The sequence below is a fragment of the Strongylocentrotus purpuratus genome, unplaced genomic scaffold (genome assembly GCF_000002235.5).
Source record: "Strongylocentrotus purpuratus isolate Spur 01 unplaced genomic scaffold, Spur_5.0 spur5_scaffold_15, whole genome shotgun sequence".
Taxonomy (NCBI): domain Eukaryota; kingdom Metazoa; phylum Echinodermata; class Echinoidea; order Camarodonta; family Strongylocentrotidae; genus Strongylocentrotus; species Strongylocentrotus purpuratus.
In genome coordinates, this window is record NW_022145600.1 from 13,664,718 (window position 1) to 13,736,806 (window position 72,089).

The 72,089-nt window shown below is 36.6% G+C and overlaps 5 protein-coding genes across 5 annotated transcripts in view; 3 read left to right on the forward strand and 2 right to left on the reverse strand.

Annotated features, from left to right (window-relative positions):
* The window catches only part of LOC115924140 (ras-related protein Rab-21-like), a 1,863-nt gene extending 1,333 nt beyond the window's left edge, over positions 1-530 (reverse strand). Inside the window, exons 1-2 of the mRNA XM_030985962.1 lie at positions 492-530; positions 1-8 (exon numbers count right to left, since the gene is read on the reverse strand). The exon at positions 1-8 is cut by the window's left edge and continues 209 nt beyond it. Coding sequence (XP_030841822.1) covers positions 1-8; positions 492-530 — 47 coding nt within the window. The remainder of the gene's footprint in view (positions 9-491) is intronic.
* A 14,504-nt stretch (positions 531-15,034) lies between these two features.
* LOC115918637 (ras-related protein Rab-28-like) lies at positions 15,035-22,127 on the forward strand. Its single transcript, XM_030985626.1, has 7 exons — positions 15,035-15,209; positions 16,277-16,373; positions 16,908-16,996; positions 17,503-17,632; positions 20,108-20,211; positions 20,899-20,976; positions 21,714-22,127. Exons 1-7 carry the CDS (start codon positions 15,129-15,131, stop codon positions 21,807-21,809), a joined length of 675 nt encoding a protein of 224 aa, XP_030841486.1. The 5' UTR covers positions 15,035-15,128; the 3' UTR covers positions 21,810-22,127.
* A 5,814-nt stretch (positions 22,128-27,941) lies between these two features.
* On the reverse strand, positions 27,942-45,457 carry LOC752835 (WD repeat-containing protein 91). Its single transcript, XM_030985627.1, has 17 exons — positions 45,216-45,457; positions 43,921-44,075; positions 43,211-43,320; positions 42,598-42,720; positions 41,273-41,418; positions 40,494-40,567; positions 39,160-39,487; positions 38,018-38,151; positions 36,673-36,803; positions 35,716-35,851; positions 34,303-34,399; positions 33,939-34,033; positions 32,707-32,863; positions 31,310-31,418; positions 30,748-30,860; positions 29,445-29,642; positions 27,942-28,225 (listed from the first exon to the last, which is right to left on the reverse strand). The coding sequence occupies exons 1-17, from the start codon at positions 45,336-45,338 to the stop codon at positions 28,070-28,072; spliced, it is 2,385 nt and encodes a 794-aa protein (XP_030841487.1). The 5' UTR covers positions 45,339-45,457; the 3' UTR covers positions 27,942-28,069.
* Positions 45,458-47,829: 2,372 nt separating this feature from the next.
* Positions 47,830-59,608, forward strand: LOC115918083 (DNA cross-link repair protein SNM1-like). The gene is made up of 8 exons (XM_030985628.1): positions 47,830-49,124; positions 49,574-49,707; positions 50,315-50,433; positions 51,293-51,436; positions 52,623-52,768; positions 53,961-54,121; positions 56,118-56,259; positions 57,793-59,608. Exons 1-8 carry the CDS (start codon positions 47,837-47,839, stop codon positions 58,002-58,004), a joined length of 2,346 nt encoding a protein of 781 aa, XP_030841488.1. The 5' UTR covers positions 47,830-47,836; the 3' UTR covers positions 58,005-59,608.
* A 6,014-nt stretch (positions 59,609-65,622) lies between these two features.
* Positions 65,623-72,089, forward strand: part of LOC100890995 — a 22,412-nt gene continuing 15,945 nt past the window's right edge. Inside the window, exon 1 of the mRNA XM_030985630.1 lies at positions 65,623-66,001. The gene's annotated coding sequence lies outside the window, so the exon portion shown is untranslated. The remainder of the gene's footprint in view (positions 66,002-72,089) is intronic.

Here is a 72,089-nt window from a genome sequence, read left to right on the forward strand (position 1 = left end):
AACGATTTCTAAATATTTTTTGTTATGAAGAAAAATGAAACGTCCTTGACCTTTGCTGCTATTTTTCATTTGGGCAGTTCCTCCCCCCCCCCCCCCCCCCCCCCCCCACCCCTCCCCCAGATATTATTGCGTTGGTATCTTATGCAATGTTTGAATAGAATAACCTTACCCCCTCACAGCGCACAAGAGTGTCGATTTTTCATCCAAAAAAAATATTAAAAGAAAACAAAGAAGGAGAAGAAGAAGAAGAGGAAGAAGAAGAAGAAGAAGAAGAAGAAGAAGAAGAAGAAGAACAAAAAGTAAAGGATCGATATTTTTTTGGAACGACCGGGCAACATTTTTCCATCCCCGATTGAATGTCCCTCAAGCCCCAATCACACCAAACTAGTGCTCACTACGTTCTGGAACCGTCCTAGAAAATCGTAAAACGGGTTGTGGTCGGGGTAGAATATGAAAATGATGTCTATAATACGATCCTAGTTTGTTCATACACAGTCCTCAATACGTCCATCTCGTCTGTACCCCGTCATTAGTCACCTCATATCAAGTTCGGATCGGGTAAATTTGCCATTTCCAGGCAGACCGTAGTCAGTTTAAACCCCTTATAAACTAGTTCTACCGCGTTCCCAATACGTCCAAACCCATATTCTAAGGCTAGTTCGCAACTTGGGCTAACTAGTTTATAACCCTACCACTCCGTTCAGAGACAGTTCAAAGGCTATAAAACTCCAGCGCATTCTTGCCATACCTCATTCGCGTTTAACTTCAACGCTTCAAGCTGTGCAGATCAAGACATTCAAGTAAATCACACCAAACTAGTTCTCACTATGTTCTGTAAAATGCTGCCAAACGGGCTCAAATTACGTGCGAACGGGGTGTATTAGCAACTGTTTATGATCTGTTTAAGAACTTCATAGGAGGGCTCGGTCTGGCTTGGACGAGAAGGGTGCTCTAGAATTTTGAAACTGTCCATAATTGTCCCCGTCCTGCCATTAGACGGAGTGACAACGTACTTAAAACGAGATGGATGTACTACGAACGGAATTGCCGTCTGATTCGGTTCTGCTAAGAACGAGTTACAACACGACGTGGTCGAGCATCAATGAGCAGTAGTAAATTGGAACGGAAATTATGAATGGTGTGTGTGTGTAATTGATTTTTCGTTTACAGACGTGTATCAATCAGATATAATTATTTACGTCTGGGGACCGACTTTAAACGTCACCATCCGAAAGACGTGACTCAGTTTCGAACCTGCGTCCTTGGCTGAATCAGTTTGTAACTTCCTTTATAAGCTGGATTACAGGCGCACGCCACAACGCCCCGTTAATGGCAAGACTGCACTGACTTTTTATAGCCCTCGAGCCAGGATGGCACACTATATGGGCGCGTTCGAACGCACTAAGAACGAGATGCGGACGAGTTGAGCTGTCCCTGAACGTGGTGGTCGTGTTACAAACTAGTTTAATAGAACACGTTGCAAACTAGTTAGAATTGGTTTAAACTGATTAATGATGGGCTTCCACTGCTTGGAAATGGCAAAATTACCCAATCTGACCTTGATAATTATGAACTGACTGTGGACGGGTATTAAGGACTGTTTAAGAACGATCTAGGATCGTATTATGGACAATATTTACACATTTTACCCCGACCACACCCCGTTTTTACGATTTTCTAGGACGGTTCCAGAACGTAGTGAGAACTAGTTCGGTTTGATGGGGGTTGCTTATTGGTGCTCGACCACGGTACTTTGCAACACGTTCCTAGTATGATCGAATTACGGCAATTCCGTTCATGATACGGCAATCAGTCCGTTCGTAATCCGTCCTCCTCGTTTTAAGTACGATGTCACTCCGTCTAATTGCAGGACGGGTAAAATTTTGAACAGGCTCAAAGTTCTAGAGCACTCTCCCGTACTAGCCAGTCCGAGCCAGTCCATGAAGTTCTTAAACAGATTGTAAACAGTTGCTACTACGTATTACTCCGTTCGCACACAGTTTGAGCCCGTTTGGCAACATTTTTCAGAACGTAATGAGAACTAGTTCGGTGTGATGGGGCATTAGCGTCACCCTAAAGCCCCCATCACACCAAAGTAGTTCTCACTACGTTCTCTTAAATGTTGCCAAACGGGCTCAAACTGTGTGCCAACGGAGTTGAACGTAATAGCAAATGTTTTCGACCTGTTTAAGGACTTTATGGACGGGCTCGGACTGGACTAATGTCTCTAATACGATCCTAGTTCATTCATTAACAGTCCACAATACGTCCAACTCGTCTGTACCCGTCTACAGTCAGTTCATATCAAGTCAGATCAGATCGGATAAATTTGATATTTCCAAGCAGTCCAAACCATTTTTACTAGTTCGGAACTTGTTCTAACTAGTTTATAACCCAACCACCCCTTTCAGAGACAGTTCAACTCGTCCTCTTCTTGTTCTTAGTGCGTTCGAACGCGCTTCTATCGTGCTTAATTTGCAATCCCGTCCTGTTTTGAGGGCTATACAAACCCAGCGCGTTCTTCCTCGTTGATGCTCGACCACATCACGTGGTAACACGTTCCTAGTAGGATCGAAGTACGGCAATTCCGTTCGTAGTACGTCCATCTCGTTTTAAGTACTTGTCACTCCGTCCAATTGAACAGGCTCAAAGTTCTAGACCACCCTTCCCGTCCAAGCCAGTCCGAGCCCGTCCACGAAGTCCTTAAAAAGATCGTAAATAGTTGCTAATACGTTCACTCCGTTCACACACAGTTTGAGCCCGTTTGGCAACATTTTCCAGAACGTAGTGAGAACTAGTTTGGTGTGATAGGTGCTTGACTTTAACGTCTTAAACTGCAAAGCCTAAAGCGTTGAAATTGAACGGGAATGAGGAATGGCGAGAACGCTCTGGGGTTTTATAAGTCCCGAGTCAGGACGGGATTGCACACGCTCTAGAAGCGTTCGAACGCACTCAGAACGAGATGAGGAAGAGTTGAACTGCCTCTGAACGGGGTGGTCGGGTTAAAATCTAGTCAGAACAAGTGGCGAACTAGTTAGAATGGGTTCGGATGTATTGGGAACGAGGTCGAACTAGTTAATAATGGGTTTAAACTGACTACGGACTGGCTTGGACTGCCTAATCTACCCGATTTGAACCTATTATGAACTGGCTGTGGACGGGGAACAAACGAGATGGACGTATTGAGGACTGTTTACGAACGAACTAGGATCGTATTATAGACATTTTTACACATTCTGCCCTGACCGCAACCTGTTTTACGATTTTCTAGGACGGTTCCAGAACGTAGTGAGAACTAGTTTGGTGTGATGGGGGCTTAAGCGAAAATATATATTCCCTCACCTGATTTGTGATGTCATAAACGATGAGTGCGGCGGCTGCAGACCTGTACGTCAGAGGGGCCAGTGCACGAAACTGTATGAGACAAATAAACAGATTATAATAATCATGGCAATGGTTAGGTTAAATTAAGTGAATATACATTAAGTTAAGTTAAGATAAGTTCAATAAGTTAGGTTGAATTAAGTCAAGTTAGGCTAAATTAAATTCAGTTACGCCTTCAGCCCAGTGGGGGATCCAGCCGGCGGAAGGAGGGGGGCCCATTTCGTGTGAATTTTTTTTTAGCGCCGACTCAGCCGGCCGGTGAATAAGCGGGGGGGGGGGGGGGTAAGAGCACTTTTTTTCTCTCCAGTTTTTGAGGGAAAATTTAGGGCCGATTAAGCTGGCCGGTGAATAATTTGGGGGGGGAGGGGGGGGGGAGAACTCATTTTGTTTCCCAATTCGTGAGAAAATATTTAGCAGCGATTCATCAAGCCGGTAAATAAGCGGGGGGGGGGGGGTCATGGAGAGAAGAACCACTATATTTTTGTTGATGTTTTTTAGTTTAAAAAAAAGGTTAAGTAAAGTATAAAGTATTAGATGAATGATAAATGATTTTACACCTAAAATTCCCGATATCGCTGACAACAAAATCCTTCTTCTCCGCAATACATTATGAAAAAATTTATAGTTACCCTTTCTTGCCCCGCCGTATCCCATAATGCAAAACAATATTCGATGAGCTGATAATAGAGTGACCTTGATGAGAAGGCACCGCTATGATGGGAGAGAGAGAGAGAGAAAAAAAAAAGAGGGGGAGGAAAGTAGGTCAGATATGAACAGTTTCATGACCAAAACTACATGCGAACTACCGTAAAATAGCCAATGACTCCATAGCGAGTTCAGTTTCAGTAAGGACTATTTTCATAAGCATATAAAGAAAATGCAGGATATTCTTAAATAGATACATGCACATTTAAAAAGGATTTTGAAGGTCCAAGAGGGCACATGTCTGAAATGATAGTATTGTCCTTGAAACGAAAGATGTTAAAGGTGCATTGGTCCGATAGCTATGAAATGAAAACTTATTGTATACATTATTACAAGCTAATTATGACAATTTGAATGTGTGAACATTCCTATGATATTCGTTTAAAAATGTTTGCCTCAGCCTCAGAAGAAACTACTCGCAACTGTTTATAGCGAGATTGGTACGAGTATGACTTTGCTATTCATAATTCTGTTCTAGACTTACTTCCTTCCACTTTCATAAAGACATAACTATAAATGAAATCAAGCCAAGAAGTTCCGTATTGAGAATACGGGCTATGAATTAGAACTTATTCGCAGTTCCAGCCAATGTTTAAAGAATATAATGTACGACGGCATTAAAACATATACGACCACAAGATCCTGGTTTAAAAGACCTTTACATATATATATTTCGACCAAAATCCTGCCATAGGAAATCGTTGTTATATGATACATTCTTGTGACGACAAATTAGCGATATTTTGGTATAAATCAGACAAAAGTTGAGAGGAGAGAGATAGAGAAGGAGATCATGGGGGAAGATCATAAGAGATTTGGAGGGAAAAAAAGAAAATGAGAAGAGGACCCTGGGAGAGGCAGAGAGGGGAGAGAGAGAGAGAGGGGGAAGAGAAAGAGAGAGAGAGAGAGAGAGAGAGAGAGAGAGGAGGGAGGGGGTTGAGAAAGTGGTCGGGAGGGTATAGAAGCTTACCCGATAGTGGCTTTGTATGCCTCAGTAAACGTTCCTTCGATGAACCGAGTGGTTATACTGGTTTTCCCCACATTGGAAGCCTATATTAATACATGACATGAAGGTAAGCACATATCATCATGATGATTGTGGTGAGGAAGGGTAGGGCTCCAAGAATCTTGGAGCGAAACGGCAGTATAAAGGCGTCGTAAAGATAGAGAGAGAGAGAGAGAGAGAGAGAGATATGCAGAGATCAATCATTATGTCCATGGTAAATGTTATTCTTTTAAAAGTATATTTGCCTTTACAGTGCAAGCTGTAATGAAAACATTTGCTCTTTTTTTTCCTCGAAATGTTCAAACAAATTTATCGTAAAGTCACCGGAATACATTAATCCGAAGGGTCATAATAATAGGGAGATTTAGTCTAATTTAGCCGACTCCCCCGGATCAGATCTATTCGATGTAGCAATTTAGGACAGGACTGTGGTGGCTCAACGGCGAAATCATTGAAAACTCAATAATCCACACACTAAATACAGGTAGGCTATGAACCATTTAAATTACAATCTCTCTAATCATGATGTAAATGTAGTACCATATAATATAAACGACCAAGGCAATTCGACTAAAACCCCAAAACTCGCACAGGCATGCTCAAGTATTTCGCAGTCTTTCGTCTATGGCTGATCGTCAACGAAACGGAGTTAAGTCTTTTGTCAATTCTGTTTGTTTTTACGGCAGGCAGCCAGTGAAAACGAATTCGTTCAATTAAATTTGGAAATGCAAGCATTACTTTAAACAAACAGAAGTTTGTTATTGCTAGCTCATTATTTGCTGAATGAGGTGTCATAATTATGAAAGGGCAAAAAATTATCTCTCTAAAAATGTGATTTTCTCTTTGACATTCAGATACTGCCCGCCAAATGACTTTTTGGTTTGCTCTCTTCTAATTGTTTTGAATCCCTCATGCGTGAAATGTGCATCATATGAGTTGCATAAAATGAAATAAGAGGAATAAGCTTTACTAATATGTGTTATTTATTAATTATTATCGTGATTAAGTTATGATAAAACATCGATTATTCTCGGTTTTGTTTTTTCTGGGACGCGTTTTATACCGGTCGTGTTTTACAAACCAACATCATGAGAGTAAATCGGAATAAAATCATTTTGGGCATTTCAATGATAAAGCGAACAATATCATGCGTATAATGATGCATAATTATTAATCGTAGGAAACTCACGTTGTGATTTGATAAATTAATCTGTATGGCTGACTGAGGAACATACCTTATTTTATTACACTCTTCCAATTAGCCTACAATCAATATCAAGAAAATGCAAAAGAAATGATTAAGCGCGGTTCAAATCCCTATTGACCAAGCGGGGCTCATTGACAAAATAAAATAGCAACTAAAACTCTATCGAAAAAAACGGTCTGTGTGATATACTTACGCCAAGCAAGCACACTTTAATCCTCTTCTGTGCCATATTCTCGGCGATAATTCCGTAGGCGATCGGACCAGAGACAGACAATATTTTCCTTCTGACGCTGAAGTCAAAGACTAGATTGTGGGATTTCTAAAGCTGCAAGGAAAACGGATCAAAACCACAAATAAATATTGATCCTGCGAACTGTTATGATCACTCTCAGTGGTACTAATTCAAGGTTTGAAGTATAGACAGTATATACAATCAGTACTGAAAGCTTCCGACTGTGACTTCAGATTAGTAAGTTTCATGTTTCGAAATGAGTTCTGGTAATGAAAATTGCATTGTGAATTAAACGGTGTGGAAATCGATCAGAAAAAGTGATAACAAATTCGGCCAAGTCTTGGTCAAGTAACAAGCATAGTACACACAAAGATGTATATGGGACTACACAAATGGTGTCGGGGCTACTAACCTTGATTTTATAATCTTTTATGCTCATTACTCAGCCAGTATACATTTTCTACCAAAATTGTTTGGCAAATTACATTTATTTGTAATCTTGAACATTCAGTGTAAGTTTCGTTTGATTCTGTGAGAATTCATTTTCTTCTTTTTTTAGCAGAACTCACCTTTATCTTTAATTGTTAAAGGTACTATGTCCCATTTGCAGGCCAAAAATGAAAAGGTTAAATTCCAACGACATTTGAAAGACAATACTAATTTAGAACTTCCCAAAAAAAAGGGGGCTTGAAAATGTATTCAAGTGGAAAAATCAAGACTTTTAGTTGTGGAATCGACTTAGGAGCTATAGAGCCAGTAAGTAATAGTCTGATTTTTCAGACCATTGTACCGAGTGGTCGTACATTTTATGCTGCGCAAAGATTCAATCAGTTTAATTTTGGCCATCACAAGAAGTGAGTTTGATTTAGACAAATGCTCATGTATCCTTTACAGCTCATTTTATGTATGTTATTACCAAAGATGAAAAAAGCCAGTCACTCACTCAATAGTGTCTGACAGTGAAGTCTAGCAAGTAAACGGCTTTCCTTGCATAATTTGAATAATAGGACACTGCTAACGTTTAAATTTCACAGATAGGACATACATGACATATTCATAATTCCTGCAAAGTTCTACAGAATTTGATGTTTTTTATATAGGGGAAATATATTTTATAATCAAGGAGTTTTATGCTGAATAATAACTTGGTATGACCAATTCCATAAACATGATTATTCCGACTTAAAAATCATTTTTGTTAGAAACTCCAACTATACCAATTGGTAAAACAGAAGGAAATTTAAAATTTGTGCATATTCTAGCAAGGAATGAAATAGGAGATGAAATTATTACGGATAAAACTTAATTGATTATCATATGAACTGGAAAAAGATCTTGCAAAGAAAAATGACTGTAAAGGAAAACAAATTGAAACAATTTAATTTTAAGACAATTTATAATATGATTCCTGTAAAAAAAATAATGTTTTTTTTTTTTTTTATATGTGAAACATGTAAATGTAAAGTAAATTTATTTAATGATTTTTTGAAATCTGAAATGAACTGATGGAAATGATCAAACATTTCTATTATGTAGATATTGATTTTAACATTTGTATTTTGTTAAAACCCATTTGGAAAAGAATATTTATGACATTTTAACTATTGCTTTTGTAGCTTATATAAAATGTTAATTTTGAGAAACGAAAAAGGGAAAGATTAAAGGAAAAGAAAAGTTGTGGTTATTTTTTTTTGAAAGAAGTTAAGATAATTTTGAACATCAAGGCAGCTCTGTTAAAAAAAAAAAAAATTAAAAATGTATAATTTACCTAAATGTTATGTTAAGTTTGATGTGAGTTTGATTATTTTGTTTTAATCAATACATCTGTTAAGGGTGAAAGAAAGACAAAAAAGAAAGACTTTTTGTGACGGTTATTGTCAAAGAGTTCGGTCCCGAGACACAATTGATCATGTCTGATTGGTACACGTTTAAACACAATTACATGCTCCTACATTTACCCCTCATAAAGATCTTGTCCTTAAAAAAATTACATAAACTGGAAACAACCAACCTTAACTCGAAAATCAAATAAGAAGAATATTATAATTTCATACTTAAGTTTTTTAAATTTCACAAAATTACACCTACTACAGGTTTGCATGAATCCAAATGGATGACAATAAACTTTAAAATGAAATAGTTGATAGGGGTTCTGCCGCTAATTTTCAATGAACTGAAATAAATTAGATGACCTGAACTGGTTTCTTGTTGCAGTATTCGTCTCTCTCTCTCTCTCTCTCTCTCTCTCTCTCTCTCCTCTTTCTCTCTCTCCCTCTTTCTCTCTCTCTCTCTCTCTCTCTTTCTCTCATCCCCTCTCTTTTTAGCTCTCCTTTTCCCTTAAACCTTATAAGCGGAAATTAGCCTCAGTGAGCTGGAAAAACGAAAAAGAAAGAGAAAACGGGGAACTCGGGGGAAACCGAGAAAACGCAGACAAAGAATATGGAATTTGCATATCCATAAACATATCGATTGATATGGAGCTACTTCTATTGATGAGTCGGTCACGGTACGTGGTGTTATTTTTGGCCCAACCTTTTCGATTCATTTGTAATACATTTTTAAGATATTTTTTTATCGGAAAGGGGGCATTTTAGTTTTAACTTCTAATACGCAGTAGATGTAAAGAGGAAAAAACATATATATTTATACAAAGAGAGAGAGAGAGAGAGAGAGAGATACTATGACATTATTAACGAGATAGTATATATTAGGACTATCTCTGTATCATTACTGATTTCAACTGTTTCCTTGCTATCAAATTTCCTTTTCCGTGTTTTCTTCCACAACTTAAAACAAGGAATATTATGTACGCCTCCCAAACTTGAACTGGTTCACTATATTTTTTCTAGGCGACACTATCTTCTTATTCGTTTTGTTGTTAGTCTTATAGGCCTCATGAAATGCGAAGCTGCTCAGTCTGATATTCATATTAAAGGGGAAGTCCACCCTGAAATTAAGTTAGTTTTAATAGGAGTAGAAAAATGAGAGGAACAAGTCAGTGAAAGTTTGAGCAAATTCCGATTAAAAATAAGGAAGTTAGGATTTTTGAAGTTGTGATCAATCAAACACAAATTGGCAACTCTATGACGTATCATGCGAGCTCAACTTCCATTTGCTCAGTACTAAAAAAATCTAAAATTTTCATTTTCCTTCAAGAAAAATTTCAACCATACATGCACCCTAAATATAATAATTGCAAATATGTTTCTATACTCCCCCTGCAAGGAACAAATATATATTCCGTCATCAATAACGAAGAAAACATGATTTTATGGAATATTATGCACAAAGCAAATGAAGGAGAGCTCGTATAATAAGTCACAGAGTTGCCAATTTGTATTTGATTGATCACAACTTCAATAATTCATAACTTTCTTATTTTCATTCAGAATTTGCTCAAACTTTCACTCACCTGATTTTCTTATTATTCTGCCTTTATCGAAACAAACTTATTTTGGGGGTGGACTTTCCCTTTAAACAATAATATTCTGCCACCGTTTAATTAAAACATCTAAATGTAAAATCTCGCACCCAAAGACTCCATAGCTCTGCCGTCCACACATCTTTCCGTTGTTGTGATACTCTCCCATTGATCTGAAGACTGATGTTGTGCCTTTACCTTTTAGTACCTGGCTCACAAAACTTCAAGTCCAAGATATTAATGTATGTTATAAACAGTCTAATCATTTCTGCCGAACAACTTTAGATAGATATATGAGGATGTCCGGGTTAGTTTTACTTTTTCTTAACGTTATACCTTCATCATATGTCGCTGGTACTTTCTCTCTTTTTCTTCTTCTTTGTAAATTCTCATCAACATACCCTCTGCCCGAAAAGTACATACTACAAGTAAATATGAATCCATCATTGAATGAATTAAGTAATGCGAATATTAATATTATAATTGTATTCATTTATTGTCCTTTAGACTCTATTTTGCCTTAATCTGATATCTCAAACAACTCAACATTCCGTTATTTGTCTGCTTTTGAATACTTATAACAAGGGTTGGATTGCCCTTTGAATTTGCTGAGCTAGATTTTGCCAACATGTTTAGCATGTCAATGGTGTTGGCCTGCTATCCATTTTGCATACGGCACAAAACCACACAACCTGTTGATTATGGAAAGGGAAAACATGGACATCATTCTCTAGTTGTATGTATGCTCATTATGTTCGTGTATTTACTAGGTAGAACTCTGTATTATCAGGGTGGTTCAGTCTTTGTATTAATCCCGTTATGTACCCCAATGTGGGTTATACAAACAAAAGGAATGCATTTATGCGTGTACGTGGGCATGCCTCGTGCGTCATTATGGGTATCCTATTTCATACCAAAATAAAAAATTAAAAAAAAATCAATGTACATTCAATTTTGAAAATTTGAAAAGAAAGAATCGTTGATGTTGCTGATCAATATAAAATTCCTAGCTATTAGTATGGCATGATTTTCCCGGTTACTATAACATACTGCATTGTCTTAATTTCCTAGAGTTGAGAATTCAGAAAACGAAGTTTTCTAGAATGATACAGAAAACTTTCATCAGTTGGGGACAGGCGCGTACGCGCAGGGGGGTGGTTTTGGGGTTAAACCCCCCCCCCCCCCCCCTCGAGTTTTTTTATGTGTATGTTTTTTGTATGTTATTTTGGAAAACCCTCCCCTTTTGATTTTTTTTTTTTAAATTAAAAAAAATAAAAATAAATAAAAATTGCCAATGGGTGCCAATTGCCAATGGGTGACCTTACCCCCCCCCCCCCCCCCCCCAACTGGACAAAATGTCAAAATGTCAAATTTTAAAATTTCGAGACCAAAAAAAAAAAAAAGTGTCCTCTTCTTGCATCCAAGAAAAGTGGGCAAAATATAGGTCAAGCAAAAAAGGAAGAGTCATTTATCATTTGCATCATTAGCATTGTGTTTAAAAGTGCTCAGAAATGGGTTTCGCAACCAAGAAAGGTAGGCAAAACATGGACCAAGCTATATTGGATCATTAGCCCCATTGACAAAACCGGGCATTGACATAGGACCCATCCGGGTTCAGAAATGCGCTTCGCATTGTGGGGGAAATATGGGTCAAGTTATAATTATGGTCCAAAATATGGTTTACTTGTAAGTGCTAATCCCTTCCACTAATTCTTATTGACTAATAAACAGTGTACGATACAATAGTGCATATCATTCTTCAAATTAACCATCACAGCCATAGACGGTGTAAAGGCACAATTATTGATACCCTTTATTTTACGTAAGAAATCGTACATAATAATGATAATATTTATTTATTTATATAATTGAGCTACTCTACATTTACTATCCAAAACAACTGGATCATCAAAGATTTGAAGATGACAACAGATAAGTATTTTCTCATTTAAAGTTGAAGGTTGTTCAAAGGATTTGGAGCGGAAAAACGAAAGCGCAATTTTTAAGAGTTACTTTGGATTTAATTTTCGAAGCAGTTTTGAAGTACTTAAAATTCAATTTAATTTATATAGATGAAATTTTAAAGATAATGATTTGGATATATAGTTTGGAGTCATAGGATCTTTCCTTTTGGTTTGTAAACAAATAAAAGCATCTTAGATGCAGTTCTGTTCCGTATTATATTATGATGTTAAAATGTTAAAACAGATATATTAATATGAAGGGAAAATTCGAAAAATTGGCCACAAGTCTTGCACAGGCATTTTGAACACAAGCATGCATGGACAAGGGCTTCAGTGTAAAGGTGGTATCTACGGATGTTTCTACAAAAAAGGTTGCCAAAATTTGCCCAAAATGTTTTTTCGTTGAAGTAAGTCATGTTTTAAGTCTTTTTAATCCTTTTGACATGCCACTAGAATCGGAGAGCTCGTTTGAATATATTGTATCATAATGTGCAAGAGGATGTCATTTAGGAAACATTTCTGCAAGGATTTTCAAAAGAAATTTGCTTGAAGTCTATTATTGATGAAAGAATAAAAAAAATAGGTTTAGGCTGCATTAACACTTCAATCAAAAAACGATTCTTCTTAAAGAAAATCCAAATTATGTATTCTTTTATCAATATTTTGTCTCCAAACCCATTCTTTTCTTGGGGGCGGGGAATTTCGCAGAAGTGTGTCTTAACTGACATCCTCTCTCACATTATGATACAATTTCAGTGGAATTTTGCCATCAAATCTTTGGAGAATATTGGGCTCCCGACACTTTAGAGGTGGCTTTGATATCGAAACAAAAATCAAATTAAAATAGTAGAAATTACAATTGACACCTTATTACAGTTTTTTTTTAAGAGTTATCGTTGTGTTTAATATTCTCATGATAATTTTAACGTGGAAGCTTACCGTTTGCTAAATATCAGCAGTGTTGACTATAAATGCATCCCAGCTACCAAGTTTCATATGTATCTTGTTCAAATTTCAGTCAAAATAACAGTTAGCAACTCACTTGACAAGTTTGTTCTTGAACGTTTGATGAAGGAACAAAGTGAGGTTGAAATACTTGTATTACGCACGAGAAGAAACATAAAGGCTGGCGTTCATAGTAAATAGCGAACCCGATATTGGCACTATGTTATAAAACGCAGTGCACTATCCCTAGAAATTATTCCCAATACACATTCCGTTTGCAGAAATATGTTTTATCCGTAATCCGAGTCCCACTTAGAATCAACAAACAAGATACCATGACTAATAAGTACAGAAAGGTGGTGTAGAATGTGTTCGTATTATCTCTGGGCCGCCACTGGCGTACTGATAGGGGGAGGTGGGAGGGGGCTTGCCACCCCCATAATTACAATAATAAGTCTATTCGATACCGGTGATTTACAAATGTTGCTGAATAGACATAATTTTCCGGCTTTCTTTTTCTTTCTGCCCCCCCCCCCCCTAAAACGGTAATGCTCATTACGCCACTGCCTGTGCGTACACCAAAACGAAAGCTTTCACATGAAATGCACATTTCAATACATATTTTTTGGTTAGTCAGTCAGAAAAACTAATTGTGATGCAAATCATAACCTTGGCACGAGCTCGAGAAAGAGAGCGGGAGAGAGAGAGAGAGAGAGGGGGGAGAGAGGGGGAGAGAGAGAGAGGGGGAGAGGGGGAGGAGGGGCAGGGCAACTCAGGTATGTGGGGATCTGATCCCAGTTATTGGTAATTTGCTGTCCCAAACATTACAAATAAATAATAACTAAAAACGGGCATCGTGATTGCTAATGTTCTTTGATCTTATCCAAGCTCTCGCAGGGCTGTCAACATGATAAGCCAACCGGCAAAAGTCTGTGGTGAGGTCGGTAGCACAATACATAGTTATTATATTTATCTAGATTGTGCTCGTTCTGAAAGCACATACCCAAATCCTCTGTGTGCCCATGCCTTGAGCCATAATGCATGGCCGTCCAGAGGATTTTTTTTATGTTGGGGACCGGGGTAAATGCAATAAATTATTGAAAATGTATTGCATTTTCTGTTTTTTATTTTATTCATGGAAACTGCCCCTACCCTAGCCCCCGCTGCGTACAGTGACAAAAAGCAATGGCCTCGTAACTGTGAGGGCCCAGGATCAAAACCGTGTCGATGTGCTATATTAGTGCCCTTTTGTGGGGCATTAATCCTCATCACTGTCATTTGTGACTTAAGGGCGTAGGTCCCCTAGTTGATAAGCATAGTAGCATACACATGCTTTAGCAGTCACGCAAAACACACATTGGCAAATTATTATTCAATAAAATCTGAGAATGTATACTATTATCTAGATCTATTATTTTTAAATTATTTTTAAAATAATTCCATAAATTGGGGTAAAACAAAAATATTCCAACTATTGAGCGACAGTGTAGTAACACTAGTATCTGATGGTAGATATAGGCCTACAGCCATTAATGAACTCTTTGTAAATATCTTCCTGTATTAATAATTTATCTCTCTTTATACGCCGGTCAAAAAATATTTTTGGCAATGGAGACATGTGCATCCAAATAAAAAGTTTTCATGTATTGTATTGTATATTTCATGTTTTAGAAGGCAATGGGCCGGGTATGAGTTCTTCATTGCATGACAAGAATGAATCGAAAGATGCACGGTGATGTAGCTATATCGGGCACGATCGAGGGGGTGGGCCGGATGTCCTCGAAAAACGAAGAAAAACGAGACCTAAAGAAATAAGAAAGAGCGAGAGAGATGCGAGAGGGAATGGGAAGTGGCGAGTAGACGAAAGACCCTTCTACATTGAGCTTACCTATTTCATCCACCTAACTGTTTGTTACCCCCGTCCCCCGTCCCCCCCCCCCCCCCCCCCCCCCCCCCCCCCCACCCATGAAGCCCGAAACCTTCTTTTTTTGTATCCTATTTATTAGCCAGTCACTGCACCGTACGAGATAACGGTACGCAGATAATAGTATACGATATATCTCCTTTTTTTTCCTGACGTAAATACATTGCATTGTAATTGTGTACGTTAGATACGAGTAATTCGCATATCAATCGCATAGTGTAGTGAAACGTATGTAAACCCTAAACGTCGAAAAGACGACAACTATCTACAATTTTGAGAAGTTGCAGTGAACAAGTGGTATCTTGGTCAATTCTGATCGAAAGTTTAGAACTTTTGGACGATGTCTGATTCAGAAGATGAAGCTAGGGATAGGGGAAAACAACTGAAAATCGTCGTTGTTGGTGATGGTGCGTCGGGAAAGGTAAGCAGATATAGCTAGGCCCTATACCTAGGCCTAGCTCCTAGGCAGAGAAATATGGCGAGCCAGCGCCAGCGCGGACGGCCCAGGGCTAGCTGGTACTGGTAGCTTTGAGGAGGTAGACCAGGCCAAGGCCCAAGCCAAGGGCAAGACCAGGGCAAGACCAGGACCCGAATCCTCATGCAGGGTCATTAATCATGGCAATAGACACGAAAATCAGTTTATTTACTAGTTTGGACATCAGCGATAGTGTACTTTCGTAATCGTATAATTTTGTTACCCGAAACGAAAGGCGTAATTACGCGTAATTAACTCCGATCCGACTTGGAGATTACTAGAATCTAGACATCTCTACTAAGAAAATGGAGTCGGGCTAACTCGGACCCGGGAACAACTTGGCCCCGCTGCGAAAACAGTCAGTTTTTGCAGGTTTAGGGTTAGGGTTATATTTTCTTCATAAGATATTTTTCTGGCGAACAGAGCAACAAGACCAAGCTCTGTAATTATTAGGATCTATCTGTCCAGTAGTGCCGTGTTTGTGCCATCGAACTGGATCGACCAAATCAATTGATTCATAATATATATATATATATATATATATATATGCAATATTTTTCCTGTAACATGAGAGTAATTTTAATAGTTTCATACTATTAATTAAGTGTAATGTTAACTGTTATTGTATAATTGTTTTAAATGGGGGCACGCTACAAGAGTCCTATCTCGCACCCCGGGGCAACGTGTATGACACGGCCGGTTGTAGCAACTACTCCGAAGATCAAGATTACATTAATCTTGATCTAAGGAGACACGAACGAACGATAAGATATTTTGAGTAGTGTCCCAAGAGCGAAGGTACTCCGTACTTGGGCAAATTTTTGTACACAACAAACGGGAGAGTTACTGTGTTTTTTAAGTTGTGTGGATGCAATCTGTCATTGAGGTTGAAAAAAATCTCCTGAAGACTTGGATGCATGTTTGTCTGAATTTGACTTTCAGCACTGTTTTGCAACTTTACATTTCAACATGTATCCATATTTTTTAATTTTAACATGATTTTCCTTCTACAGACATCTCTAGCAACACGTTACTCCCAGGAACAGTTTGGCAAGCAATACCAACAGACTGTGGGTCTTGACTTCTTTCTCAAGAGAATATGCATTGCTGGTATGCATTATGTAGACATAATATTACTGCTATTTATGCAGGGGGACAGTTTTAGGTATACAGATACTACATGCTTTATTAGGAATTTATTGTTTTGTACGTCACTTATATTTTTTTAACAATATAAGGACTGTTGTGAATCAATATAAGATCTAAACATGTTTTATTTCTACATCTGATTAATGTTTAGTGTGAGTAATTTCATCTCCTAAAGCCATTATTGTCTGTTAAGGATTTACCATTATCTTGGTAAAGTTATCTTACCGAATTTTTCCCCAATTAATAGCATAGACTTCAAAGTCAGTGAGGGACTGAAAAAAGTATATGATATTCAATTCTACGACAATATCAAAAAGTATTTGTCATTTTGGGCGTTTCAATATTAGTTTTGCTTTTGTATCACAATTGCAATAATTGATGTACAGTGTAAGTTGCCTTTGATTGTGTATGTAATTTTAGAATCATTATGTAGCAATTTCTTCTGAAGTTTGAACAAGCCATGAATGTTTTCTTCTTGCATGTCTATCATTTCAGACAACACTCATGTTTCATTACAAGTTTGGGACATTGGCGGACAGACGCTTGGAGGAAAAATGCTGGAAAACTATTTATATGGAGCTCATGTAAGTGAATGCCAAGACAATGCGTGACGATACTGCTAATTTTGTTTTGTTTCTCATTTCATTGAATGTTGTGATTGCTGCATAGTATAGAAAATACTTGGCAGTTATACAAATTATAATGATAATCAGCAACAACTTGAGATCAGGAAAAATAGTACTACACATGTACATATTACATGATCCATGATATAGAAAACGCCCTTGAGTAATGAAAATTATGATAATCATCACAAATATTAGACTGAAGATTAATGATCTATTTAAAAAATTATATTTATTGCATCATTGCAATCTGAGTAAAACTTAAAACTTATATTTGGAGTGGAATATGTATATTAATGTTTTTTTTAACTCTTTGTCCGCGAAAGATTGAAATGCTAGACTGCCGCATGTAAACATTATATTGCATTGGTCCACCTTGTGTTCTGGTGTCAACTGAATCAGATAAAGAGTCAATGCTTTCAATGATAAATGACATTTCCTATCCTGTTGTTGTCTTCATACAGGGAGTGTTATTGGTGTATGATATCACTAATTACAGCAGCTTTGAGAACGTCGAGGACTGGTATCAGAAGCTCAGGGATGTCTGCAAAGATGCAGACAAGTTCCCCCATGTTGCACTCGTGGGTAATAAAGGTATGTTGATATTCATGAGTTGTTCTTACTGTCAAAGATGTATACATGGCAGGTGGAAGCTTAGAGTCATAATTGTGCTGTCACGGCTAAGAAATCTATTTGTTAATTATATACCGGTACTCTTTTTGATTTGATTTGATTTGATTCGGTTTATTGAAATAAAAGAACATGCAGCTGGGAAGCTGAAATAATTCAATTTACAAAGTCAATATACAACACAATAAACGAACAAAATATAAATGACTAAAACGTACGACTATAAATTATGCAAAATGAGAATCAAATATTACATCAAAATCTAAATATATTACAAACATTAAATCAAAATCGAAATATATTACGAATATTACATCAAACTCGAGATATATTACAAATATTACGTTAAAATTCAAATATATTACAAATATTAAAAACATTAAAAACATTAAAAACCTTCTGTGTCATCAAAAAAAAAGGGAGAGAGAGAGAGAGAGAAAGAGAAAGAGAAAAACGGAACTAGAAATGTATTGTGTAAAGAAAGAAGAAAGAGGAAAAAGGTGATAATAGCTGAGGAAAGGGGTTAAGAAAAGAGAAAGAAAAAAGAAAAAGATGAGGACCTAAGAGAAGAGGAAGGAGAAGGGGTTTCACACAAAGCATGAGTAACATGATAAAGCACGTAATGTAACAACCTAAAAGTACAAGGATAATATTATCAGAAAGATATTGCACGAGGTAAAGTAATATGGGTATATTACATTGAAGAACAATAAAATCAAAGTTATTAGAGGAAAGGTGCAATATGTCAACAACGTGTTAAAGAGAATAATTATACAAGTAAAGAATTGAGAATACACAATAAGGCAATACACTTGCATGTAAATGGATAGTGATACAGAGTAAAACTATTTGCTTATAAGGGGAAGAAAGAAGAAAGAAAGAAAGACAAAAAAAGGAAAAAAGAAAATTGTGATGACCCCACTGACATTTCAAGGAATAGAGAAATCATGCATCTTATAAACGATAGAGAGGAAACAGATACGAATAGAAGAAGAGAGGGGAAGAGGGAAGACAAGAAAAAAGGGAGTATAGAAAAGTGAAAAATAAGATCAAAGAACAGGGAATATCCATGATAAAAAAAATTGCAAATTAAAGTGAACTGCATTATAGATAATCATTGAAGATCATTGCATTTTTACATGTAATCTCAACAAAGTAACACAGCTATAAACAGTGAGAGAGATAAATAGATAAATGAATAGTTGATATAGCTGCATTACAATGACGAATTCAAAACTAATGGCATTCAAGGAAAAGAAAAATCATGCATCTTATAAACAATAGAGAGGAAACAGATACGAATAGAAGAAGAGAGGGGAGAGGGAAGGTAGTAAAGATAGTGTAGAATAAGATCAAAGAACAGGGAATATCCATGATAAATAGGTTTGCATATTAAAATGAACTGCATTATAGATGATCATTGAAGATCATTGCATATTACGTGAAATCTCACAAAAATAACACAGCTATGAACAGGGAGAAAGATAAATAGATAAATAAATAAGTTGATATACTGCATTACAATGAGGAATTCAAAAGGACTGACAGAGAAGGGATAGTTGATAGCCTATATCTCTGCGTTCTACAAAATGGAATGTCAAGACTATGAGAGTTCCGAAGTTGTAATCGCGTACGGGACTGTGATTGTCTAGTAGGGGGCAAAAAGTTACGATAGCGATCAGACTGGAGCAAACCTTCACCAAAACGAAGGAGAAGCTCATTCCTTCTTAGTTCCAAGGAAGTGAGTCCATACAGGATGAGTTGCTTACTATACGAGAGAACATTGGGGAAAGCTATGCAGCGGAGGACACGTTTTTGAACCCGCTCAAGTTCATCAACCTGAGCCTTGGTGAGACTTGATCCCCAGACAGGTGATCCAAACTCCAACAATGGACGAAAATATTGTCAAAACAAATCTGTAAAGAGTACCAATAACCTATTGAAGAAAATTAAGAGTTTCCAGCTAGAATGTATACCTGCAACCTCAAAAAATGTTCACTCAGCTTTTTATAGGCTGACAGATAAAGAATTTGAAGAAAATAAAAGAGTAACATAAAACCATGCATGTGTTCCTTGCGGGCCTATGCGAGCATGTACAGCTCTGCCATGTTCACAAGTTGCTTTTACGTTAATTGAGATTGTATTTTAACTTGCAAAATGTAGAAGTAATTAATGAAGCTTGTACCTAGATATAGTATTACGAAATGCAACTACTAACATACAAAACAAAATATTGTATGGTGATTGATACACTTTTTAAGATGACATTTTCAATGAACAGGAGTCATGCCTGACCAAATATTGTATGTTCAAACAATGGGCAGCCCGTTTTAGTTCTCTTATAATTGCAATTCCTAACAGCTTTTAGAGTTTCAAATGAACAGATAATTACCGGACCAGTACTTATTGTTATTTGTTAATCTCTTTGTTTCTTGAAAGCCGACTTGGAGCATATGAGGACAGTGAAAGATGAGAAACATCAAAAGTTATGTCAAGAGCACAACATGTCCAGCCATTTTGTCTCTGCGAAGACAGGTGATTCGGTAAGTCGAGTGGACAGTGTCTTCTTTGCCTCTCAACTTTAAACACACATTATCAGTTGGATATCAATTTTAGTATAACATGCATTTTTAGTCTACCCCAGACCGAGTTATCTCCAGTTTTGTACTTGACAGGCTTGCAGCATTTGCTACATGTATCACACACAAGGCCATTCAATATTATACATTTATTATTTGAATAAAGTTTAGATGGAAGTATAGAATTTAAGAGCAGAAGTGAAATTCTCTAATAGTTACTCAATTTTAATCTATTGCTTTCGATGCTACATCTCTGCCATAGAAAGGAACTAAATTAATCAAAGATTGATCTAAAGTTAAACTGATTTAATGGTCTTTAAGTCTAATACTGATGTGTTAATGTGATGTATATTAAAGAAGTTGTAGCAAATACATATACACAATTATTATGATGGAATATTAAATTATCAATATGATAAATAAATTTCTAATTCAATTGTCAGTCCGATAATAGCTGAAGTTGATTCAGTTATTAATGAGTAAAGGTAAGTATGATTGCCTTTACATTAGTTGCAAGTGCACTTGCAATAATTGCCTTTTTTTAAAATTCTTTCATGCTTCTTGGTAGATAACAATCAATTTGTGTGTTTTCTTTCCTCATCTACCATTATAACTAATGATAATAAAGTCTTTTTCTTTCTTGGCATGCAGGTTAATTTATGTTTCCAGAAAATAGCTGCAGATATCCTGGGTATCAAACTGACAAAAGCTGAAATCCAAAACAACACTGTATCCTTTGTACTATCATTTTATAGTGGTGATAGTTTATATGCGTTAACTTTGTAACATATTTGAACAAAGAAATCTGAAAGGGAGGGAGCATACAAAATGGAAATAGTAATGGAATTCAATACACAAGGCCTCTTGATATTTACATACATGTTTATATACATTGATGAAAGTAATGATAACATTTTGGCAGTATAGGGACGACTGCCCCTGGACAACATCACCCATCCGCTTGGGTAGTTGTGGTGGGATAGTTGTCCTGGGTAGTATGGGGTACCGGGTAGGTCTTTTTTCAGATTGGAGTTGTCCATTGAAGATTGTCTGGGGAGTACTGTAAGTGTTTTAATATTCCAATGCTTCAAACTATTTCAACATGGAGATGAAAGTACATGTAAGTCACTAAAAGTTGTCATGAAAGAATTATGTATGTATAATTATAATATTTGGTTCTTGTATAGCGCATATTACATTATAACGTCTCTATGCGCTTCCAAAGAGCTTTGGAAATTATTACCCCGGCTTTTAATAGCATGGCTGCCATTACGGCGCTCTAGCATTTCAAGGAATAAATTCCTGCCAGGTACCCATTTTCATACATATATATGTATATATTTTGTATGGAAATTTTTATGCTCATTTTAAAGACCTGTTTTTAAGAAACAGAAATAGATATATCTACAGAAATTCTCTTCAGACATACAATTATTATTTCCTTGACTCTAGTCTTCCCAATCCAGCGAGTGGTCAAGGCTGAAGTACTGAAAGCCCGGGAAGACCCTGTACCGAGACCGATGTCATCTCACACGCGGAGTTCAATGTGCTCTGTCATGTGACGCTCATCGATGTGTTGGTAGACTTTTGAAAGCTAAGAAAACTGTGGTGACCATCGTGTTCTTTGATCCTTCGTTGCATGAGGCATCTTCACCAGAGGAGAGTGATTGGCAAAGGCTTGCTGTCGTGTTGCTTGATGAAATGAAGCATCCAGCCTTCACTATTGGATGTCCTTTTGTTAGACTGCAACCAAGGTCATCATGGATACCGTCATTGTTATCTTCTCGTCATCTTCTCGTCATCATTAACATCATCATCATCATCATCATCAACTCATCTTCATCATCACCATCATCATCAACATCAACATCAACATCATCATCATTAACATCATCATCATCATCATCATCACCATCATCACCAACATCATCATCAACATCAACATCATCATCATCATCATCATCATCAACATCATCAACATCAACATCCTTATCAGGGATTCCAGCTTTCAATCTCTTGCCTAATTTCAGGCTCCGTCACCTCTCTGTTTCATGATTTATATTGTACTTAACATGTACGGTCTCAATATGTTAGGGTCATTGTGTAAAACTTTATGGTTTCCCTGCCCCTTCAGTTATCATCATCGTTGTCTCCATTTTAATTATGATTAGGCCTTCAAAAAAAAATGTGGTATTGCCCTTTAGTTGCCAAAACATGGATCGGTCGGTCGGAAATCTTCTTTTTTTTAATACTTGTTTTCTTCTTTTTCCACCGTCTTTGGGCTGATATTTCTCAGTTTTTTGCTTTAATACATATTTTTTTCTCTATAAACGGTAAAAAAAAACGTTTAAAAAAAGCCTACCGTAGATTGTTTGGTCGGTCGCAAAGGGCAAAAGAACATTTTTTTTTTTGGCCTTACCCCACTACCACCAGCACTTCTACTGCCACAAAAAAAAAATCATCATCATCATCACCATCATCATCATCTTCTTAGCCAGGCACGTTAGAGGATGCTGGGAGCTATTTGATCATTTTCACCTTGAAACCCTAGCAGCTCACCGGGATTGGATGACACAAGTACTCTTAAGGGAGTGGAGATGGTGCACACTGTACCAGATTTGTTTTCCTTTACAGTAAAGGGATAAATCAGATGATTTATGTTGTAATTAATAACGTCTTTATTCTTTTGTTTATATTAAGCAGTTAATGAATGTCAAAAGATTTAAGTTGCATTCCAGTTTTCATGTGCCATACGGAAGAGATGATGTGTTCGTTTTGTTTGATTTATTTTTTAACCATATACAAGAAATTTATTTTATAAATTTTAGACGTTGAGAATATTTTCCATGCGCAAAATGATATGGAATGATTGAAGAGCTGATTTGTAGTAGCATAACTTATTGTATTCTGGAAGAATATCAGAATTGTTATTATAATGACCGTTTTGGTTGTAATAAAGTATAAAAGGATCTCTGGTCATAATACACTGCATACTGTACAAAATACATGTACAACATAACATGCATGTCCCCTTTTATCCCCACCATAAAACCAAAGCCAATACTCTTTCTTTTTTTTTCTGTCATTAATGTTTCATTGTTGTGTGTATTCGATCTTATTCTGTAACGTATTCTAGTATGTGTAGCTTTGATTTTTATTCTGTGTGCAATTTCACTCTTCTTGGTTCATGATAAAGTATCACACTTTGTGTTTGAAACTTTGAATTGATTTCAAAGTACTGTTAATGATTTGAGCCTCAATTGTACTATAAGTTACGGCGTCATGTATTAGCGTTGAGCTTAAAAGAGCAAACTGCGTAAGTACTTCAATTGACTGCATACCTTGCACATACATGTACTTGAATATGATCTGAGGACAGAGCCATATTCTGACTTGAGATGTACATGTATCATTGTAGTACTATTCACTAAATTATCTTTGTGTGTGAAAAGTTGATAAACAACAAATGCATGGACCATTTATCAATATTGGATTGAAATTTAAATTCAGAGGGTTTTCTTTGAATATATGTAAATTGAATGAAAAATTTCAAATTGTTCATAGCATTATTTTACTAGTATTTGACTAATGTTCAAGCTTTATGGGTATTCAGACTAGATACTGCTCTCCAGCACTCTTTAATGAAATAGCATTGGATAACATAGTAGGAGCTGCTATCAGAGCCCTGTTTTATAAAGTGTTACAGTTGATTTGAATCAATCACAACCCTTTTCAAGATTTCAAGATCATTGTAGATCGGTGGTTCAAGACCCAGGCCGAGGGTTGTCATTATCTTTGGTTTAAATTCCTTTTTCTTGTAAGTTTTATTACTTTTCATGTGAATTGTACTTGAAATCACTGCACTCGAAGAGACAGGATACATGCATGTGTTGATCTCTGAGAATCTGAAGTGTTCACTTGGTAAAATTCTAAACTATCACAGTGTGCAGAAGCCTGCAGATTGACTGGAAATATACCCCCCTCTTCTGTTTATTTAGGACAATGATGCAATCACATGCTGATGTTGAGTTACCCATACGTGTACTATTCTCCCCATCTATTGAAATGGGCATAAATTGATTTGGTTTAAGATTGCACTGAGTTAAGTCTTTACTTTCTAGGAAAAGTTTTACCATTCTCCAGTTTTGGTGATTGTTAACTTGTCATAAAAGTACATTTTTAAAGATCCCCCCCCTTTTTTTAAATATGTTTAGGTTTCAATGTACAAATATGGGGAGAGGAGATAATATTTTTCACTACAGTACACTTGGCGTGTATATGAAGAAGAAAAAACTATTAACAAGTTCTGACTTGTATAAATAGAGACTCTTGTAAATATATGAAAATATGTTATTATTATGTGTACATACTAGAAATCTTTATGAAGTCTTACAAATTACAAAAATGTGTAAAATTATGAGAATCTAATTTTATTGGTGTGATGATTATTGTATTTGAGTTCATGTAGTAGTGTATGTTTTTTGTTTGCAAGACTGTAATGAAAGTTCCTTACAGGTTTAGTGTGTTCATCTTGAATGCCATAATTGTGTGGTGCAGGGGTTTTCTTCTCAAAATACAACTTTTTGTGGGCATTTTTTAGCAAGGGCGCTCAACATGCTTAGCTCAGCTTACCATATAATAGCATACTCATTCTTTTGCTATATTTTTAAACATGCTTCATTGGCCATTGCTAATGATTTTAGATTTTCGTGAGTCTGACTTCCATACGCTTCTGATGAATGTATCAAAATAGCTAATTGAGATCTAGTGCATGAATTGAAAAAGAATATTGTATGAGTATGCTCAAATAGGTCCGTTATAAAACGTGAATTGATCAGATTTTTTTTGAATGGGTGGTCAAAGCCCATTATTAGGGAATAAAATTTGAAGTTTGGTACATGCAAATCTTGTATCAGACTTATACATACAAGTGCAACATCGAGTTCAAATACAAAACCAAATAATGTGAAGAGGACATATCTGGACAATGTGAAGATAAATCCTAATACATGATGTCTTGTGATGGTTTGAGGGAATGAAAGTGCAGAGAAGTTTATATTTTAGAGGGAGTTTTTTTGTCATGATAGACTTGTTTGTAAATTAGAATGCAAAGTTTGATACTGTGAGGGTTGTGCAAGTCACTCTGACTTTGGTCTCGTCTCATTTTGAAGACTCTTATTCTTGTACTGTTATTTTTCCACATGTCACTTGTGTATTTGTAATAAAAACAACCGATAAATCATCACTATTTTGTCTCCTCTATTTTGTATTGAAAATTCTCTTCAGTTTGTATTGAAAGATATAGAAGTTCCACTCTCAAACTTTATTTCAATACACCTCTCAATCTCATCACCAATATCTCTTAATATCATTGTGTAATACTGAATATAAATGTATGCCTTTGTTCCTAACCACATTGCATCAAAATCACACCTGATGTTAACACAAGTTATCTTACAAGGCTACTTTAAAATATCTAGGAATAATACTTTCTCTTTTCAATTCAATTTTCATGATAAGGATGAAAATAAAAAAGGGTCTACTTCATTACTTAAGATAAATGACTCGAAATTTGGTTCCTATCTATCCCGTTCAATCTTACAGAGAGCAAAATTATGTGACCAATTCTACCGAGTACTGTTAAATAGTATAAAGATGGTTATCAATCTTCAAACTCAAATATACTTAATAAAATCAAATGAATTACAAATGAAGTACAAATAAACAAAACAAACTGTATATATGAAGTTTATTATTCCATAATCTAATTTTGACAAGCAAGAGTTAGTGCTCTAAATATATACACAGTACAAGCATTAAAGCTCTCTTATTTAATATTCTTGTACAAAATTTCAAGATAATTTTTTTTTTAATGACATGAAATCACTCTGAATGTTCATGATTTGGAATGGTATGGAATCAGTTAAATCCCTGAGTATTTTCTGGTGGTTACAGCACCATTTATGATCATCCTTTGCGATAGGTGCTTCATAAATCCAATTCTTCTTCTTATTAAACATTATAGCCTCCACTCCCACATAAGGTGCAAAGAAAACATAACATCTGCTGTATTTATTTTTTGAAATGGCATGAGGCAATTTCATGAATGGAAAAGCAGAGCCCATTACACATTCTCTCTAATCCGAATGTTGCATTACCGGGGTTCACAAATAATGTGATGTGCACAATTAACAATTATTGTGCCACTGTGTTTTTGTTTGTTTCCTTAGTTTGGTTGATTATTTGTTTTTTGTAAGCAATTCAGCACCTTATGTCGGCATGAGACTTTTTAGAGGAACGGAACAAAGATGGATCAAAAGATATAATAATAAACACAGAAATAGATGGAAAGGGAAATTTAACTACATAAAAAGATATGGGTATAGTCGTAGAGAGAAAAAAGTAGAGTAAAAGCTCTTTCAGATATGTTGCGGTATGTCTTCTTTTTCTTCTAGTGTCTCTCTTTAACTTAAGCCTTTATTCTGCATCTACTAATTCCAATGCTTGTCTTGTCTTCTTATTTTCAGAGTATATGACGAGTTCATGTGATATCTTCTGCACAAACAGATTTGTTGTGATGTACAACATCAATTCTATTGCAAACATTAGGAAAAATAAAATCTTTATCTCTTACAAAAATTTACAAAACATCATATAAAAGGTATAAGGATTGATAACTTATAACTATGATGGTATCTATACTTCTATATTAATACCATCTCATAAAAATCATATTTTTATAAGCAACTTTTGTGGAATGATTCAATCAAGATTACACAAATTCAACGTAACATAGTAATAGCCTTGCTTCAATAAGTAGTTGTCTTTTGAACAAAATGTATTTGTTTTCAAATGTGATAAACTGCTTTACTGGGTCTCAGATGATTACTGCGCCACTAATTATATAAACTGGCAAGATTTCAGCTATAATCATTTTTGTAAAAGCGTGGAGGGAATTTACAATATCCTTAGAACAATTCCTGAAATAAAACTACATTTCAAAGTCAGTGATGGATCGGTAAAAAACAACAACATTGAAACAGATCAGAATCTTCCATCGTCTTGCATATCATTACCAGTATCTAATAACTTTCATATTTGTTCAATTCTCAACATGATACACTCATGATTTACCACTTCACTGTGTAAACCACCTCTGATGTCTAGAATTTAAAAAAAGATGAGCTACAATATGAACTTGCATAATAAACCTATACATGATTTGTTTCCTGGTATCAAATGACCTTCATCAATGGACTTTTTATTTATAATTAAAAAAGCAATTGCAGTTAATCCTAAATGATATGGTATTAATACAATTTAGGCCATGTCTTCTGATGAATTGCGGTTGATCCTTATTGACCACAAGACGTCCAAGTCCAATCAATTGCAAAACTCCTCTAAATACACAGTTGTGATTGATATCGAGTTACAATCAATTTGAATTTATTGCACATATTTGAGACAAGGCTTTGGGGCCCATCATGTTAATAAGAGCTGCAATAAATACAAATTAATCATAACTTGATATTGATCGCAACTGAATACTTGAGAGATAGCAGATACAGTCAAACCTGCTTTAATGACCACCTGTCTACAAAGACCACTTTTTTTTTGTTTCCCTTGAAAATGGTTTCTTATTGAAACATGAACTAAAGGAACCTATCTACAAAGACCACTTTTTGTGTTTTCCTTGGGCGGTCGCTATAGACAGGTTTGACTGTAGTACATTGTTTAATGGTTAGGACTTGTGATTGGCTTGGACCAAATGCAAATCTTTATCAGACGGGGCCCCGGAACAATAGTTGTTAATTACATTTGATTATTGACTAAGTAGAGTAGTAACTTGGACCCTGCCGTCCATGGATCCACTCAAGCATATTCCGGTGTTGAGTGTTGTACACCAATCGACACTGACGACGGGTGTTCGGTGTCCAAGGATGGTGAGTGTGCGTAGCATCCCTTTCTCTTTGTTTAGCTGAGGAGAGAGATGGAGAACACGAAGATATTTCAATTGCTACATGGGATTTGTTATTAAGTGACAATCAACAGTCTTTATTTCTGTTACCCAATGTACCCTCAGTCCCCCACTCTAATCCATCACCATTATCTTTTTAATCAGATGTAGTTTTAATTAATGTTATAAAAGGAACTGCAAGTGCAACTGTACGGTTATCATCATCTCCACTACCACCATCATTATTACCTTCATCATCACTAGCATCATTATCACCACCATCGTCACCCTCCCCATCATTATTAGCATTCTAACCATTATCATTATCATCATCACCATTATCATCATCACCATCATCATCAACATCATCATCATCATTTTCGTTATCACCACCATCATCATCTTCACCATCATCATCATCATCATCATCATCATCATCACCCTCATCATCATCATCACCCCCACTTCTAGCTCAACTGCCAAGAACATCACTTCTATTAATTGTCAACACCATCAACAACTCAACCCCAATCATGCAATATCATCACCACTACCACCACCAACACAATCACCATCACTTTTACCAGCATCACCACCACCACCACCAACACCACCAACACAATCACCATCACTTTTACCAGCATCACCATCACCACCACCACCACCACCAACACAATCACCATCACTTTTACCAGCATCACCACCACCACTACCACCACCAACACAATCACCATCACTTTTACCAGCATCACCACCACCACTACCACCACCAACACAATCACCATCACTTTTACCAGCATCACCACCACCACCAACACAATCACCATCACTTTTACCAGCATCACCATCACCACCACCACCACCACCAACACAATCACCATCACTTTTACCAGCATCACCACCACCACCACCAACACCACCAACACAATCACCATCACTTTTACCAGCATCACCATCACCACCACCACCACCACCAACACAATCACCATCACTTTTACCAGCATCACCACCACCACCACCACCACCACCACCACCACCACCACCACCAACACAATCACCATCACTTTTACCAGCATCACCACCACCACCACCACCACCACCAACACAATCACCATCACTTTTACCAGCATCACCACCACCACCACCACCAGGACTGCCACCACCACTCTCATCATCACATAAAGCAACCATAATCATCCTCCATAACTGAGCTCACATCTCTCTTTCTTTCTTCACTGACCTTGTATATGACCCCTCCATGTGGAGCACAGGTCAGTACGTAGTTCCCACTGGAGTCAAAAGCAAAGAGCTTTCCCCTTGGGTTCTGCTGCTGCCTGTATCCACCGAATCCTGATACCACAAACGGTCCGGTAGCTCCGTCGTGGATGGGCATATCCATCAGCTTTTGTCCCACTTTGTGTATACTCCATTCAGTATACTATCAAACAAATGGCATATATTACATAGAATATAATAAAACTACTCTACATCAATGGAACTGTTCAAAGATACAGATTCAATTAAAAATGGTTTAATATCAGAGATTGTGGATGAATGAATGGCTTAACCCTACGTTAACTGGGGGGGGGGGTCAATTTGACCCCCCCCTGTAGAAATTTCGCGACTACTCCGAAACCGCGGCAGATATAATATTTTCCTCTCATGACTTTTTACTTTCGAGTCTTACGCATCTTTTAAAACAATTTTTTTGAAAATCGGACCTACGGTTACAAGGTCGCTTGACCTTTTGTCTTTGCATGTCAGCCCGAAAATCGCTCATTTTCGTGATTTGTGTACAAAACATATGTAAAAGTCATTTTTCCTAAAAATAGATAAAACATTGGTTATTCAGTCTTGTTTAAAGTTTACATGTTTGTTTTGGGGTCAAAATAGTTGAATTGTAGTTATAAATGAAATAAAACAACAAAAACAATAAAATACATAAGTTAAAAAAACAATGAAATACATAAGAAATTATAAAAACAAGAGATAACATAAGGAATAACCTGGCTCTTCCAATTTTTTGTGTTGTATTATTATTCCAAATGGTCAAATAAATATATCTAGTGAAAAAAGAATACTTAAATATGAATAATCTATGATTTATGGGCCGAAATGTGAATTTTATGACCTTATTTGCATAAATTACCATGAATATGCAAATGAGTGAATTTTTCAAAAATTTGAAATTACCATAGTATTCTATACACTTCACTTGACATGCATGCAAATTTTCGCGGCGATCGGCGGTGAAACGGCAGAGATCTTAGGGGGGGGTCAAATTGACCCCCCCCCCCCCCCCCCCAGTAAAAACCTGGTCTGAAATAGCCCAGTTAAAATAGGGTTAACAAAGACAAATGTAGATGAAAGCCTTGTAATGGGATATATATATACACATCCTGATATCAGAATTCAAACTACCAATCTCTGTTGGAAGTCGAGTGAATGAACCACCGAGGTATGGTATTCCAAAATAATGTTTTCTTATCAAAGATGAAACGATCACCATGACAAACCGAAAGGAGTGAAAGAGAAATGCTTACCTTCCCATCTGATCCCATGCTATAGACAGAGGTCTCTGCAGGACTGAACTGAGTAGCATACACTTGACCCTGGTGTGCTCTCCAACTCAACAAACACTCCTGTCTTTGGATGTCTGAAATAGGAATTTTAGAAGTACTCTTGAAATTGGAATTACACAAGAACTTTCAGAAGTGTTACAGGCAGCAAAACACATATAATCAATTAAAGGGTAAAGTTAAATGTTTGAAAAGCAAAAGTTCATTCAACAATTAGTGCCTAATTCTTTCCCTGCAAAGAATGTGGTTGTCAATGGCATCTTCATCAGGGATATGTATTGAAATCTTAAAATTGGCAACAACCAATACAATGCAAATTATTGATTTGATGTTGAACTTGACAATTCTTAGCTGCAATCTGTAACTATCATTCAAGTATTTTCATTGTTGAAAATTCGACCAAGATAAAAATGATGCATTCATCTGACCTTCAATCACACACAAAATAATGAATCTTTCATGTACTTTTGGTGTTGCCCATTCAAAGAGGAAAGTTTATTGATTCATCCTAGCTGAAATAACTCACCAAATAATCGGACCATTCCATCCCCAGCTCCTGTGACAAGCAGATTACCGTTGTGATTGAAGGACGTACAGTTTATACAACCAGCACTTCTTGCCAGCGGAAGCTCTTTCTGCAAACATAAACAAAAGATGTAATGCATTTGATTCATAACTTTTCAAAAACAACCAACTAATCTTACAAAAAGCCACTTATATACAAGCAACAACAGAAAAAACAGCTAGAAAAGTGTTAGATATAGTAAACCTATGAGCATGATTCTTAAAATTATTGATTAATCTCTCATCATACACTATGCACATCTATTATCAATCATCTTGTAAAGTTATAAATTATCTGTCATGTTTCAATTCATGGCTTATCTTAAGGATTCGATTTTTGAAGGTAGAAAACCAAGGTATATGCCCAAATGTATGATTCACTTAAAGTGGCACGTTCCCGCCAGTGTATTTATCGCTGCTCTAGTCATCGCCATCTTGGTTCCGAAGATCGACTTCTAATTTGCATACAGCTGTCAATCAAAGTACGCGCGGCCTGGCCTGCCTTCGCCAAGCCAGCTGATCGCTGACGATCGCGACGTCACGAAAGTGGGCGGAAACAGCAGCCGAATCTTAGAGCCGAACTGCGATTGGCATTACTTCGGCACATGTATGCGATAATCGGTATTGTCCGGGCATTCGGAACATGCCATCTGCGTAAGAGCCGTATTCTGTTGGTGTCAATAGGCAGCTAGCACCGTCCGCCAGCGGGTACGTATTTTGAACGCCCTCTGGAATACGGGGAACATGCCTCTTTAAGACACCTGCAGATTTTGATATTACAGCATTCCACAAACAACAATATACAGCAATCTTTTCTTTGTAAATTTTATATGATAACAACTGATATTAGATAAAATATTAAAGATACGTCATAGCTATCCCTGCCAGGTCAAATTATAGCAATGACAGAATGTTATGTAATTCTGGTAAAGGTAATACAAAGTTTTGGTGATATTTCAACAGGATTGGATTATGAAATTTCAAAATTTGCATTACCATTGTCATACCTAGTGTTAGAATAAGCAACTTTGAAAAAAATTGGGCTCTAAAATGCTAAGGATTTAAAGAAATTAATATATCAAATTTATTGGTGCTCTCGATAAATTTCAAATAGCACCTATGGCCACACAATAGTAGCTGCGACCATGGAAATCTCGGAATAGGCAGTTCTGATATATAATTTCATAACAGGAATAGAAAAGTGGTTGATTTCAGTAAAAAAACACATTGTTTTGAAGCTAATTTCAACCGTGACGACGACCATTGAATATTGTAGGATCGCATATGCTTCAAATATGTTCATTTGAACCAAATTCATGACCCCAACTTTGTATTACCTTTAACATTAAAATTTCTTACATGTAATTTGAGGGTCTTGAGATCCCAGGTGGTGAGTTTACACGCCCCATGGAGAGGGGAGCCTGGTTTACTGAGATCAGATCCCCACTCTGCTACCTGGCTCGCTGACGAACAGACGAATGTGGTACCACTGGGGTTGCATGCAATGGACACAACTCTGTCAAAGAAACAGAAAGAGAGAGAGAGAGAGAGAGAAAGAGAGAAAGATAGAATTAGATAATCTGATATTGCTATCACTAATGGGACATTACACATCTTTAAACGTGGGGTGAAATCCAAATACAATATGATTCCTGTTGATGTGCAGGGCTGCATAAAACCCATATTTCGTTATTCAAACATCTAAATATATTTCATAGATTTTTTAATATTTTTAAAATATTCTTAAAATAATTTTCTGAGACCTGCTAAGCTCCACCCTAAAAAATGTTCCAGATCTCATTCATCTTGTGACATCATCTGTCAATCATTAGTGAGCTGAAAAGAGACAGTGGTATGTAGCTAAACCAGACCTGTTTACAATAGACCATACAATACCAACATAGGAGTTGCAACGTCAGACGTGCTGTAGCATCACCAGGAAAAGAAAAGTAATGTGGAGGTATTATATGAAAGAATGCAATGTGTTTGTGAGCATGTGCTGAGCTGGGGGAAGTTACATACCACTGTCTTTTAGATGTTTGAATAACAAAATATGAGTAGTATGCAGCCATCCAAATCAACAGGAATCAACTTATATTTAGATGTCACCCTATCTTTAAGCTGACAGAAAGACCACTTGACTGTAACTAGGAAAGAATTATTGGCTGACAATGTATCAATACTAAAGTGCTTGTAGTGCATGTCACTGCCTTAGTACATGTATCTCCATGTGCTTAGGATAAAAAGAATATAAAAGGAAAGACAGGTGCTAATTGCCCAACCATGACCAAGTAAAATATGCTTCTTAAACAAGAGAGAGAATTTTAACTTATAAATTGTGGATGGCTACTAAACATCACCATTAAGATCAAGTGCCTAACAGCTGCTTGACTACCTCTTTCCTTCTAAATGCTATGTATTGTTACATATAAAAAGACCTGTTATAACCAAAGGCTACAACTTTTTCAAGACTGGTCTTGAGGAAATTTACTATAATCTTAAATCCTATAAATCTGACCATATTTGCAATTTCTGCTGACATCCACTTTTAATTTGATGATACAGATTGGTGGGATGTCAGAATATCTTACCTAGGAAATCCTGTGTCCATCTCGGCTTCTTTGATAGGTTTCTTCCCATCACAGTCATAGAGCTTAATAGAACCAACTGAACTGCCAAGGATAAGCTGGGGGTAAAAAAAAAAGAACATTATCATGACAATCTGCATCAATCATTCCACATACTGAAAAATCAGAAACTTTCGGGAAACAAGCTAAAATTTTGCAAATGGTTAGACTTGTGAAGGTTTCATGCTGTACAATGATTGCATCACAACTGACAAAACATAATTTTGTTGGCAATTCACCAGTGTCGTGCCATTAAAATAATTTGATTAAACATCATACCGGTACTTGAAAATAACAAATGATGACAAATATGATATGATAAACTCACCATTCTATCTGTCTTAGGTACCCATTCCAGAGAAAGGAGAGGTGCTTTAAACATTATTGTTGCTAAGGTGGTAGGATTAGGGGTCGTCTTCCAAACTCTGATAAGAAAACAAATTATGTTGATAACAAAAGTTCAATATTGTATAGAATGCACAGAAGCCTGGTATAATGAACTGTGCTTTCAAACTTGGTGTATCAATATTCATATGCTTTATGTACATGTACCTAAATTGATAAGATGGATTATAATACATGTACTACAAAAACCTCTATAATCTTATCCTGATTTCAGAAAAATGGCTCTGCTGTATCATATCTCTTAAAATAAATTGAATTCAAAGAGCCATGATGATGAGTGGTGTGGAACTGTCCAAAAGAAAGAACACAAGGGAGCTCAAGGAAAGATTGGGTCTGGAAGAAACTATGGTGGAATTAGTAAAGAGATGCGAAATGAGATGGATGGGTAATGTGTTGAGAAGGGAAGATGATGATCCTGTGAAAAGAGCATGGGATCTGGAAGTGGAGGACATAAGAGGGAAAAGAAGACCAAAGATTTTATAGAAAGATATGGTGGAGAAAGAGAGCAGTAAGGTCGGTCGTAAAGAGGAGGATGCTTGCGACGTGGAGGGGAGATTTTTATCATGGTGCGAAAGTCAGTAACCACTCTAAAGATGCAAAATTCTGACTTTAAAGGTACTATGTCCCATTTGCAGGCCCAAAAAATGAAAAGGTTAAATTCCATTAAATACTAATTTAGAACTTCCCTAAAAAAGGTGGGGCTTGAAAATGTCTTCAAGTGGGAAAATAAGGACTATTAGTTGTCAAATCGACTTAGGAGCTATAGAACCAATAAATAATAGTCTTGATTTTCAGACCATTGTACCGAATGGTCAGATACGTTTTTATGCTGCGCAAAGATTCAATCAGTTTAATTTTGGCCATCACAAAAAGTGGGTTATTGATGTAGACAAATGCTCATGTACCCTTTTACACCTCATTTCATGTATGCTATTACCAAAGAAGAAAAAAAGCCATTCAGTCACTCAATAGTGTCTGACAATGAAGTCTAGCAAGTAAACGGGTTTCCTTGCATAATTTGAATATAAGGACACTGCTGACGTTTAAATTTCACAGATAGGACATACATGACAAATTCATAATTCCTGCAAAGTTCTACAGAATATGAGGTTGGCTGCAAAAGGGACATAGTACCTTTAACACATTATGATAGTGACGATGATGATGATGATAACGGGAAGAACAGGAAGGATATTAGGTGGATGTGTCATGCCAAGAATATACATTGTTTAATTGTGATTAGACTTCCCTACAATCAAAAACATAGAAAAAGATTGAAAACAAATTTATGGTTAGAAGTGAATCCCATTTTGGTAATCAAATTGGCAATGCTTACTTGACTACTCCATCAATATCCATGCTAGCTACCGACGTCGACGATGGTGAAAATCTACTGTATGTAATAGAGGAATGGTGCTCTGTGTACTCATCTTGACTCAAGATCAGGAATGTCCCAAGGCTTTCTTCTTCTCCTAAATGTAAGGAATTCAAAGATGAAATTGATATGAAACGATGCTCCAGGAGTAAGTGTTCTCCAAAGACAAACTTCATCACTAGTCCGATTCCTAATCTCAACATTGGACCCACCACTGTACACAACACTAACCTTGACTCTCATGTTAAACCTAACAATCGTGACCCAAGCTCTAACTGTATTTCTTTGATTAAATAAAACGTGGAGCAAAGGTTGCAGGAGCAGACAAAAAGAGGATGCAACAGAAAGTGTACTATCTGCTATAGAAAATGGATAGTCACACTTACATGTCCTCCGTTGAGAGCCAGAAGGGTGTTAATTCCTGTATTTTACACACATGTCATGCCCTACTGACTCTCAACAGACGGCGTAAAGACATTAGTAATCACAATGTCAATGGTTTGAATCAAGATTAAATGTAAAGGTGTCATGGTCAAGTAGATATGTTATCAGACCGTGGATCATAAAGTATGGGTTTGAGTCCCGCCGTGGCACTAATATCCTTTGGCAAGACGTTAATCTACATTTGCCATACTGGACCTAGATGATGTAAATGGTGGTGGTTATTTTTTTTTACCTGACTGCTAAGAAAGCATAAATGATTGTTAGTAAGCAAACAGAGGACGGACAGCTTTAGGTCCTCTCCGAGGGAACTTGGCAAGAGTTAGTTCCTTGAAATTCTAGAGCGCCGTATTGGCAGCCATGCTGAAGCCGGGGTAATAACTATGGAGCGCCAGGAGTGTCAAGTCTGACGGACATGAGCGCTTCACAAGAACCCACTATTATTATTATTAAAGAACAAATACCATCATATTTTACCTGGAAAGAAAGTAGAGCTTGGCGACGGCTTCTTAGAGACATTAGGAGGTTGAGATCCATGTGAGGGAGAACCCTGACTTGCTTCAGGTTTCGAAGAAACGAAGCTTGATAATTCAACCTCCTTTATACCACTGCATAATAAAATTACATTTTCTTAAATCAAAATATTCATTTCACAAAAATTAAACTTTCAGTAAAAGTATGGTTGAAATATGGGGTGTGGGGAGAGGAATGGGCAAACACTGTTGAGTGTTGCAGAATTCTGAACACTGAACAAAAGAAAAACACACAATTTGATGCAAAACAGTGCACATCAACATATTCTTAAGACAAGAACAAGAAAAAGTTCCTGAAAATCAACACTCAGACTTTATAACTAAACTAGATGGAATTTTGACTGCGCGCAGTCGAAAATGATGCCTCCGCCATAGAGCAATTTAAACAAGTTTGGAGTTTAAATCTCCAGTGGTTCTTGAGATATCATGATAACAATCTCAATGTATGGAATTTCATAAGTTGACCTCTGTGACCCTTGACCTTTGACCTACGTGCTCCAAAATCTACTCAGATCGTGTTCCTATGGTGATACATACTATCCTTAAGTTTGAAGTTTTTACATCTCCAGTGGTTCTTGAGATATCATGATAACAATCTCAATGTATGGAATTTCATAAGTTGACCTCTGTGACCCTTGACCTTTGACCTACGTGCTCCAAAATGTAATCAGATTGTTTTCCTATAGTGATACACACAATCACTAAGTTTGAAGTTTAAATCTCCAGTGGTTCTTGAGATATCATGATAACAATCTCAATGTATGGAATTTCATAAGTTGACCTCTGTGACCCTTGACCTTTGACATACGTGCTCCAAAATCTAATCAGATCGTCTTCCTATGGTGATACATACTATCCTTAAGTTTGAAGTTTAAATCTCAAATGGTTCTTGAGATATCGCGCTAACAAACTCAATACAAGGAATTTCATAAGTTGACCTCTGTGACCTGTGACCTTTGACCTACGTACTCCAAAATCTAATCAGATCGTCTTCCTATGGTGATAAATACTATTCCCGAGTCTTAAGTTTAAATCTTAAATGGTTCTTGAGATATTGTGATAACGGTCAAACGGGACGGACGTACGGACGTACGGACGGACGTACGGACGTACGGACGTACGGACGTACGGACGGACAACCCGAAAACATGATGCCTCCGGCACCACCTTCGGTGGCGGAGGCATAAAAAGCATGAAAAATCAGCCCCTTCCCCTGATTCATCTACTGGTGTGTACCTATCTCTCTCCTTATCAGTGAACCCAAACCAAGTTACAGAAACTACACCTACCTTGCTGATGAAGGAGTTTTCTCTGCAGCTTTTGGTGCATGATGTGCCTGGCTCTGCTGTGCCTGGCTCTGCTGTGACTTAGAAAACAGTTCCTGTCTCTGCTTGTCATGAGCATGCTGCTGCTGGAGACGGACCTTAAGTTTAAAGGGGAAGACATTTTATAAGAATGATTTTTACTTCAGGTTGAGGATGTGTTTTCAAAGTGTACAAGTCAACATTTTTAAAGACCCTATCTGATGAAAATACAACTTTATGTCAATGGAAAGCTGAATGAATGTAGAATACAAATTCTCCTCTTTAGTATTGAACAAAAGAAAACTAAAACCTTTTTTTCCGCACCCCTCCAAATTACTGGTCAACAGGGGTCAAATTTTCCAGTTACGGTGACGATATAACATGTAGAGCACCTCCTATATAGCTGAGGCGATGAGCCATGTTCAATAAAAGTCATTATGAATATGCGTACTCAACATAAGATGATGTCATGCGGTCGATAGCTAGTTTTTAGGTGGACAACTTCTGATTTTCAAAACTTTAGATTTCTAGTTTTCAGAGAGCTGTCACTCCTTTGACAGACATGAAAAATAGCATATAATTGATATCATTATAATTCATAAGCCTTTCTGAAGTAGATAACAAAAACAAATTGACAAAAATTATTGATAAAAACTGAACAATAATGCTCATAAGAAACATCCTCTTTTATTCATTTTCAGTTGCGTTTAAAGAATTCAGTGAATTCAGTTTAAAGAATGGCATTAATTATCTACATATTTCAATGAGAGCAGTGCCTTCTTGCTATCTCTTCATGATATGAGCTGTTTTGCTTTGGAGTGATGGGGAAAAACTTGTTATGTGCCATGGGTGTAATTTTTCATACAAGCTATAGACAAAAACAAAAAAAAACTAATTTAAAATTAAAATTTTATCTTCACTTGTATGCATGTCAAGACAACAGAGATTGAAAAATAACAAGTACATTATAAACACATGTGGTTGACGTTATGATTAGATGGTAACTTTGCCATCAATGGCAACTACCAAGGTAACAGGGATCAACAGCCAATCAAAATCAAGGTTTCCATGGTACATTGTAGTTACCATTGATGGCAAAGTTAACTTTTGTGCGACGGGCCCTGTACCTGATTCTGTGAGCTGGTCTGTGCAGGTTGGTGAGTAGGAGAGCTTGATGCAAAGTCCACCTTTTTCCCACCACCACCAACACCACCACCACCACCAACACTGCTACCCCCTCCCCCTCCTCCCTCCTTGGTCTTGGACACTTGTTGGGACTGGTCCTGGTTCTTCTTTGGACCCAGTAAGGAGGAGAGGGCGCCCCGCACAGTCTTTGATCCCACGGTTGCTGGGGTGGATGATGACGACGAAAGGAGCCTTCGTCCGACGTTAGGGGATGGGGATTTCTTGGAGGTGGCTTTCAGAGAACTCTTGAGCTGGGGTGCTTGGGATTCCCTAATAAAACAGAAGAAGGAAATCAATGAAACTATAATTAGTAGGTGTAATCCTTTGAGAATGTTTATTTAACATGATTGAGAAAATGTGTGCATTAGAGGCTAATTCCAAGGTATTTTGCCCACTGCAACCTAGTTCAAATATTTTAATATATTTTCTGATTCAAATGATTAGAGAGAGACAGGAGAAATGGCTTGGACACATAATGCAGCATGATGAGGGCTTGATGCTCAGAGTCATAGAAGGTCGTATTCATGGAAAGAAGAAGAGGGGAAGACCCCGTAAAGGCTTTCTAGATGATGTAATCGCACAATGTGGAGCGACGGGGGTATGAAACGATGAAACGGTTGGCTCAAGACCGAGGAACTTGGAGAGAAACTTGGAGAGAAACTTGGAGAGACACTTGATATAGAATTTTGAATGGGTCACTGAACCTGTCATAAACTGACAGATCACCATTGATGATGATTTTCTGATTGTATAAAGTTATATAAGATGAAAAATTACTAATAATGATGCTGTCAAATTAAATTCTGTTCAATAATGGGACATAAGGGTATAACAAATCATGGACTTGCCCAACATCACTTTCATGATCAAAACTTTTATTCACAATTCATAGTTCACACAACAGAGAGAATAGAAACCAGATAGAAATATCTACTTGTATACTATACATGTATATCATGAATAATAAAACTTGAATTCTCAAGCCTTTGACAGCCTATTCCAACAAGAAACATAGACCTAATTACACAAAATAATTATGAGATCTAAATTATGAACAAAGACTTTCCACATGCACATCAATGACATTGCTTGCATGATCTATGACATCACTGAAATAATTTCTACAAAAAACTCTTCATTAACTCACCCGGTACCAGAGTTACTGGACTGATCAGAAACATCTGATCAGACTTTCCACATGCACATCAATGACATTGCTTGCATGATCTATGACATCACTGAAATAATTTCTACAAAAAACTCTTCATTAACTCACCCGGTACCAGAGTTACTGGACTGATCAGAAACATCTGGAGACTCAGATTTCTCATTCAAAGAAAGCTGTCTCACCTGCAATAAGAATTAGCATTAAAACTACATCCACTGAACTATCAAATCTCTTTGAAATAAACAAATTCTGTTTGATAGGTAAACCTGGGTTAAATAATAACAGAAAAAATTTATACCAAATTTGCATGAATGATTGAGACTAATAATAATATGCAAAACAAACTGTGTAGGAATTTTAATAGTTGAAGAATGAGAAAAGAAAATTAAGCTTGTAGTTTTACAACATGTAGAGCATCAGATGATATGGTAATACAATGAATGTGATTTTAGATCGTTCACATTTTGGCAATCCGAATAATCAATCAACTGCATCATGAACAGTTGCAGATTACTTTAAAATCAGCTTTTCCTGACATGGTATTCCTTCACCACTTTAGATAAGTTGAAAACTTTAAATGGCAAAAATATGACAGCAAGGACGTTTTCAAGAAGACTATTTTAAAATTCACTCAGTGCACTACATCACCACACAATGCCAATTCACAATGCTCCCATGGGAGTGGAGAATGTGCACACATTGTGTGCGGGTATGCTTGAATCCGATGACCGGGGTAATAATATATCTGTAAAGCGTTTAGACACATCGTTGTATCGATCTATTGGGCGCTATATAAAAACATAATATTATTCTTATTATTATTATTCATGGCATTTTATTTGGAGATATCTCTGATTAGATGAAAATTTGCGGACAGAGAGACAGACCTGTTCTTGTAGTCTGCCCATCTGGTCCTCATACTTGGCGACCTGATCGGTGAGCTTGATCACTTGATCTTGTAACTTGGCATTCTCCTCCTGAAGGTCAACAATCTTCTGATGTTCAGCATCAAAGTTCATAAGAATGGGCAAGGGTGCAAGGTAGTTAAGGTCATATAAGGTCATAGAAGGATATTAAAGAGCATGGCTCGACACCAAAAATAAAAGAAATAGATGGGAGCTTGCACAAGTGAAATAGCAAACACAACCCCTGGATTTATTTTTTTCAATACCAAGTCTTACTCATTATTAACAAAAATTTGCAATTACATTTTCAAATGCTGTCAAATTAAAGGGATCCAGAAACTTTGTCTCAGATTCTGAAACAAAATCCTGGATTTAGCTCATGCTGCAATGATAATTATAAACCTTTAGGTCAGTCAGGAACCCCATGACTTTTACAAGCCGATCACCTGTCTGATTATCAAGATATATATGATTGGAAATTGAAACCAAATTTTGCGTTTTCCTAACGGTTTTCATAACACTACAGTCTATTGGGGAAAACGAGTATGGTAAAACCGTTCACTCAAAGATTTTTACTTTTTTGAGGCACTTCTTGATCATTTTGGAGCGTGATTTGTTTAGGGCTTCAATATTACACCATATCACAGACACTGATAACACATAGATAGGGCCGTGCATCTCAGATTAAACATTTTTAAACGATGCCTTTAAAAGACATTTCACAACTTGTATCAAAAGCATATTTGAATATCCCTGAGAAAGGACTGTATATTTGTAAATTGCATATAGCTACATGGTGCTAACAAATTTGCTAAGGCAAACCTGCTCCCAACTATTATAAAAAAGTCAGGACTAAGGGTTCCCACAGAAATTTGAGAACCAAATACCATGACTTTACGTGATTTTCCATGACCCGTTTTTTTTGCTTTTTTTCCATGATCAGATTTATAAGTACCATTTTGGCATGGGTTAGGGCATCCAAGCAGCGTATAAAGACTATGCCCATTGTCAGTTCAAACTGGAAGGCTGCAATAGCCCAAGACTCACTTTTTAAATTTATTTTTTCATTGGCTTTTCATGGTATCTTTAATTTTGATGTACTATTTTTAAATCATTGTACGTGGTGTTTAGCTATCGATATTGATATCGGTATCAAGCTCTTAATTTCATCAACAAATTTTTTTTGTTAACACTAACACCCAACTTGCAATCACTCATTGACTGTGGAGCAATTTTTGCTACAGCATGTGTCATGCGAGTGAAGGTACCTGCATTTTTTTATTTTTTTTATTTCTCAAAAAGGATATGCATCGATTGAAAGATGATGCTGAGGAAGTTATGAAGTGATATCTTGAGTGTCTCTTCCCACTGCTTGCTGAAGTATAGGGAAAATAGAGGACTCTGCTCCGGGTTCCTCAAGTACGGCAAGACTACAATATAAAAAAAAATACCAAAACATCACTTATTGTTACTTATTGCTTAACAAATTTAAAGTCCAGCAAATATATATTCATATTAAATGTATTGTACATTATTATGACTCAAGAACACTATTAACAAACCAACCACTTTGATATCAACTTCATGATCAGGTTGCATTTTAATAGTTTTTTCAACTTTCCTGAAATCCAATTTTAAGTTGCTCAGAAAAAAAGTGATGAAGATGATTTACAACACTTATAGAGTGCCATGTTTCTGTTAAAAACATTTAAAGATGCAGGCTTCTCCAATAAAGACTTTTTTTGCATTTGCTAAAATAGGTAAATTTTCAAGCATCATTTACAGAGCTCAAGAGTCTAGATTAATAACAACAGGATGCACTGAAGCAAAACTGTCACACTGATGAATTATCCACACCCACAACGATTTCTTCAAATCATATTTCAAACTTTTCAAGAATTTTTTTTTTTCTAAACTTACCAAACCATTCTTTCCACTCAACTTGGCTCTGTATCTCTGGAATCAACTTCTCAAAGAACTCAGTCACTCTGTCTGTTCTGTTTGACTGGATTGCATTCACCACATATAGCCTGGAGCATGAAAAATGATGATTATACAGTTTTCTATTAAAGGCCCACTGCACTACTTGTAGCTACCTGCGCCCTCTATATAACAAACAATGACTAATCGGTGACCATTGGTCCCCCATGATCCTCTTTTTCTTATGTTAACTGAGAGCTGAGTTGATGAGATAACCACCTGTCCAGTGACCTTGCAGGGCAGTCTAATCCCTCCTATAAACTACGGCAGATAAGCTTTAAGATCCATACAGTAGGCCATTTCAAGTTCTTCTTTTTTGTGCTACAAAATGATCTTTTTAGACTTGTTTTCATCTTGTTGATGGTTCCATTAAGTAATTTTGATTTTCTTTGCACAGTGTACAAACAGAAAATAATAAGAATTGTAGCTACAACGTATAAACATAACACAAATAACTGCACATCAATGCAAACAATGGTATTATCCTTTATCAAGAATTCTAATTATTACTTAAACTGCATGAAATTGAATGAATCTACATAGTAAATCTTCAAAGTTTAAACCATTGGTTGTCTCTTGTTAAAGTTAAAAATTATTCAAACTTCATACATGTATCTAAGATACAGAGAATTATAGAGATGATACCTTACCTAAGAACACTGATACGTAATTTGTTGACATTGTGAGCATGGGTGTACTCAAGATGAGAAAAGATCCTCCTTTCTAAGTGCTCCCAGTAGTTCTTCAGACCAAGGAGGTCAAAGGTTGAGATAAACCCTAAAAGCTGCTCCAGGATCTTGTCTGCCTGTACTCGCCCAAAAATTAAAGAAAAGAAAAGAAAATGAAAAGAAAACGAAGAGAAGATACATGTGCATGACAATGCATCCCTCTTCAGATCATAAAACAGAATTTTATCCGATGGGAAAGCAAAACAAAATGGACATAACTACTCTTCTTGAAATTTACTGAATAAGAACTTCATCTCATATTATACCCTTCAAGGTAAATCTATTGGTCAAGGATTGGTCAAGAGCTCTTCATGTGATCATTTGTAATTCCTCTAGAAGAGAATTTCTTTTGGGGAGGAAAAAATAGGTGTAACGTCACACTTCTCAAAATAAGAGAACTGACTCTGACTATAAGACTAATTATCACATGAAATCATCTTTCACCTTGCTGCAGATCAATAAAATAAGTAACAAAAAAGTTGGGCAATTATCATGAATATAGAAAAACCACTATTCACTCCACATATTTTGTCAGATAAAAGAACAACAGATGGAGTGGTCTCCGGGAACAATTCAATACATAAAGGAATTGATTGAAATGTTGAGAATTCCTCTAAACAGATATAACTGCCACGTATATGGGGAACTCTCTAAGAAAAACTGCCATTTGCAAATTAAGAAGAATAGACCCTGTCAAATTATGCGTTTTAAAAATTGACATTTTAATCATTTTGTGTTGCCTGTTGCCTGCTACTATGTTGGCACTTCGTCACAGTGACATTACCGATTCAGCCAGTTTGAAGCTATCCATCACATAACCAATTAATTAATGATTTACAACTTACAGGAAAGTTAAACAATTATGTTACTTTTTGTCTGATTCAGACTTTCATCAGTCTGCTTCGATGATGTTTCTGTTTTCTCTTACTAGATCTAGTCTTAGTAGACTTTTATCTGTCACAAACCATGTAGATAAACTAATTTACCAAATATATCAATTAGTAGGCGGTTTCCCGGCAAAATTTGTATCATCATGTATTAGTCAAAACATATTCTTTCACATGATTGGTAATAATGAGCTTCCATTTCATTTTTTGAAATTGGGGCGTTTTCAATACTGGTCTTTACCTTTAATAGCAGTTTAGGATAATTCAAGTTGTGAGGCAATTAAGCCTGGATTTCCCTTTAAATTAATATTAATATTAATAAAAACTTACCCGAAATCCCTTGTCTTTGTCATTCTTCAATTCCGCATCAAAACTCTTCAGTGAATTAGTCAGACCTCGGTAAAGTAGATAATCTCTGATGAGTTCGTCCATTCGTTGGACAGATTCCGACATATTCACCTGATATTTGGACTCAGTTTGAGCTTGTCGAACTCTAAGTCTAAATAGTGACTCAGTCACTGAGCTGAGCTCGCATCTGTAAACCAGTTGGAGCAACAACAACAAACTGTATACATATTATGTATGTGCTTATGTGCTTATGCATGCACTTCGCTGTACTGTTTCTGCAACACACTCCTAGCTAGCTAGCTGTATCTCCGACCATCCTCTCGGGCTCCTCGTTCACAACGTGCAACTGTTAAATATCAGTTTATGTGTTTCTTAATTAATAATATCACTATTTTGTTATTTAAATTACTTTAAAAATATATTTAGACTACAATATATTTCATTCAAATGGTATGAATTATTTAAATAGTATTTTGCAAAAGATTGACTGATATCACATCTGAACGAGGTTTCACTTCTGACCGTACAAATTTCAACATGAGAAGACCTAGCTGAGCTGCGTGCACAATGATGCTAATAACAGGCTAGAGTCCGGCTAGAGTTAAACGTTTTTAGTTAAATCACATTCTATTTGACTTGTTCAGAATGGCATCCAAAAATTCATCAGCAAAGAGTGAAGATGATGACGAAGTATGGACGCACAGGCCTCTGAAGAGGGTCAGAAAATCTGAGGACCAATTTTCGTCATCTCAGCAAAACGGTACCTCGTCCAGTCAGTCTACTCCGCGGCCGCGGGACATGTCGGGGATTCCCCAGTCCCAATGTAGCATGACACCCAGCTCTAGACCAACTAAAAATCATCTCAGTCGTCGAATAATATTTGATTCTTCACAAAAACCGAGCAAGAGTGTTTGTGCAAGCCAGCCGAGTCGTACTCCTGCTAATAAATCAGGGAAAAAGCAGCACAAAATGAAGAAAGAAATGACAAACACTGAGAATAATCATGATAATAAATGTGAAACTGGAGACGAATTACAACTACAAGGATATTGTCCAATTTGTCAAGCACCGTTTTGCTCAATTCATTTAACTTCTCCAGGACAGCATATACAAGACTGCCTTGAACTTCCAAAACCAGACAATGGTAATTATTCTCTAAAAGATTTATAAGTTTGTCCAGTAATCATGAATAATAAGTCTTAACATATTTATCAGTATATTTTATAGATCTGTAACATCTGTTTAAATTTGTTAATAATATTTAATGTGTTTAAATAATAAACTATTAATTTCAATGGCAATACTGCACTGCACTTTCACACTGGGCATGATTCATTCCGTCATGGCGTCACCCACAATTTATGTGTAGCGTCTATGGAGTGGGAATGAGAATACTGGTGTTGGTGCAATAAGTACACTATAGTGCTTCCAATGTTATGTTATTTCATTTTTCCCATATTACTACTTTTTTTTGACAACATATTTTTCCCTTCTTTAGAATAAATATTTTTTTAAACTGTCTGAGGTGACATTTTATTTTACAAAGTTGCATGATTGTTATTATGTATAAGATATCTCCATAATCCATATATGCTTTAATTTTTCAGATTTTTCATTTGTTTCAAAATAATCTTTACTAAAAACTGCTCAAACATCAAATACTCGTACTTTATTTTATTGCACTTTCTAACTATTATACATCTCTCTAGTGTCTAATTCTCGATACTTAAATTAATTATTTGATTCTAAAGACTAAAGTAACCTCTCAAAAATGATAATTATTGCATGCATTCTAGAGCTCCAATCAATTTTTCTTCAAACATTTTCAATACCCTTTAATTTCTGTTGACATTACAGAATGTCCAGAAGGTCAGTTTTGCAACATCACAATCTTGAGCCACTATGAGAAGTTCAACCACGATCTGCTAGCTCTAGTCAGATCAGAGATGAAACCTGACGATTCATCAATGATGGATGATAGGTTCACTTCTTTGAAAGCAGAACCAGAGGTCATGACGTCAGACAGTGATTTTGAAATACCTTCCTCTTCAAAGCCAGCAGCAGCACCATCCATGTACCACAGTACTCCAAAGGGGGACTATGAATGCAAAATTAAAGGTGAAAGGGTCATATTAACCCCTAGGGAACAATGCTCTTCTCAAATTGCTCCCTCACAACCTAAGTCCAAATTAAAAAACACTGCCAGGAAATCTGCAAAAGGAGTAATCAACAGAAATCAAAGAACCTTGGATAGGATACTAGCAAATAAAGAAGAGTTGCCTACACCAAAGCGTGAAAATCTAGGAGAAAGTGATACATCTTATAGTACAGAGAACCAGAAAAGTGTAAGTAAAGACAATACATTGAAGAAAGACCCTGATCAGTCCACCCTAACCAACTTGACCTTAAGTACCCTTGGTCTTGAGCAGAAAACACTTGGTGCCGTATTTAATAGAGCTTCGCACTCTCCCCTTTCCAATTTGGAAACAAATGTGACTTTTGACCCACCCTCATGGTCCTCTGTTTCTGAAGACTCTCAACCATTTGTCGAAAGTGATATGGATATTTTTGCAAGTGGTGAAAGCGAACTGGTCAAAAGTGATATGGATATATTTGCAAGTGATCAAAGTGAGCCAGAGTGTAGAGACCAGAACAATTTTAAGAAGACAAAAGTATTGACTGCTGATGATGCTGGGTCAAAGGCAGATTGTAAGGATGAATTTGTTAAACTTAAACCAAAACAAGATATGAAGAGGGTACCCAAGGATCCACAGAGTGTGGCAAATGATGTTGATAAGCTAACAGATGAACATTTCTTTTGTATCCAGGATGATGCAGCCAGTGAAGGAAGTGAGTTGCTTTTCTCTTCACAGAATTCCAACTTTGAGGAGGATGACGACGCAACGTCAAGAAATCGGCCCAAGAAGTCTAATCCTCCAAACTTCATTGAGGTTCCTCCAGCTCCAATTCAAGATGATGATGATGATGATGATACGACCTTAGAGGATTTCTTTTTTGCTGATGCCAATGGGGATGAATCTTCTGATATTGGAGGTCAGGGGTCAAAAATAGATGGTGAGGTTAAAGGTCAAGACACCCTGGAAGATGGAAGCCAGAAGGAAGAGAGCAAGAGTCTCATTAACCCTCCTGTACCTTCTTTGGACCACCGTGAAGGGGAAATGGATCAAGCTGTGGTGTTTTCAGAAGATGAAGACAGCCAGAGTTTGTTCAACATTCCTGGTGAGAACAAAGAAGGACAATTTCTTACCGTCAGCAATCTTGATAAGAACAAAGAAATTGTCCCTACTTTAGACGACCATGAAGGAAAAATGCATCAAGCTGTGGTATTTTCAGAAGACGAACCCAGCCAGAGTTTGTTCAACATTCCTGGTGTCAGCAATCTTCCAGGCAAATCAGATGATGCGGCAGAGTGTTCAGAAGATGGAGAGGAAGACATGGAAGTGGATGATGAGGAGGAAGAACTCCCGAATAAGGAAGAGAGACCATCAACGTCTGGATGGGGGACAAGTGATGCAAGAAGTGCAATGTCAGCAAAAGATGAAGAATGCTCAAGACAATCTAACGTGCATGACACCTCCACATCGACTCCAGCAGTCACTCCAAAGCTTAAGAAACAGGGAACACTGGACTCCTTTTTTGGGTGCAAACCTTTGCCAAAAGTAGAGCCATCGTCGAAACAGAGAACATTAGACTTCTTTTTGGGGTGTAAACCTGCACCAAAAGTAGAGCTACCATCTCAGAAAATCCAGGAGAAGGGACAGTGGAGAGGATCCAAGCAGACATACAAGAGGAACAAAGGAGAAGGCGACGAGAAGAAGGAATGGGGGAACAGCAGTCGCAAGGAATGTCCCTTCTACAAAAAGATGCCAGGTAAACAATATTGCTCCCAGTACAATGAAAGTTCTTAGAAATAATTGTCAGCAATTTTATGTTACTGTGTTTTCCATTACATTTTGCTAGTCCATAGAATCCATGAATTGCATGATTGATTTAAGCAGGGAAGCTAATTATTAAACCAGAATCCTGCATAAATTTGGGGTAGTTTAGTTTGGAGAAGAAAAAAAATGCATAGATTATTTTATTTAATTTTCAGGAACAAAAAGGAGTATAATAATAACAAACAATACAAGCAAAAAAGGTATGATAATTAATTTAATAACAAAAGATATTAAGTTATTAACCCATCAGTTTTGTCTGTGAATTGCCACAAGAAGACAAGTTTCTGCATTTATAAAGCTCTGCTGTTAGTATAAATCAATAAATACAATAAAGACATGTATATTGCCCTTCTTTCTTCCCAACATTTGCCTCGTTATCAGATACATCTTTCACAGTGGATGCCTTCAGGTATGGTGTTATCCCAGGATGCAAAGCTTACTTCTTGAGTCACTTCCACTATGACCACTATGGGGGTCTCACTAAGCACTTTGACCAACAGCTCTACTGTAGCAAGGTAACTATGGAATACATCTTGAGAGTGATTGCAGATCATTTCTCAAACTTTAAAGCCCCACTCTACTACTTGTAGCTACTTGCTCCCTCTATATAGAAAACTTCCCAAATCGGTGCCTGTTGGTCCCCCATGATCCTCTTTTTCTTATGTTAATTGAGAGCTGATTTGATGAGATAACCACCCGTCAGTGACCTCGCAGGGTGGTCTAATCCCTCCTGGCCAAACTAGTGCAAATGGGCTTTAAGGGAATTTATTTCTTGAACAATTATTTGAAAGCAGATTCCATCAATAAGTAATCAACATTATTTCATTTGTGCAGAGATAAATGTTATTTGATTTAGAGAGTTTGAGAGTCTTTATATTCCTCTCTTGATACTCTCATCCACTTTTTAATGTTGATGTCTATCTACATTACTAGATCTCCTCCTCCCCGCCCTCTCTATCACTCTTTACATCTGATTTTCTCACTCTTCCTACCCTCTTTCTCCCAATATCCCCTGAACCCATTGACTACTGTAACTAGAGGGTTTTTGTATTAAGCCTATAGCACTAAATGAATTCAGTAGTTAATGGGCTAATGTACCAATCTGTTCTTTTCTTGCATCAGGTTACAGGAAATCTTGTGATAACCAGAATCAAGGTAGCCGCTGAATATGTGAAGATTTTACCCATGAACACACCTTGCAAAGTAGATGGCGTGGAGGTTACACTACTTGAAGCAAACCAGTAAGTGGACTATATGATTTATAAAAAAATTAAAAAAACAACTATGAATTATGATCACTCTGGGAAAATAGTCCGCAGGCACAGACTTTGAGACAATTCATAAAGCCTTGTGACAAGAATAATATTTCAGTCTCTGTGAGCTATAGTCAGAGCCAATGGAGTGACATAGTCTAACAGTTCAAACTCTCTGTTACATATTACACCTGACATGGGTCATCTGGTTTAATGCTCATTCAGAGAGCTTGAGGTTTGAATCCTGGCCTGTTGATTATGACCCCTAGACTAAGCATTTAATCTCTAGTTTAATTTCTTGATCCATGTCTAGTATACAGATTGCAGGAAATTTAAGCACTTGAAATTATGACCAGAGCTGCCTTCCTCTACTCCCCTCCTCTTGTCACTCACTTTCTCTCTGTATGTTGCTCTCTCTTCCTCTCTCTCGCTCTCTCTCCCTCTCTATATGTTCTTTCTTGGGTTGTCTCCTCTTGTTGACATCTATTTCCTTATCCTCCCCCTTCCCCACCCCATGTTCCTTCTCTCTCTCTCTCTCTCTCTCTCTCTCTCTCTCTCTTTCTCGCTCTCTCTCTTTCTCTCTCTCTCTCTCTCTTTCTCTCTCTCTCTCTCTCTCTCTCTCTCTCCCTCCCTCCCTCTCTCTATCTCTCTCTCTCTCTCTCTATATATATATATATCATTCTTTCTCATTGTCCCCTTCTCTTATTTTCTAATGTTTTTGAAATGTTTGCCTGTGTATGTGTAATGTATATATTAGTGAGCCTATAATTTAGTTCAAGAACTCTTATGAATTTTCACTCTGCACATTATAAATTTTTCTCTGGTTTGTCTGTACTGCATTTTTCAGCTGCCCAGGTGCTGTGATGTTCCTATACAAGCTGAAATCAGGTGTCATCTATCTACATACCGGTGACTTCAGGGCCGATGCTGAGATGGAGCTATATCCCCAACTGAGCAGTTGCCATGTCAACCAACTCTATCTGGATACTACGTAAGTCAGGGTATGGTTTGAAGGCGAAGATATGCGAAGATCATGAAGACAGAAGTGAGATGCTTATTAGAGAAGGTTGAGTTCGGGGAAGAGGTGACAACTAATTTGTGAGCGTTATCATTGTTATTATGCAAGTGTGGAAGAACATCAGATAAAAATTGTATCCTCAAAAACATGGCTCTTCGAATGCTTTCATAGTCATAAATATGCCACATGTTTGTGTAGCCCCATATACATCTTTCTGTGTACAGTGCTTGTAACTTTACCAAGACTGGGCCAAATCTCTTATAATTTTGATGATTCCAGAACCTTGCAGTACACACCAGTACCTATATGCTAGAGTATCAACCTTTTCTGATCGATTTCACACCGTTTCTTTCACCATGCCATTGCATGACCAGAACTCAACTTTATCTTTAACTTTGGAAAATTTGTTTTTTTAGTTTGTCTTGGATATGCTTCAACACCTGCATACCATTCTGTTGGTAAGAACTATTTCTTGTGAAGTTGGAAAAAGATGGATCACTCCTGAGGTTGCTTTCTATCAATTTGATTAGTATTCTGGCTGATGAGATATATACAACTTTGAGCGTAGTATCTGATCTGTTACGTGCATATGAATGTTGTTGTTTTGTTGTTGCTGTTCAGTGTATTTGTGCTTTTTATGCAGATTTGTAGTGTATGCTGTACATTTACTGATTGGTAATCCCATTTTATACCGTAGCAGTAATAATTTGTTAACTTTATCTATTGATTGAATTTGAAAGATTAACTTATCCTCATTGTGTCAGTATACACAGCTAAAATACATTGAACGTGACTCTTGGCTCACTCTCTTTCTATCTTTTCTTCTCTGCTCTATCCACCTCTCCTGCGTACCTTATTTTCTACTCTTTCACTCTGTCTGTCATCCTTGTATATAATTTATTTCTTGTAACCTACTCACTTTGAGCTATTTTGACTCTTTTTTTGTTGTTTGCATTATGACTGTCAACCATTACTTTAACTGTCTATAATTATGATTATTTCTTTCTGTAAATTGACTTGTAAACTTATACCAGTGAAAAAACAGACATAAATAGACAGTAGATATTTAAGTACAATTAAGAGTAAATTTGTAAGAACTTCCCTTACAATTCTATTTTGATGGACAGTATGTAACATTAATTTTATGTATCATTTGTAGGTACTGTGATCCTCAGTACAAATTTCCATCTCAGACTGAAGTGATAGAGTTTGCAGTAAAGACAGCTGTCCAGGCTGTGAAATCAAACAAGAAGACCCTCATCGTGTGTGCAACCTACACCATTGGCAAAGAGAAGGTCTTCAGAGGTAGGAATAAGAGAAAATATATTTATGGAATGGAAAAAAGCAAAAAAAATCAATTTGTGCCACACCAAAAGATCCATTGTGACACAGTTTTTTTATCTCAGAATTTGTAATTTCAACATCATTTGTCAGTTACTGTGAGAAAAATAAAGAAAGTCCCTTGAAAATGCTCTTTAAATGATTATCTGAAGAGGTGAAAATGTGTTTAGCCTGATCTTATAACAAGGGTTGTATTACATTATGCAACAATGCTAGTGTCTTGCTAGTGTTATCTGCATCAAAATACAAAATCATCAAAATCGTTTGAAAAGTAATTCATGCATCATGCAAATTGTATCTCTGATGATAAGTAGACACACACTTTTACTCAATGCAATATTCCACAGCTGCCAACCATTCTCATTTTGGAGGAAATATTCCTACTTTTTGGCCCTTACACCAATGTTATGAACCCTAGATTCCTTTCTTATTCTGTGTGAAAAGTATAGTAAATGACTTTATCCTTATTTTGCCTTGAGGGATTCCTAATATTTGCTCTGCAAGGTTGGTAGGTGTGATGTTCTTGAGGATAATCCATAATGCATTTGTTATATCTCATGTTTTATCCCTTGTCAAGGATAACCATTTGATGTGTTTGCCTTTGTGATTTCTTTTAGTACTTAATACTTTTGGGGCTTCTTTCAGATTGAAATGCTTTCTGCATTTGGATGTTAAAGATAAAGACCAGTTATGGTCATGCGATTGCATTGTGAAAGAAACATTGTGGACTCGATCAGAAAAGGTTGATCATCTAGCATATAAGTATTGTGTGTACTGCAAGGTTCTGGAATCATCAAAAATGATAAGAAATTTGGTCCAGTCTTGATAAAGTTACAAGCACTGTACACAGAAAGATGTATATGGGACTAGCCCCACACGTGCGCGACTTTGTTATATCTATCAGGTCCAAATATATCAATTAGTAGGCGGCTTCTCGTCAAAATTTGTATAATCACATATTTAATAGTCGAAACATATTCTTTCACATGATTGGTAATAAAAGCTTCCATTTCATTTTTTGAGAGGGTGGCGTTTCCAAAACTGGTCTTTACCTTTAAGGAAGCATGAATAAGTGTATGTAGCATTGATTTTTAATACACAACAGTCAAAATGTTATTTCTGTATTTCAGTCCTTGGTTTCTCTCCTTTTTTACAGCTATTGCTGAAGCACTGGAATGCAAGGTATATGTGGATTCTCGGAAGTTGAAAGTCTTGGAATGCCTTGAAGATGATGATCTGATGTCACTCCTAACCCGTGATAACAAGGCAGCTACATGTAGACTTCACGTCATAGCCATGAATATGCTTAATCATCAGGTCAGTGTGTTTGTGGTTATACCGATGTCAGTCAAAGATGGTTTGTTTTTTTAACCAAAAAGGGGACTTGCAAGATACTCTTCATTCCATTATGTTTAGGCTTGAGTCGGTACGGTTGGTCACACCGGGACCCGACCGTTGCCGTCGGGTCCCGGTTTCGTTTTTTGAGAACCGACGCTCCGAAAAAAAAAAATGAAATATGTAAGAAATTGCAGTTTTGCACACCACTTAAATCAATCCACCTTAAAACTTAAGTATTTAATTGTTACCAATCATATTCTAGCTCATCCTGAATAAATCCAAACTGCTGATATAAATATGGGTTGCAGAGCAGTTCGCCCCATGGGGTTGTTGTTGCCAGCTGCTAGCTAGCTACTGTACTGGCCGGGTCTCTCGACAGGATTAATAAATCAGGTTGAAAGAAACATTAATGTTTGAATAATAAAATGGCTTTCTAAAAAGTACTTCTTTACAACATACCGATCGAATAATTTTAACAAGACAAAATAGATATTTTTTCTTTGATTTTGAACACCGCATGCTTCTTTTAAAAGCTGAAAATTACTTGGTAATCACAAGAAGTTTCGATACGGATAGCTGTTGCAAGGCAAGTTCAGACTAGTCTCGGAAAAATGTGCAGTGCACTTCGTTAGCTGTAATGCATGCCCAAACGAACCCAAACAAAGACGTGATCGTAACGAGAAAAAATCATTAAAAACTACGAGAGCACAATTGGAAAGACAGCTACTCAAAATTATCGTAAGCAGATACATAATTTGGAGGAAGAATACAATAGTTGTCCAAGAAAAGCCACAGAAATAGTGATATTTAAGGAGTTACTAAAGGTACAATCATTATCGGAATGGCCCTGCTGCGATTTCTGAATTATACGTGTTTAAATTGAACACGAGGCTAGCCGCCCTCTACGGTAGAAAGCAGTATAACAAAGGATTCGAGTATTTGCAGCAGGAAGGCCACTTGCGATAAAAATGTACCCAGTTACTCCTCGATTATCACTATTTCTGTCACGGTGGCTTTTCTTGGACAACTATTGTATTCTTCCTCCAAATTATGTATCTGCTTACGATAATTTTGAGTAGTTGTCTTTCCAATTGTGCTCTCGTAGTTTTTAATGATTTTTTTCTCATTACGATCACGTCTTTGTTTGGGTTCGTTTGGGCACGGATTACAGCTAACGATGTGCACTGCGCATTTTTCCGAGACTAGTCTGAACTTGCCTTGCAACAGCTATCTGTATCGAAACTTCTTGTCATTACTAAGTAATTTTCAGCTTTAAAAAAAAACATGCGATGTTTAAAATAAGAGATAAATGTTTATTTTGTCTTAAAAAATTATTTGATCAGTATATTGTAAAGAAGAATGTTTTAGAAAGCCGTTTTATTATTCTAACATTCATATATTTTAACCCAATTTATTCAACCTGCATGAATCGAAATGGCGCCTCGAATGTTGTTTTCTATTTTTGCCCCAGCTTTTTTACTTTTAGAGGCACGATAATGGCACTAAACATCGCCAATCATGGATGAAAATAATGTCAAATGGAATAATATACCGATCTGAGCCGAGGTATGCATGTGTTGATTTATTTGATTGATAAAAAAGGTCACTTTTAAGGGACATACCGATGATATGCGCTTTTTATACAGGCAAGTGACAAATCCTGCGAGCTGATTTCGGGACACCGGGTCCCGATCGGTGCAAGGCCGTCGGGACCCGGTTTATGAAAATCTCGACATGACTCGGGCCTAATTATGTTAGATAACTGGAGGGAGATTGTTTTGTGTCCCTAAAAGAAAAATATATGAAATTTTTTGCTCCATATTCATGTATACAATTATGACATTTTTGTGTATTCACTAGTATCCAAAGTTTTCATTTCAGTGTGACACTTGACCTTAAAAAAGAATAGAGCTCTGGAAATATTGAACAATAGGGTTATTCAATATTGTTGAATGGTTCTCAAATCTTCATGCAGAAGCTGAAGGAGTACCTGTCCCAGTTCAGTTCAAGATATGACAACATTCTTGCCTTCAAGCCTACTGGTTGGACTCACAGTGATAAGGTTGAATCACCCTCAGATATCAAGCCTTCCGAGAGTGGAAAATCAAAAATTTATGGTACAGTATAATGAGAATACCACTGCCACCACCGCCACCACTACCAGCGCCATCACCACCACAACCTCTACCACTACTACCACCATTTCCACTATAACCACCCCCACCTCTACCACCACTACTACTACCATCACCACTATAACCACCACCACCTCTACCACTACTACCATCACCACTATAACCACCACCACCTCTACCACTACTACTACCATTACCAGTATAACCACCATCGCTTCTACCACTACTGCTACCATCGCCACTATAACCACCACCACTTCTACCACTACTACTACCATCACCAGTATAACCTCCACCACCTCTACCACCACTACTACCATCACCAGTATAACCTCCACCACCTCTACCACTACTACTACCATCACCAGTATAACCACCATCACTTCTGCCACTACCATGACAATCGCCACTATAACCACCACCACTTCTACCACTACTGCTACCATCGCCACTATAATCTCCACCACCTCTACCACTACTACCATCACCAGTATAACCTCCACCACCTCTACCACTACTACCATCACCAGTATAACCTCCACCAATTCTACCACCACTACTACCATCACCAGTATAACCTCCACCACCTCTACCACTACTACCATCACCAGTATAACCTCCACCACCTCTACCACTACTACCATCACCAGTATAACCTCCACCACCTCTACCACTACTACTACCATCACCAGTATAACCTCCACCACCTCTACCACTACTACTACCACTGTTACTACTTCCACCATCACTACCACTGCCATTATCTCTGCTGAATAGATAGTAGTGTGTATAGTCCCGCAAAATTAAAAATATATTTCCACAGTTTTTTTCATCCAGAATCGATCCTGAAATGGCAATTCTGGCAACAAATAACTGTGATGACCCCATACTTGTGTTGCTTTAGCAGGTAAAATGTACCAGCTATAAAAGGGCATTCAATATTTGGCAGCCTTGCTGCTAAAAGATTTGAATCAAGTTATCCTTTCTCTCTTTTCACCTATTCTAATGCTTTTCCTAATTGAAATATCTGTTTTGATCTTTCACAAAATTAGAAGGAGGTCACATTATCATCTTGATAGTTCAAAGGGATTGGGTATCTTTGTCTCAGATTCTAAACAAAATCCTGAATTTTGCTCATGCTGCAATCATAATTATAAATCTTTAGGTCAGTCAGGAAGCCCTTGACGTTTACAAGCGGATCGCCCGTCTGATTATCAAGATATTTATGATTGGAATTCAAAATTTCAAAAACCATTTTCCCAACTTCTTTTTATCACTACAGTCTATTGGGGAAAATGAGTATGGTAAAACTGGTCACTCAAAGATTTTTACTTATTTGAGGCACTTCATGATCATTTTGAAGTGCAATTATTTTCGGACTTCAATATTACACCATATCACAGACGCTGATAACACGTAGGGCCATGCATCTCAGATTTGGCATTGTTAAGCAAGGAAAGAAAATCTTTGTAATTTTTTCAAATTCTTGAAATTTTTGTGATGTTTTTCTTTCAGGAATACCATACAGTGAGCACAGCAGCTACTCTGAGATGAAGCGCTTTGTTCAGTTCATAAGGGCTGACAAGATCTTAGCCACAGTCAACAATGGAAACCCCCAGAAACGCAAGGCCATGGATGATATCTTCAAAAGATGGATGGCAGAGGATGGACAGTCATCGTCACCAACTAGGCTCAAATCTGTGAAAATCATGAAATGGTTTAAGTAGTGTGATGACAAGCAGTGGTAAAGAGGCGAGGAATTAAAGACATAACCCTTCCTCAGGTCAAGAATAGAAATCCTAAATGATGTAAGGTCATGGAGGACATCTTCTAAAGATGGATGAAGAAGAACAGTAGGTCGTCGTTACCAACTAGGCTCAAATCTGTTAAGATCATGAACTAGTTTAAGTAGTGCGATGACAAACAGTGGTAAAGAGGCGAAGAATAAAAGAGATAACCCTTCCTTAGGTCAAGAACAGAAATTCAAAATGATGTAAGGTCATGGAGGACATCTTCTAGAAATGGATGAAGGAAAACAGTAGGTCGTCGTCACTAACTAGGCTCCAATCTGAGAAGAAACAAGAATTGGCTTAAGAAGTGAGGTGATGGCAAGAGAAAAGAAGCTAAATACATTCAAACCTGCTTTAGTGACCACCTGTCTACAAAGACCACATTTGTTGTTTCCGTTGAAAATGGATTCTCATTGAAACATGTACCAATAGAACCTGTCTTCAAAGACCACCTGTCCACGTATCTACAAAGACCACTTTTTGTGTTTCCCTTGGGAGGTCGCTATAGACAGGTTTGACTGTATTTATAAAGATACAAGATCCTTCCTATGGTAAACAGTGGAACCCCGAATCATGCAAGGCTGTGGATGAAGTTTTCAAATGATGGATTCTGTAGAAAGGACAGTCTTCTTCTTCACAGCAAGCCCGGCCCAGTGCAGGAGGCAGCTAGGTCTGGCCTTGGCGTTGATCCCTTCTAGGTCACTGGGGGTACAGGGTATCCAGAAATGTCACCAACCAGGAAACCAGTCTGTGATGTTGTAAATGGTAGAACTTGTTTAGGAAGTGATTTAAGATAACTAGAGTAAGAGATGCAGAAAAGTGTTGTTAACAACAATATTCATGTTAGATGCTGCTCATAAGTATCGGCTTCCATGGTGATGTAGATGTACAGTAGGCTTGTGAGAGATGGGGAGGATTGGGGAGACCTGGAAAGGACTCTCCTTAATATTTCTTTCTTGAATGTGTGTAGTCCTGAAAAGGACTGTTTGTAGTCTTGAATATTCATGATATGTAAACCTATGAATTCCCATAAGCTTACCGGTAATATATGGACCATTAGGTTCCTTTAGGCAAAGGGTTAGTAGACAGATAAGTATGTGAAATGTAGTAAAAACAACTATGCTGCGTACATATTGATTACTGTTCCCATCTTCCTCATCACCGACACATCATTTGCTTTATACAAGGAGGGTTTAAAGATCTCAGTTTATTACCTTAGAGTTCATCATGGAAGTAGATCCATACTTGATATTATTTCTACCACTTTATGCAGCTGATGGAATGCACAGTTTAATTGCTGTAGAGGGTTTTGATCTTTAAGCAACCACACTTCCAAAAAACTGCCCTTTAACATTCACATTCTATAGTATTAAATTGTTTGATCCTGCATAATCACACGTCACTTGTTATCTCTGAGGATATATATCATTTGTTTGTAGCCCAAAGGGTGTTGACCCATACACTCTCAGCCCGTCTGTACTAGTTTGGCCAGAGGGGATTAGACCTCCCTGCAAGGTCACTGACAGGTGGTTATCTCATCAAGTCAGCTCTCAATTAAAATAAGAAAAAGGGCATCATGGGGGACCAATGGTCACCGATTAGGCATTTTTTGCTTCATAGAGGGCGCAAGTAGCTATGATTAGTGCAGTGGGCTTTAATATAGAATCGATGCCCTTCTAGCTCCGGTAGACTCTGTAATGAAAAACATTGCATTTCTGTTGAAAGAGTCTTTCCAGATAATGTGTAGTTACTAGTGAGTTTCTTCTTGTGAATGAGTGGCAACAGGGGCACACAGTTGTAGTTACTAATGGCTTAATTTCAAGTCATGGGTTGATGTTACACATCATTTCAAGATACTGCCTTTCTAATAGTGATATACAATATACTCTGTGTATATTTAATTGTATGCTTGGACAGTTGGAATACTGAAGGTACCAGTTTGGCAGCTTCAATCCATCATTTCTCTCGGCAATGAATGATAATGCAATTATTGAGAATTATCAAGAATTTGAATGAACTGATACAACAAATTGTTATGTATATGCAATACATAGACTTTTACAAACTTCCGAATCAAATTATTGATCATGTCATTTCACTAAAAAAGATGAATATATGTAAATAATTGTTTGATTCGTCAAGGTATTACATTATAGAAAGAAGAAAAAAATATGTGTGTATTGCAACTCAGCAAGATAACAAGTGTATAACAGAAATATTGGAAATGAAATTTACTGTGTGTGATATGACAGTTTGATAGTTTGATATCCGTCGTGTTATAATTGTGAAATGTGTAAGTCTACAATCCAACCAATAAATTATTTTCATTCATATCATGTGTTGGGAATTCTACAACTGTTTTCTGCTTTGAAAAATGTTTATTGTATGTCATCAGAGTCTTCTCTTTCATATTGTGCCAAAATCTAAATCATTCCTTGGTCTTCCAATGTACATTTATATATGCTATAAGATAGATGGGGGAAATGTAAGAGGTTACTTAAATGGACTTCAGTGTAACATTGTTCAGATGATAGAAAATGGTGCTAAGGTAGTGACTTCAATGCTAGATGTACAATTTAGGATCATCTGAAAGTTTGAGTGAAAACAGACCATTATTAATGATAAAAATTTAGGAAAACTGATCTGATCAATTCCTTAATTCTCCCAACTATATTATACAATTTAATTACATTTAAGGTTAATGTAAATTGTTGCAAAGCAATAAATTGGCTCTATATTATTTTAAAAGATTATTAGATTATTAAAAGCCTGTCTCTTGTCTTATTTTCATGGGAAAACGGTTGGGCAAATTCAAAAAAATCTTTGTGGTTTGATAATTTTTTCAGGATTCTTTGCATGTTAGAGGATTAGTACAGTAGAAGGAATATGATAAATGACATTTCATACAAAAATGAAACAGGTTTTCATCAATCTTCAACAATGTTACTGAGTCACTTTGATACAGGAAACTTCACATTTGCAATAACTGTAAGTGTCCTGATTGACTTTATGCAATGCTGCCCTCTTTGTCCAAATGAGGTGAAATCTTAGTTTTATGAAGGAGTTTCATTCAGCAGGTGGCATTTTGTTTTAAAACAATATTTGTGTGTTTATGTATTGTGGGTGAACCCTATCTAGCCCGAAAACTATGCAGTTTTTAAATAGCCCAGGCTACATAGGGTTAAGCCTTAAAAAGATTTGATTCTCCTACATAGAATGTCTTATTCATTCAGGAAAAAAAATGAAACACAAACTTGTACACCAGCAAGTTTTGTTTTTGTTCTTACACTACTTTTTAGGCTGAATAGAATATGATGTAGTCTGTAATATGAATTCCTTAATGTTTTCATTTTTGGGGTAATTAAACATTCCTTACTGCCGTAATTTTGAGAATTAGAAATGCATACAATGGCTAAATTTATTATTACATCGCTTAGAACTTCCAGAAACTTCATTTTGTATGTACAAATGAATCAGGGGCTTTTGATATAATGTTTATTGAATAAAACATTTAATATTATATTTCAGTGATAGCAGCTGAAATGACTAGAATTCATAGGAAATAGGATCAAATACAAATTGAATGAATTTAAAGGGGAAGTCCATCCTGATATTTAGTTTGTTTTAATAAAAGAAGCAGAAAAATGAGAGAAACTTGTCAGTGAAATTTTAAGCAAAAAACGATTAAGAGTTAGAAGGTAATTAATTGTTGAAGGTGCAATCAATCAAACACAAATTGGCAACTCTGTGGCGTATGTTGCGAGCTACCCTCCCATTTTCCCTTGACTGAAAAACCTCAAGAAAATTTTCAATCATACGTTCACCCTAAATAATTATTGCAATATGTTTTTATGCAATCCCTGCATGAAACAAATCTATTCCGTCATTTGCAACTAAGAAAATGAAAGTTAATGAAACTTTCTGTACTAAGCAAATTTTAGAGGTGCTCGCAGTGTTTCTGAATTGTGGTTCACTAATGAAATTTTCCAAAATTCACATTTTTCTTAATTTTTATTGTTAATCAGGTTTTCCTCAAACTTTCACTAATTTTTTTCTCTTGTTTATCTTTTATCAAAACCAAGTTAATCTGACTTTTCCTTTAAGTTTATTATTTATAAGGTATCATGCTGTTAATGACGAGGTATCAAAACAAATAAATATGTTTATATTTTCTAATTTTTATGTTATAATCCTAGGTTTTAAGATCATTAGAATCATCTACTCCTTGATTTATAGAACATAGTTGTATGATTTTCATCTCTTTTATATTGGAAATGTATGTATGTACCCAAATTATTGTAGGTTAGTGCTATATTTTTATCTATAAATGGTTGAAAACAAAGACACATTCTAAACTTTTATTCCATTTCAATTTACATATATATATATGCAAAGGTATTGTGCCTTAGACTTCAGAAACTACAGAGTACCGAAGTGTGACGTCATATTGGCCAAGTTGACGAGTTGCTGGATCCAAACAATTTTGTGCTAAACAATGGCATGGCGATCACACCAGCACCAAACAATAAGCCCTGCTCCAGCCCATTGCTTGAATGATTTTGCAATGAACCTCATGCACAGGCTCTATTTTTGGGAACCAGTAACCTGAAAGACAAGCAAATATAACGTTAGTACTTTAGATACTATACCTGTGATTGTGTACAATCAGAAGAACATCAACTCATAAAAAAAATCTAGCCAAAGCCTTATACAGCTCACATGTTTAAAACTGTCAGATAAAAGTATTATTTAAATAACGTAGAACTAAAATTCGATTTAGTGCTAGGATATTATTTAGATTTGTTTTATAATTGTCTTGCCCTTAGCTCATAGCATATTATATGGTATTTTGTATACATCAAAATACTGAATAAATGAAAATGCTGCTAGTCATGTTCTTTTCATCCTGTATCATCTTTTTATTCAAAAACGTGAGTCCAGTGAATGAATGATGCATGTTAGAGGGATGATATAAAAATGCTCCTATACTTTTAACACTTCTTCTTCTTCTTCTTCTTCTTCTTCTTCTTCTTCTTCTTCTTCTTCTTCTTCTTCTTCTTCTTCTTCTTCTTCTTCCTTCTTCTTCTTCCTTCTTCTTCTTCTTCTTCTTCTTCTTCTTCTTCTTCTTCTTCTTCTTCTTCTTCTTCTTCTTCTTCTTCTTCTTCTTCTTCTTCTTCTTCTTCTTCTTCTTCTTCTCCTTCTCCTCCTCCTCCTACTCCTCCTCCTCCTCCTCCTCCTCCTCCTCCTCCTCCTCCTCCTTCTTCTTCTTCCTTGCTTCCCCTCCTTTCGTATGGCACAAAGCCACATTACGAGTAAGCAACAGGGACAGAAACTCTTTCTCCTTGAAAAATAGAGATCAGTTTATGTCCATGCTCCATTGACAGTAACTTAGTAAATGTAGAAAAGATGATATGAAGTTTTGTTTAGAGAATATAAAAATGCCCCAATATCACAAGAAGATGGTCTACTTGGTCTGACTTTAAAGAGACAGTAGAAAGTAATACAAACATTGATTTACAGTTTATTGATGTTAAAAGTGAAAACATATGGTTAAACTCAAATATAAGAGATCATAACCAAAAAGCATTATTTATCAAAAAAATGGTTTGATGTAGGCGTTTTGAAAATTAATGATATCGTAAAAGACTCTAGATTTATGTCTTTGAAAGAAATTAAAGAAAGATTAGAAAAAACATGCTTCTTTGTTTCAAGAATATTATATCATAGTAAATACAATTCCATGTTTAGACTGGTAGATGATGCGATGCAGGAAAAAATGAAGCAGTAATGAAAAATGTTTTAATGAATGTTAACACTAAACGAAAATCTAAGTGTTTTTTTTTACTTTACGATGTCTATTCATTCAATTGTTAGATTAAATTGAAGATAAATGGGAAGAAATATTAAATAGTACAGAACAAATTGATTTGAAATTCATGTGGTCATTTGATTTACAAGCTATGAAAGTAAACAGAACAACAGAATTTAATGTTAAGGTGTTACACAATTTAATACCAACTAGGTATAATTTATTCAAATGGAAATTATGTAACAATCCCTTATTGTTCATATGATGATGAGTTACACGACAATCTTCATCTGTTCGTAAAATGCAAACACAAGATTCTATCGGTTAAGATTTGGAGACATAGTTCGAAAACTTTACAATGTTTTTTGTTTCTTCCTACAAATTCATCTTAAATACAGATTATAACTTGAAAAACAAAATGTTCAAAAGTTTAAATTTTCTGATCATGTATGCAAAATACGCAGTTTATCTAACATTATTTTTTTTTCATGCCCGCAGAAAATCGCAAATTTATGTTTTATGAAGTCTCTACTTCTCTTTGTATTTTCAAAAGATTAATCCATTACAGTTTAAAGATCGAAAAGTATTGGAAAACAAAAAATCTATGCATTTTTTTTTTTAAACACTGCTGTTCAAGAAAATGAAACATGTTTTAATTGAATTATGTAAGGATCCTACGTTGTTATTTCAATTGATTGTATGATTGTTTAATTTGTTCAAAAGCATATATTTATCAATAAATTCATTTTACCAAAAAAAAAATGGGGACAGAAACTCTTCCTCATTAAAACATTGAGATTAGTATGTCCATGCTCACAGACAAATATTGGTCTGTGGGCACTTTTGTCGGGGGGGGGGGGGGGCTGGCGCGGATCTTTGTGTGAATGCCTAATGCGTGAGAGCAAAATTTAATCGAGGAGATCGAGGGAGGTGATCATCAATGATGATAGTAATATTATGTATGTCGTCTTCCAATCTCCCTTTCTTTCTTCTATTAGCATTTCTTTTTCAAACATAATAGAAATAATAATAATAATAATGATTCATCTAGAGGGTCTATATAATAATGGACCCAATTATTATATTTTTTATTTCAACATTCAATATGAATGTGGTCATTGTCAACAGAACCCAATGCGATGTTCTTATTGCTTTGGTTGATGCCAACTTAAAATTACTTGAACAGAAAGACAGAATTTTAAAGAAATACATGCATTTCAGGAAATTCAGGTCATAACCCCTTAAAAATACAGGGAGACCTTATTATTCAGGTTCAGTCGACCCTTTTGCCAACTTGCTCTGCTACCCCCGCATAGATTGGCTCCCTGCCAACAATCGATTTCCCTTTGGATTTTTCCACGGATCGCATTGACGTCACCCCATGTGACTTTGATGATGCAAGCAGTCTGGTTCTAGCTGGTTCGCAGCTCATACAAGAATTACATCATCACACACGTTTATTTTCACTTTTACCATACAAATGTAACATTTTGTGAATTATTATTGATGAATGAATAAAAGATAATAATCATATTTATAAGATATTCAGAAGATATTTTGTTAAACTGATGATCCTAATGTGTACAATGTGCTAAAGTTTTGTTTTGATGCAAATTCTCCCAACTGAACAGAAAATTTACATTGAATAAGTAGGCGGCCCTTAAAGGGCGAGCCCCCAGAGAGACGAGTTTTGATTGGTCAACCTCGGTTGCTGTTGTTTCCTGGTACAGCCTTGAGAAGTAGCTGACAGATCCAAAACAATATCTCGACCTGCTGAGCTGCTGAGAAGCTAGAAAGAAATCTCGGATAGAAAATGCGAATTTTATCGATGTTTTTTAAACATTTCAACGTGGAATATCTCATGACTCGATAGTGTATCTACTGTTCCATAGTGTTTTCTGGTTTTCTACAATCAGTTGTCCGTAAATTGAGTGATATATTGTAAGAAATACAAGGTGGTTTGAAACCCAGCTGCTGAGCTGATTGTGTAGGGGAAATTCGAGAGCGGAAATATCCACTGCAGCTGAGCTGCACTATACACTACTGTACATGTACTGGAGTACTGCTGGTACCTGGAGAACTACTAATCTAAATTGATCTGCTGAAAACTGTTCGAGGTAATAAAGTAAGTATGTACATATTTATATTTTTTTAGGGGGTACAAAGGGAACTCTTCTTACCTCTTTTTATATGCAACAGACACATTTGTTAATTTTGGGAAATACGTTTTTTTTTGTAGTAGATCTAGATACAATCATAGATAAGAGGAAGTGATGTTATTTGAGCTTTCCATTTCATGGAAAAGTCAACAATGGGGGGGGGGGGGGCGATGGCTATATTCATAATACACGATAATGATTGTACCGTGAAATTAGGTTAAGATTCAATACCGAGGTCAATGGTGAACGAATGCAAAGATGAAAGAAAAATTAATGCGTACATTTTTATAAGATCCTCTGGTCTTTGACTTTGACTTTGACACTGAGTTAACATGTTGAACTTGAAGAAGACATTGTATAACAAATAGCCAAGGCATAAGGCTTTATTGTCAGTTTAATTCTGAAATATGTTGTAGAGAGATAAGAGAATAGAAAAACAAAACAACCGAAATTTTGGGTTCAGTTAAAAAATTAAAAAAATGGAATATGAGTTTAATTAAGAGATAGAAAAACAAAGAGGAGATAACAGCAGAGTGAGGAGTTGGATTCAGGAAGAGAAGAGAGAGAGAGAGAGAGAGAGAGAGAGGGAGGGAGGAAGAGAACGTTTGGAGCATTTCTGGTGAACTGCCAAGATCAATATACAAATTCATGGTTAAAAGAGGTCAAACAGCAGTGACCTCCTTTTCATTTTGTCCACAACATACCAAGTAGCCCTAAATACATGTACATGTAGATAAGTGTACTAAGTCAGTTCAAGAACCGCATGCAAAATGTTATTCATAACCACAACCTTGAGTGTCTAGTATAAAATCCATTGATCAACTGAAACATGTAATTGTGGACCACAAGATTATAAAATGATCATTTTCACATTTTGTAAATGAAATCATGTCATCATGAATCAATCTCATTATTGTTTGAAGACTAAATGAAATCAAATTCAATTTGTTCTTGAAGTACAGTACATGTGGAGCTCAAGGTTGACAGTGGGTGCTTATACATGTAAAAGAACACAGCACGGTTTATAATTGGACTAAGTTTAAGCCAGGTTTAACTTTATCTGCTTGATGAATAAGACTCCTCAAATTTTAACGTTACTGTCAGTCTGCATCAGAAAGGTAGGGTTTGGCTCAAGGGTGTTGGCTTCATGTGAACTGGAAAAAAAGGAACAGGTTCAGACATGAAATCTATGCTCTCGATCACAAACAGGATGGGTGAACCAGGGACTTGGGTGAACTGTGTGGACTGATTCTGATACAGGTCTTTCTTTTTGATAAAGTAGCATCAATGATGAATTCAGAGGTTACATATAAATGTAAGGTCATACATGTAGGGTCAGGAAAATTATTTGTATTCATGTACCCCGGTATTATTTTTTGATGACCTCAAGAGCTGATTAATGGCCTATACATTACATGTACATGTACATAAACCTTTGCTTTTTGCAACAGGAAATATACTAAAATCCATCACATTTTACATGTTTGTTAGCTTTTGGGGGAAAGTGCACCCACCCTACACTCCCTTTAAGTTATCATGAGAACTGTCATCTTCAAAATTCTTTTTGGCCTATCTTATGCGACAGGTGGCAGGGAGCCAAAAACACAATGTGACCTTCACATTCAAGGCTTTCCTGGCCAGCCTTGCTAGCTAGGGTGATGACCTTTTAAGTAAGATCCTATTTACATGCTCTGTTTATTTGGATGCCTGTTGGGCAAATATCCCCCTGTGGATTTTTATTATTCATTACATGTATAATCATACTTGGAAGATAATTTGTTATTGAATTTTTTGAAGGACAGCTATACTTGGACTTCACACTAATTAGGGGAGGGAGTCATTACAGAAGGGACCTTGCTATATACATGTACATGTATTGGTATTGTTTAACTCTTGAAGGTGGTTGTAAATTTGCTATTCAGTTCTACCGTACAACAAGTACATCGTCAAATATATGCAGATCAGTACAACATAATGTTCGATCGTTTCATATTTTTAAAGAAGAGGTACGTAGAAAGGTACATGAATGTGCATGCCCTACAATAGGCAACTGAAATAGTGCACTTACATGTAATCGTACATGTACAATGTACTTTGTGGATAGCTGTGCATGCACAATTGATGTAATAATGGACAAAGTTCTGTTACCAAAAGAAATCATAGAGTTAATTTAGATATATATCTGAAAATATGTTGGCATGCACTCTGAACTACATGAATTGGTTGAATGTTGTGCAATCAATACTGATACAAGTACATGTCAATATAATTAATGCATGCCAGACAATGGACTTAATTGACATGTTTATGTTTCCATGTAGTGCATGAACATGTACATGTACATGTAGCTACTCAGACAGTCACTCTTTCTCTGCATGTCAGATATTTATTTTCGAGCACCCCATACTTTCGTCGTATGGTCCCTTGTCCAGGAAACCAGTGTCTTGTTATGATTTGATGACTCAGCTATCACTTGGTCAGATCAGTAATAGTCCTGCCAGGCTCATGCACGATCTGGCTATAGAGCTAGAGAAGCTAGCTAATCTGATTCATACATGCCTGGGGGCCAAATACTGTGTAATACAGGGCTGCATGTTGATGACCTTTACCTGTTTTATGAGAGGAATATTATTGTCTGCTTGGAGCCAGAGGGACATTAACTCATCATTATTTACAGACGCAATATCCTTCTAGCTGCAAACAAGTGTTATGATATTAAAAGTCACTGATCTTTTTTGTATTATGGATATCTGCCCAGTGGGTACTTCTGCTACATGTAGTAAATGTCCTTTTTAAACAAGGCATTTTATCCACAGTTGACACTCTCCACCCAGGTGTTAATAGGAACCTGGCATGATTTATTCCTCAAAATTATGCACTTTGTGCTGATATAAATGGCTGCTGGAGCTAAATCTAGGGTATGTTTTCTGACCTCTTATTGGAAGCATATACATGTATATATATATATATATATATATATATATATAGACATTACATCAAAATGTAGTTGTGCTAGATCCCCAAAATATGTATTATTATCATTATTATTATTTTAAAGAGTTATTACTGTGCAACTCTTTGGTTGCGAATGCAATTGCATCTATATAGGCCTACCCGCAAAAATGCATACCTACTTGTGTTGGAACAGCTCATTAGCCATAAGGGCGCTCCAAGTGACATAAATGGGTTTCCTTGAGCTAGAGTATTAGAATTTGGGTCAGTCAATTTACAGCGAAGTTGACCTTGACCCAATTTTTTGAACATACCTGTAGGTGTAGGCCTACATGTATATTTCAAATTGGTCATGTGGTGTGTATGATTCGTTATATAATGTGCCCCACTGTCCCTTATTGCCATGGCTGGGGCTGTGGCCATATAGTGATCTTGTCAAATCTGAGTAAATAACAATATATAGGCTATACAGCTGTATGTTTAGCCTTTATGTATTGAACGACATTCACTCAGCTGTCATTGAGATGTAGTCTTTAGGGGGACACAAGCCGTCAGGAGGGGGCACACAGGTTTTACCGGGTGGATATACAGGTATATAAGGTGTGAGAACAAAGTCTCATATGAGTAACAATCGATCTAGAGCATATTTCAAGAACATTGGCTAAAATAAATGTCTAAAGTTTCCTTTAAATGTGCCCCTTCTGTAAAGGTTAGTGGGGAACTGTTTACTTCATCTCATACCAGCATCACACAGTGAGTCAGTGACGTACATGACATAGCCTATCCGTGACATACACTTAGATGACAGTTACTGTACATGTATATGCTGAACACTAATTAGACCTTGGCTAAAATATGTTTGTAACTTTGTATTATAGGCCTACAATTAATTCTTACACATACAGTACATGTATGTCCCTTTGACTGAGCAAACTGACCTACACTGTAGCTAATATCTTTGTTATATAAGAACCATGAACTGAAATAGATTCCTAAGTCTTTTAATGTATACCTGTACCCAACCAGGATTGTTGTCTTGTAAAGGTCATAGCAGCTGTTATGACTTGCGTACATGTTTACGACTATACCAAAACATACACTGTTGCTCAGTATATACCTGCACATATTCAGATGGGAATGGAAAATGCCAGCTAGTTGCATAATTCATATTATCATATCTTATTTAACCAGCATTTCCATTAAAATGAACAAAGATTTTGTTTGGGTTAATGTTGGTGATAAAACTGTATACTTGTAGCCAGAGAATATTTAAAGGTAATACAAAGTTTTGGTATGGGGTCATGAATTTGGGTCAAATGAACATATTGGACGCATATGCGGTCTTACAATATTCAGTGTTCGTTGTCGCAGATGAAATCGAGTCTTAAGTTATGAAATTGTAAATAATAAACTCTTTATGTTGTATAGCTCCCTCTCAAGTTCAAGATATAAATTAAGCTATAAAACAATGTTTCTTGACTAAACTCTACCGATTAGTTGTTCCCGTTCGGAAATTATATATCACAACTACATATTCTGAGATTTTCATGGTCGCAGTTACCATTGTACGGCCGTAAAAGCTATTTGAAATTTATTGAAAATTTACCGGGAGCACCAGTAACTTTTTATATTCAATTTTTCTCGAAAGCAGAAGTAGTTTAGGGGCTAAATTTTCTAGTGCTTATACATGTAATACATGTACATCCACAGGGGCATCCAAATATATCAAAATTATAAAGAATCACTATCCACCCAATTTTCAAAATTTCCCAAAACTTTGTATTACCTTTAAGCTTGTGTCCTAGACATGTCATTGACATGCAGGGGTAATTATTCAAATTCATACATAATTTCATATCTTGAGTGCCTTGTGTATATCTTAAGTACATGCATAGAATCAGTCAGGTTAATGATTGGAAATTTGAATTTGCATTTTATAGAAGGTTAAAACTGTCTAATGCACATGTCATATTATGAGTGAGGGAGATGTCTTTGCTTGGATAATGCATATGGTAAGCTGTTGTCCAGACTAGTAGGACCCATCTACATTGAATTTACAATTAATTCAAATTGATGGGAGCTGAATATCAAACGCTACTCTGCACTTAAGAGATAGGAGTAACTTAGCGATTGCATCAGTCCATGTCAATAGCAAAAATGGAGCAAAGACAGGATGGTGAGAAGTGGTTACGGATGATTTTTTTTTTTCAGGGGGGGGGGGGGGAAGGGTATCAACAACTACCGGTACTGGTATAAATAATACAGGGAGTAACATGTCCATTGGTCTTGGACAGTTACAGTACATGTTTTCAAAGTTTCGCCTGGGAGGTGTCCTTGTAAGCAGGCACGGATTAAATGTTGACAATTGTCTCTGGGCTGTAGTGGACTGATACCTGGTTTGCGACAAGGCCTAGCTATGAGGGTGTTTCCCAGTAACCAAGATCTGTGTACCCCAAATACTGCAGTCTTTCAATGCGGCACGGTGAGGTACAACAATAGAATGAATAGCTCAGCTGGGTGGAGTTGTGACTAAAGATCGCCTCCTAGGGTTGGTTTCTATTGTGTTTGTCTGTCAAACCAGGGTTACGGGTTCAGTAGAGTAGAGCCATTTGGTATACAGCTGACAGCCTAGCTGACAGCGAGTGTGGGAATGCAAGACTCGGTGACCTTCTTGTCATGACATAGCAACTTTTCTCTATTGTAGGGCGAGGTTTTGTTAGTTTCTGGGAACTAAATTTACCTGGATTTTGTCATATGAATGCTTTGTACAGCTATTTTTTTAAAGCTCTACACACCTTTAATACATGTAGGTGTATTTATACAGGATGTTTTTAAAAACAAACATAGCAGTGTTCTTTCTACCACACCCAAATAGTGACACAATGCTGAGTTTATGACTTTAATAGTTTGAAAAAAAATGTTTGGAATGTACATGTAAACTGTTTTTTTTTTTTTGTTGCTTGCATCCTGTAATTGGGGTTATTCTGAGAGTGAGGCGAGTTTGGGCATTCATGCACTATTGATCCCTCTTGCATGTTGTTTTCCCACGTATAAGTACACAGGCATAGTATAGTCTTTTGTGTGTACAAGAGCAATCGATTG

What these genes read in the sequence shown, in the direction of transcription:
- LOC115918637 (XM_030985626.1), top strand. Translation starts at nt 15,129, where the DNA reads ATGTCTGATTCAGAAGATGAAGCTAGGGATAGGGGAAAACAACTGAAA. An exon ending in CTGCGAAGACAGGTGATTCG is followed by an intron (nt 20,212 to 20,898) that starts GTAAGTCGAGTG and finishes CTTGGCATGCAG; the next exon opens with GTTAATTTATGTTTCCAGAA. An exon ending in CTGAAATCCAAAACAACACT is followed by an intron (nt 20,977 to 21,713) that starts GTATCCTTTGTA and finishes TTCCCAATCCAG; the next exon opens with CGAGTGGTCAAGGCTGAAGT.
- LOC752835 (XM_030985627.1), bottom strand. Translation starts at nt 45,338, where the DNA reads ATGTCGGAATCTGTCCAACGAATGGACGAACTCATCAGAGATTATCTA. An exon ending in TTACGTATCAGTGTTCTTAG is followed by an intron (nt 43,321 to 43,920) that starts GTAAGGTATCAT and finishes TTCATGCTCCAG; the next exon opens with GCTATATGTGGTGAATGCAA. An exon ending in CATCATCTTTCAATCGATGC is followed by an intron (nt 41,419 to 42,597) that starts ATATCCTTTTTG and finishes ACTACCTTGCAC; the next exon opens with CCTTGCCCATTCTTATGAAC.
- LOC115918083 (XM_030985628.1), top strand. Translation starts at nt 47,837, where the DNA reads ATGGATATATTTGCAAGTGATCAAAGTGAGCCAGAGTGTAGAGACCAG. An exon ending in TGAATATGCTTAATCATCAG is followed by an intron (nt 54,122 to 56,117) that starts GTCAGTGTGTTT and finishes ATCTTCATGCAG; the next exon opens with AAGCTGAAGGAGTACCTGTC. An exon ending in TGGAAAATCAAAAATTTATG is followed by an intron (nt 56,260 to 57,792) that starts GTACAGTATAAT and finishes TTTTTCTTTCAG; the next exon opens with GAATACCATACAGTGAGCAC.